Source organism: Ricinus communis, chromosome 6 (assembly GCF_019578655.1).
Source record: "Ricinus communis isolate WT05 ecotype wild-type chromosome 6, ASM1957865v1, whole genome shotgun sequence".
Taxonomy (NCBI): Eukaryota; Viridiplantae; Streptophyta; class Magnoliopsida; order Malpighiales; family Euphorbiaceae; genus Ricinus; species Ricinus communis.
In genome coordinates this window covers 1,151,397-1,213,661 of record NC_063261.1, presented here as the reverse complement: position 1 = coordinate 1,213,661, position 62,265 = coordinate 1,151,397, and the positions used below count along the sequence as shown (strand labels likewise).

Genomic DNA, 62,265 nt, shown 5'->3' with positions numbered 1-62,265 from the left:
CAAATGGCTTCCAAATATAAAGCAGGATATTCGTCAACTTCCTCTTCCGACGATCAGCCAAAATGCGCGATTATGATGGTAAAACTTCGCTCCTCATATATTTGCACGCTTGATCATGATGCTCTAGGGGCTCTTCCAATTTGAAAGCTAGAGTTTCAACAATTGGAAGGATCGTGATTAGGCAATTTCTTGAGTGTTGATGGTTTTCTTGAGTCCTTGGCTTGGTTCACTTGCTAGGGCTTCGAGTTCCTCCAAGACTTCTTCATTGGATAACTCGTGCTCATCTTCCATCATCGAAGGGACTTGTGGAAAATCTACCAACAATTCCTCTAACTGCAACTCAACATCATCAACTGTACATTCCAGTTGGTAGTCTTTCAGAGGGATTATGTTTGCCTCTTCCTTTTCTGGTTCCATCTCCATGTTTAAGAAATCGTCCTGCACAGAAGCATTATCGTCAAACATAGTAGATAAACCAGAAAAATTCTCACCTGAACGCAAAGTGATGGCGCTCAAATGCTCCTCGGATTCAGTAGCATTTAATGGAGTTCCCCATTGTTTTGCCGCTAGTAACTGAAAGATCAAGCCTACTTGATGCTCTATGTTCTTAATTGAGGCTTGTTGACCTTTAAGTACCCTCACTATTTGTTGGAATCTTTCCTCAATACTTGTTATAAACCTCATCATCAGCTCCTCTGACACTAACTCTTCATCTTGAGTTGAAGGTGCAAGATTAGGCAGCTGATGTAGTTGTTGAATTCCTAGTGGTTCTTGGCCATCTAAGCTCCATCCAAAGGGTGAATGAGTGCTCCACTCTTGATTGTAGGTGCTTCCATATGAGTCATTTAGCCAACTTCCCGTATAATTCACATTCCATGATTATAAGAACAATGAGCAACATCACTATACAATGGACAATCATTACACACATGTAAACCACAACAAAATTCACAAAAGACTTGAGATGAAAGGATAGGAGAAGAGAGTTGATCGGTAGCCCTGCAAAACGATTCCACTCGAGCATCTAAAGATGCTCGGGCATCCCAATTTTTAACACTCTCTTGGTTCTTGATCCCATTTTCTAATGTGTCATACAAAGAGTTTGAATTTAGCATTGAACCTCCTTATCATTCACTATCTGAATCATAAACTTAAACTAAATATGTACAAATAAAATAAAATAATTAAACAAATAAAAAATAAAAATCATAAAATAATAAGAAAGAAAAAAATGGCTAAATTAACAAATAGCAAATTTCACTCTAGTTTTCAAACAGTCCCCGGCAACGGCGCCAAAAACTTGATGGCTGCTAATCATGTTAGCTACAATCTAAGGCAGTGTACCTATCGATGCAGTCTAGCACTAATGGCGAGTATCAAGGTCGTATTCCTCGGGAAAGTGAAAGCCCAGAGTTACTCCTTTGTTCTTTGTTATATTAACCTAAAATGGATAATGAATAATTTCTAAACTAACTATTAACTACAAGCTAAGTTCCGAGGGAGATGCAGGAGTAATTGATAAATGAAATAATCAAGACAAGAAGACAAACCCAAAGGGAATCTAAACTAGTTGGCAACCGAACAAAAGATAAAGGATCGGTGAGTCTAATTATGCTACCCGTGGATGAATTCTTAATCGAATTCGGTTTCTCTCTCTCGATAACCGAATTCCTAAACCTAATAACCTAAAGTTGGAATCTCTTCCTAACGATTGATTTTTAAATTAGCATTAAGCTTTAATCCGCCTCTATTAAGCTTTGTTAATTCTTAATCCGGCTAGTTAATTATCCTTATCTCTAAGAGATTATTAACCAGTTCTTGTTATTCAAAATTCCAATTGCCAAACGGATTTCTCAATCTCATAAAGCAATCTAAACATCACAATTCACAACGTCTCATGAATAATGCATAATCTTATTAATACTGAAAACAAGAAGAATACAAAACCAACTCAAACAATCCAACAATATAATTTTAAGCCAACATAGTAAAGAAATCCCAATGGATTAAATCAGTGTAGCTAAACATGTTCATGTTTAAAACAATCTAGGAAATCAATTACAATGAAAGAATAATGAAAATAAAACATGTACACCCTTTTCTCTCGAATTGGATGAACAACTCCAAATCTGGATCTACACTTTGATTAATCTCCCAAACTGCCTCTTGAATTGCTTCCACTACGGTTTTACACTCGAAACCTTGTGATTCCAGGATTCTTACTCCCTGCAACTCTCTCTCGCACTCAATACTATGCAGAAACCGAACCAGCCGCCAAGGCTCTATGTCACTCTTTTTCCTCCTCTTTTCTAAGAAAAATTCATTTTTCTTATATATTTAACTCAGCACGGGCGTGTTCAAGGCCGTGCTGGTCAGCACGGCCGAAGTCCAGGCCGTGCGGAAACTGTGGATCTCACTAAGTCCGAGCCGTGCTGAAGGCCGTGGTGGCTATGGAAACCGTGCTCAAAGTGCAAATTTCAAGAATCAAAGCCATTGGTTGAGCACGGCCAGAGTCCAGGCCGTGCTCAATGTATGCATTACGGGCTCTTGTCCGATATTGATGAATTCTCATCCGTTTCCACACGTATTGATCTATAACTGCTTAAGCACCGATGATGGTCCTATAAATGTTCCCGAAATGCAAAAGAACACAAAACACGGGTGATCTAGGAATAAAAGCACAATAATTGCTAAGAACATATGCAATAATATGCAAGCAAATATGTGTAAAACTATGCTCATCAAATAACAAAAAACAAATAACAATCGATTGAGCTAGAAACCCTAAAAGTTATACAAATCCTAAAAACTGAAAGCATAGTGGAAAAAACATGACAAATTAATCATATAACCCTAATAAACTAATTTTATTTCAAAATCATATAGGAAAAGGAAATCTAATCATATAATCGTACACGTGTGATTAATCAAATTCAAAATCCTAATACTGGTGTGGGTGACGATTTCGGGCATGCACCAAGTGTCTTTAGCGACTACGGTACTCTAAGGCTTTTCAACCTAAATGGGAACATACTAACTAATCACTAAGACGCGAAGATGGGAGTCGCCACTCGGATAATCACTGGGACATTTTTACTAATGAGTGGCATTTTTCAGATTTCATTATGCTAAATCCAGATATAGATCTAAAAGCCAACTTTCTTATTTGTATATATTAGTCTTTAATTTTATTATTTAACAAATTATTCCCTATAAATGCAAGCAATTATACACATGCATGCTAAAACAACACACATAATTCACCTAAGTCTAGCCCATTTTTTTTCAACCCAGCGCATATTGTAGTTGTTGGCCTAATTCACTAGTTAATTATACATAAGGCCTACCTAGTCTAGCCCAATTACATGGTATGCTTTTGATTTCCAACCTTTAGACCTAATGGACTACTTATTATGAGGAGGGCCATTCATTATTATCCTAATTCTAATTAAGCCCAAGTCCTAACTAAAGCATGCCAAAGCCTGTTAAGTCTACTTAGATTTTAGGGTTTTAGACCCAGTTAATGTTGATTAACCTATTGGACTACAATATTCATGTTGGATCTAAGTCTTAACCTTAATCAATCATGCAATGCATATTTAATTAGTCATACAATAAGCAATAATAAACAAAATAAAGCTAGAAAGTAAAACCTAATTATTAGCCTATAACTACAATTGCAAAAAGGAAAAGACCTAAAAACTATACAAAAGTCAAAATAAATAGAAATCATCCAAAAAATAAAAAAATAGAGGCTAGGCTTGAACAATCGATTGGATCTAGTGTAAAGCCATTCGGCTCTACAATTTCAGGCTAGCTTTCGTCAATTCATCAACACATTTTTGCATCTCCAAACCCGTGTTTTACATGCATAAATAGTAAGATTAATTAGAATATGAAATAAAACGAAATAAAAACAACAAAAGTTCAATTGAACGATTAAAATCCTAAAACTAATAAAAACCCTAAAAATTAAAAGTGCAATAAACTAACAAATGGTAGATCAATCATGCATTCTATTAAACATATTTAATCACCTAATTATAATAAAAAAATCTAAATATTAATCCTATAACATGTTTCTAATTAAATCTAACACCCTAATTAGCAAAATATCAGATTTGAAAGCCTTAGAGTTCTTATTATTAGATTCGAAACCCAATAATCATGCATATTTTCAAAACTCTAATCTAATCATACTGATTTAAATCACAATCCTAATCATGTTTCTAAACACAAATAATCGAAAGAAAATAAAAAAAGGAATGAAGAAACTGATCTTATAATGATGATGAATGCATGATTGAAGGAACCCTCAAGTTATCATTATAGCTGGTAGATCTACGAGTCTCAGATAATGAGGATGCAGTTGAATCGAAGATTGTAGGAATCTAGTGCTGGATCTGATGTAGAGAAATCTTCTACCGATTTAGATATAGGTTTCTAAAAATGATTCTTTCTTTAGTAGCTTGTTTCCTAAAACTGTTCTTTTTTAGTGGTTTGAATCTTATATTGTCAAATAAGAACGACAGTCTTTTTCTTTTTTTTTCTCTCTAGTTCTTTTCTGTATATTTTCTTCCTTGGTGTTTTCTCAAGTATGGATATCACTTATTGCCAAAACTCAACTCTTAATCTTTTAACCTAAGCATTGACTACCTCTTTCTATTTATAGAGGTAGGATTTTAAGGAAAACCCTAAGGAAGGTGATAGATTTTGGGATTATATTGATAAATATAAGAGTTTATTTTTTTAAATCTAAATAATTATTGATAAAAATGATAATTGTCATTATGAAAATCTTCTAGAATCTGTATCTAGATGTAAAATCATAAAAAAAATGATGTGGGAGTGCAAAAAATCCCAATCGGCTCTTTGTAGAGGACATTTTGAAGAATTTCAATTAGGTCCCTAAACTTATGAGAATGGCCGTGTTGACCCCAAACTTTATTTTTCTTGACAATTGAGTTCAAATTAATTTTAAAAAGGTAGTTCCAGCTAGAATAATCTCAACCCCAACCTCGAATTCACCTGTCTTTCACCCGAGAAGGCAGTAACTTTTATCATATAGGGTTTTCCATTTCTCCCTCAAAATCTAGATTCGGAAACGGGGTGTTGACAGCTACCCTTGATTTATCAAAATTTATGAGCATTCAAATGCATCAAATAAATTGAGGCAAATCATAGACATCAACAATATAGCAAAAAAATATATGAGTTGTAGAAGCCACGCCCCGTAAGCTTAAACTTCAATCGCTGATTCGATGTGGGAACCACACCAACTTGGGTTAAGGACTTCGTCTGCTTAGTTTTGAGGACTTTGCCTACTTAGATTGAGGACTTTGCCTGCTTTCCAGGGAACTACGCCTACTGAATTAGATCTACGCCCGTCGAATTGGGAGCTACACCCATTAAATTGGTGATTGTAGAGATTTCCCTCTAGCTATTTTCCATTCTAAGAAACAATTTTCCATTTTGGGTCAATTTAATAATTTTTCATTTTTGGATATTTAGGTTGAAATTTCCCTCCTTAAGGCACAATTTGATTTGTCTTGATGCTTTCTAGAAGCTATACTGACATTTGGCCTATCCAAGGACTAAAACATAATTTTGCTGGGTCAAGAACCAAACTTGTAATTTTCTCAAAACTTCCCCCTCAGGGTGTCAATCGAGCTTATATACGTCTTCTACGAACTTGTATTAACTTTTTGGACTAAAACTTGATTTTGACGAGTTGAGGACCTAAATGACATTTTTACCCATTCCTCAGGACATAGAAGTAGGCTTATGTCCACATTTCTTTTATTCCATCCATTTTCCTCACTTTTCTCTCTAAAGCCTTCTTTATTGTTTCTTTGATTTCACACTCAATTCTTAACCGTTTTCTACAAAATCAGTCTTAAAATGGGAAGCTCATCTTGGGTTAGGCTTGTAAAGGGAGAGGAGTTTTCTCTTCTAGCAAAATTGAAAACCCATTGCGCTTTTCTAGCCATCGGAGAGGTAATTTCTTGGCTTAAACTTTATTTTCTACGACTTAGAAACCTGGTATATGCGTTATTTGCTCGAAATACATGAAATATTATGAAAAGTGAAGAAAAAGTTTGAAACCTTAGCTTGTAGAGCTGATCGACTGTATATACAGCCAATCGACATTATGGAGTGCCAATTGGCTATGTGTACAGCCGATTTGGCTTTACACAGTGCAAATTGGCCGTGCACAAGCCGGACGAGGGTTTTTCAGAGCTTTTTGCAAAAAAGAACATTAGATAAACATATACTTGCCTCTTCAAAGTCTTTTTTGTATGCATGTGATGTTTAAATACCTATTTTTTATATTTTAGGGCGATGTAGTGTCAATCCGGTTTGCTGGAAATTTCTATGGCTCGCGTGAGTGGTTTAATGAGCTTCCTAACTTAGTTCAGTCCAAAATTGGTGACACAGGCTTTCGTCAGTTTGTGGCCACACTCACATCAATCACCGAGAGGGTCGATCACACTTAAGTCTATGCTATGCTCGAGAGGTGGATGGACATTATTCACACCTTCCACACACCGGTTGGTGAGCTGACTCTCTCTCCTCTTTCTTTTTTTGATATTACTGGTATTGATGTGCGTAGAATACACACATCTAAATAGGGATCTTAAGGCATAATTTATATACATTTGGATGTGAATTGGTCCCAACACTCACCCTATGCGTTTGTTTGTGTGCTTTAGGTCCAAAAGAAGTCAAAGAGTGATAAAGGGAAGAATTGGAGCAGAATTGGACTTCAAAGTTGCCGAAACAAGTCGAGTTCACGCATCCCTAATCTGAACATGGCCGTATTGGTTTTAAAACTAGCCGTGTTCCTAACACGGGCACCAAAACGGACCGTGTTGGGTGCATTCAACATCAAAGAAAAAGAAGCGTTAAGGAGCACGACCACAGAGAGTAACACGGGCATTAGCACGGGGCCATGTTCCAAACACGCCAATCAACCCAGCCCGTGTTCCCAACACGGGCATCAACACGGCCATGTTCATGGCGGCATGATGAATTAATTAAAAGAAAGAGCAAGAGGAAAGAAAAAAGGGATAACGAGGAGAACATCCAAAACCCTAATTTTTCTCTCTCTAAGGGTTTTCTGAGCTGGAACTAAGGTAAAAGGAGACTTGGACCAAGGTTGCAATTGGATTCCCTTCAAAGATTGAAGATTTGGCGAGGTTCGTTGATTGGTTTCAATTCGAGCAAGAGGAACAAGAATCGATTCAATTTGAGCAAAAGGAATTAGGGTTGTTTACTCTCATCCAAGGGTGTAATCGGGTTTCTCTACCTTCACTCATTGTTATAATTCAATTCTTGTGGGTTTTGATAATGAACATGATTAGCTAAACCTGTTAACCCATTAGGGTTCTTTATCTAGGGATTTTTGTACTTAACTTTTGAATTGAATGTATTGATTTTCAATATTGGTTTGCAATAGAAGTGCTTATTGATTTGTTCTTCATATCTTGTTGAATGATTATTGGAATTTGAATGTTCTTGAGAAAGACGTTTAGGTTTGGATTGTCCTTTGCAACCTAGAATTGAATTCGCCTAGAGATAGGGTGTTCGTTCTACCGGATTGAGAATTAACAACTCTCAATAGTGTTAAATGGTACATAATGCTAATTTGGATAATTAGGGTTAGGAAGAGATTTCAACCTAATTAATCTAAGTTAAGATGTTAATTTCCTTGAGAAAGGCGTTAATTGCGTAGAGATTTTCTCATGGAAATTGAATTCAATCAATCAATTCCATCTTTAGTTTCCATTCCCTAGAGACAAGAATTCCTAAGGGGTTATTCCTCAACTTGAATTAATCCTTCCCTAGTAGCCGTAGTTAGATAACAATTAGAGTAGCTATTAGTTAATTTAGGAATTATTCATCATTCATTTTAGGCTAATATAATAGAGAACAAAGGAGTAACTCTAGGCTTTCACTTTCCCGAGGAATACGACCTTGATACTCGCCATTAGTGCTAGACTGCATCGATAGGTACACTGCCTTAGATTGTAGCTGCATAGATAGCAACCATCAGGTATCAACTTCTCTTGCACGCCTGTGCCCTTCAACGATGCAATCCACTATCATCGTTATGATATCAGGAGCATTTTATCATTGACTTACTAAGGTTATTAATAATGTTTAAGAACTCACGATGCATCGCCTACCAGTGCATCCCTCTCCGTTATCAAGGTTTCATTCCTCGGAATGCTCGAGAAGTTGACCAGATGCCCGAGCTTTCTTAGTGTACCTCTTTGGTACAACCTTGTTTAGTGACATAGGGAACTCATTGAACTTTCATTATCTAGCTCCTCTGTCGGACTTGGACTAGGTCTTTTCTTATGACTGAGGGTCTATAGTTCTCATATATCTATACCATCAGATGGACGTAACTGTTCGAGGTAGTAAGAGGATCTACAGTTTGTGGCACACGATCCATATAAGTTGTGATCTGACTTCTTTTTCTTAGTTCTTTTTTATATAGATATCACACATGCTGATTCTTTATTCTATAAGTTTGGGCCTTGGAGATCAGCCTTTTAGTGGACTCACTGCCCATATGCACTTCATAGGCTTTTCCTCGCTTGAGTGATTAGGGCTCGAGAAAGACTGTTACACTAGAGTGGTCTCAGGTTCTTGTGTACCTCATATGGATCAATAGTCTAATACGGGACATGGTAAATACAATTCATTAGTTATATAAATGCTTTATTTATATTGTTACTTACCTTTTTGGGTTTTGAGATTAAGAGCGATTGGTTGGGAGAGTGCAAAATGTTATCTGTGGCTAACCTTGAGCAAAGGAGGATCCTACTGGCTGGTCCTGCCTGTCGAGCTTGGTATTTAGGTGAAAGGATCTAGGACTAGGAGCGAGGTCCCAGCAAGCGTCGAGTCCCATTATTTCCTCCTCTTTCCATGTTCTAGACAATGGATCTTGCTAGGAAGGAGCTAGCGGAGTGTATGGTTGGGTTTGACAAGCTTCAAGACCTTACCATCAGATCCCGGTTGACAAACTACACCTCGTTCATCCTTCAGCTGTTATGGGATGTGCCTCTTGGCGATGATGTCATTGCTCATGTATTTTTCTTAGATTCACTCTGAGTTCTCTTTGTCGTGCACTGCTCTTTTAATCATTTATTTTTAGCTTGCCCGCCAGGCCCCTACTGCTCGTGAGCCGAACTGGGGGACAGTCTTCCTGACGCTCCAAGCCTTCCCATATCGCAGGCTCTTCTACTGGTGTGGCTTCCGAGGCACCTCTTACCGCCATGTCTGATACGGTTCCAAGGAATGTCTTGTTCCCTCTTGATCCGATGGTTTCATACTGGAGCCCACTCGGTGTGATGGAGCATCAGCTAGCCATGGATCAGTATTTTCCTCCAAAGTTCATTTCAAGCACTTGCACCTATGAAAGCTTATTCTTTTCTTCTATGTGTTTCATCTCTTGGTTTTCCTGAAAAGGTTAGTGACATATATACAAATATAGATTTAGAGGGATCAGTTTGAGCATGTATATCGATAGGTCAGCGTTGCTAATGTTCATAGTTTTACACATGGTTGCTTGCATATTATTGTGCATTTTCTTAGTATTTATTGTGCTTTTATTCCAAGATCACCCGTGTTTTGTGTCCTTTTGTATTCCAGGAGATTTTATAGGTCCATCATCAATGTTCGAGCAATTTTAGATCAATTTCGGGTGAAAGCGGATGTAATCAGAAGCGTTTGACCTTAGGTTGACTTTAGGAAGTCAACACAGCCCGTGCTTGAGCCCGTGTAGAGACTTCCAGGCCGTGTATCTTAAGCACTTTAAAGCAACATAGTTCTCGAGGGTAACACGCTCCAGAGCACGGCCCGTATTGGCTAACACGGGCCAGAACATGCCCTTGCTCGATTTAGTCATTTCATCATTTAAAGACCAACACGACCCGTGTTTAGGAGCATGGGTTGTGAACATGCCCGTGTTGGCGCGCAGTATAAAATTGAACGAGGCAAAAAGAGAAAAGGGTCTGCAATTTTTGAGTCGTGATCCTTCTCTATAATTTCTCTAAATGCGTTTCAGACATCCCGAGGCGACTTCTAAAAGACTGATTCCACCTTTTTTATCGTCAGATTCGTGAATCTTGGGATTCAATTGAAGATTGAAGAGGAGTTCTAGATCAATTCAAGGCATTTCGGAAATCATTTGCAATGTAGATCAAGGCTTTGAGTTGTTCATCCAATTCTAGGAAAAGAGTGTACATGTTTTGATTTCTTTATTCTTTCATTGTTATTAAATTTCTATTTGTTTTAGACATGAACATGTGTAGCTAAATTGATTGAGCCCATTGGGTTCCTTACTATGTTGGCTTTTGTACTGAAATGTTAAGATTATTAGAGTTTATTTTATTCTATTCTTTTTGCAATTAATAATCAAAATCAAGTTTTCTTTACATTTAGAATTTAGCTTTTAGTCATTAGTAAATTTAGAAACCTTCGTTATTATTGTTAAGCTAGATAACAAGGAACGAGTAGTAACTCTAGGATTTCACTTTCCTGAGGGATACAATATTTTTAATACTTGCGATTGTGCTAGGCTGAATCGATAGGTTCACTGCCTTAGTTGTAGTTGCATAAGCATCGCATCAAGTTTTTTGGCGCCGTTGCCGAGGATTTTATTTGAAAACTAGAGTGAAATTTGCTATTTGTTACTTTTGCATTTTTCTTTTCTATTTTTGTCATTGCTTTTTATTCATTTATTTATTTGTTTGGGTTGTTGCTGCCTTGTTCATTTTAGGCAGTTTATGACCAGGAGTTCTAATCCTGCACCAGTAGACCCTCTGCCTGAACTAGAGCGATCTCTCAGGTAGTTGAGGAAGCATTTAAATGTGGAGGAGGAGCAGATTGAGATTCCTATCCATATACTAGTAGACATGGGAGACGACAACAATAACATTGTTGAAGCAAATAGGATGATGCATGAGTTTGCTAGACCTTCCTTGGAGGGGACGCACAATAGTATATTGCAGCCACCTGTTGCAGCAAACAATTTTGAGATTAAGCCAAATGTCATTCAGATGATGTAGAAGAGTGTACAGTTTGGGGGCTTCCTAGTGAAGATCCTAATGCCCACATCGCAAACTTCTTAGATATTTATATACTTTCAAGATTAATGGAACTACCGATGATGCCATTCACCTTAGGCAGTTTCCATTTTCCTTGAGGGATAGAGCAAAAAGATGGCTACAGTCCCTACCAGCTAACACCATCACCACCTGGAATTCTTTGGCTAAGAAATTTCTTTATAAGTACTTTCCTCCTGCTAAGACTATAAAGATGCATAATGATATTTCCTCTTTTGTGCAGTTTGATGATGAGAGCATGTATGATGCATAAGAGAGGTATAAGGACTTACTGAGATGTTGCCCACATCACAGTTTGCCATTATAGTGGCTTCAGCTCAGCCACGAGGCGGATGGTGGATGCAGCTGTAGGTGGGGCCTTCAATAGTAAGACGCTACAGCAGGCCTATAACTTAATTGAGGAGATGGTCATGAACACAAATCAGTGGCAGTCTTCTTGGAGTAGGCCAGGACAGCAAGGAGTGGTGAACCAGGTAGATTCTACATCAGTCTTCGTAGCTCAGGTGGAGCTTTTGGCCAAGAATATCGACCAGCTCTAAATGCTTGTCCATGCAGCACATCTTGACTGCGAGTTTTGCGGTGGCCTGCACTACAGTGCAAACTATAATACGGGAGGTATGTTTGCTTTTCCTTCATCTTCTTCTACTGACCATGAACATGTTGATTATATAGGAAATGCGCCCAGACAACAGAACAACCCCTATAGCAACATATACAACCCAGGGTGGAGAAACCATCCTAACTTCGAGCGGCGAAATAACAATACCCAGGGTCCACCAGGATTTCAGAGGGTGCACCAGCAGTAGCCCTAATAGTAGACTGTTCTCCCTCAACTTTCTCATAACCAGGAGAAGAAGCCTAATTTAGAGGAGTTGATGATGAAGTTCGTGTCCACTTTAGAACAAAGCTCAGAGATGGACACAGCCTGAAATCGAGCACCTGATACACTTAGAGAATCAGATAGGCTAGATTTCTAAGATGCTGGCTGAGAGACAGCTAAGGATGCTCCCCAATACCATAGAGTCAAACCCAATGGAGCATGTCAAGGCTATCACCTTGAGATCAAGTAAGCAGTTATCTAGTTCTTTACCTATGGCTGATGATAATTGATGGTCGCTAAGTCAAGCAAGACTATGACCTAAGGCAGTGTACCTATCGGTGGAGTATAGCTAACGGCGAGTACCAAGCGTCTTATTCCCCAAAGAACGTGTGAACCTAAACCTACTCAATCTTTTCTATTATATAATCTAAAAAAATGGCATTGATGAATAATTCCTAAATTAACTAATAGCTACTCTAATTGTTGTCTAACTATGTCTACTAGGGAATGATTAATTCAAGTAAAGGAATAACCCCTTGAGAATTCTTGTCTCTAGGGAATGGAAACTAAGGGTAGAATTGATTGATTGAATTCAATTTCCATGGGGAAATCTCTACGCAATTAATGCCTTTCTTAAGGACACTAACATCTTAACTTAGATTAATTAGGTTGAAATCTCTTCCTAACTCTAATTATCCAAATTAGCATTATGTACTATTTAACATTATTGAGAGTTGTTAATTCTCAATCCGGTAGAACGAACACCCTATCTTTAGGCGAATTCAATTCTAGGTTGCAAAGGACAATCCAAACCTAAACGTCTTTCTCAAGATCTTTCAAATTTCAAAAATCATTCAACAAGATATGAAGAACAAATCAATAAATACTTCCATTGCAAACCAATATTGACAATCAATACATTCAATTCAAAATTTAAGTACAAAAATCCCTAGATAAAGAACCCCAATGGATTAACAAGTTTAGCTAATCATGTTCATCATTACAACCCACAAGAATTCAATTACAAAATGAGTAAAGGTAGAGAAACCCGAATACACCCTTGGATGAGAGTAAACAGCTCCAATTCCTCTTGCCCAATCTTGGATCGATTCTTATTCCTCTTACTCGGATTGAAACCAATCGACAATCCTCGCCAATCTTTGATCTTTGAAGAGAATCCAAGTGAAACCTTGGTCCAAGTCTCATTTTTCCTTAGTTCCAACTCAGAAAACCCTTAGAGAGAGAAAAAGATGAGTTTTTGGACGTTCTAACCGTAGCTTTTTTCGCCTTTCCCTCTTTTCTTGCTTTTAATTAATTCGTCCAGCTGCTGTGAACATGGCCGTGTTGATGCCCATGTCGGGAACACGGCCTGGTGCTGATGCCCGTGTTGGGGACACTGCCTGGTGTTGATGCCCGTGTTACTCTCTGTGGTCGTGCTCCTTAATGCATCTTTTTTCCTATTGTCAAATGCACCTAACATGCCCGTGTTCAGCTTCCTTATGCGCAAACTCGACTTATTTCGGCAACTTTGACGTCCAATTCTGCTCTAATTCTTCCCTTTATCACTCTTTGGCTTCGTTTGGACCTAATGCACACAAACAGACGCATAGGGTGAGTGTTGGGACCAATTCACATCCAAATGTACATAAAATCAACCTTAAAAACCCAATTTAGATGTGTGTATTTTACGCACATCAATGATGTTATTGTACAGGATGAGCCATCTAGGAAGGAGCCAGAGCCTGTGCGAACTAAGGACAAGAAGAAGAGTCTCGTGAGGGAATACCAGCCTCTAATTCCATATCCTGCGAGGTTGAAGCAGGAGAAGGTTGATCAGCAGTTTAGTAAGTTCTTGGATTTATTTAAGCAGTTGAGGATTAACCTACCTTTTGTTGAGGCTATATCGTAAATGCCTAGATATGCAAGGTTCTTGAAGGAGATTCTAAGCAACAAGAGGAAGTTGGAGGACTTGGGACTTGTGACATTAAATGAGGAGTGCTAAGCCATTCTTTAAAATAAGTTTCCAGTGAAGAGGCGTGATCCAGGGAGTTTCATTGTACCTTGTATTATTGGTGATTTGCCTATTAGTGATGCTTTAGCTGATTTAGGTGCTAGCATCATGCCTAGTAGTTTGTTTGAGAAATTAGGTTTGAGTGAGCCTAAACCTACTAGGATGAGCATACAGTTAGCAGATAGGACTGTGAAATATCCTAGGGGAATAGTTGAGAATGTACTTGTTAAGGTAGATAAGTTTATATTTTCTATTGACTTTGTTGTTATGGACATGGAGGGTGAGAGTAGCATGCCTTTAATTCTAGGTAGGCCTTTCCTTGCAGGATCTAGGGCTGTTATAGATGTGTGTGATGGGAAGTTACAAATTAGAGTAGGTGATGAGACTATTACCTTTGACCTTAGCACTTCTATAAGACATTCACTTGACCACGATGATACTGTGTATTCTGTTGATGTTTTGGATGATATTGTGGAGTCTCAATTGCAGGAGATATTACTTGATGATCCTTTGCAAGTAGCATTACAGGCTGATGAGGAGGAGTTGTCCAATGAGGATGTGTTGGAGCAACTTCCTTATTTGCTGGCTAGTGAGCTGAGCAGGTCTATTGACCATTTTGACAAGTCAAGGGTGCATAAATTGAGACCTTCACTTGAGGAGCCACCAGCTTTGGAATTGAAAAAGTTGCCTAAGCACTTGACCTATGCCTATCTGGATGAGGCGGAGAAGCTGTCGGTGATCATTGCAGCTGATTTGACTTATGAGGAGAGGGAGATGACTTTGGCTTCTCTCAGAAAGTATCTCGAGGCCTCTGTATACAAGATTGCAGACATTCCTGGAATCAACCGGAGCTATTGTTCGCATAAGATCCTGATGGAGGATAATTACAGGCCAGTGATACAGCCACAATGACGTTTGAACCCGAATATGAAGGAAGTAGTCAAGAAGGAAGTAATTAAACTTCTAGATGCATGTTTGATTTACCTTATTTCTGACAGCTCTTGGCTTAGTCCTGTACAGGTTGTGCCCAAGAAGGGAGGTATGGCAGTGGTCAAGAATGAGAAGGATGAGCTGATATCGACTAGGATGGTAACTAGTTTGCGAGTTTGCATTGATTACAAGAGGCTCAATAATACAACATGGAATTACCATTTTCCTCTTCCTTTTATTGACCAGATGTTAGAGCTCTTATTAGGGTATATGTTCTATTGCTTTCTTGACTATTTTTTAGGTTATTTTCATATTTCTATTGTACTTGAGGACCAAGAGAAAACTACTTTCACTTGCCCCTATGGTACGTTCGTATATAGGAGTATGCCATTCGGTTTGTGCAATGCACCTGCTACTTTCCAGAGGTGTATGATGGCGATCTTCCATGATATGATTGAAGAGTCTATGGAGGTGTTCATGGATGACTTCTCGGTATTTGGTAACTATTTCTCCCATTGTTTGCTTAACTTAGAGCGTATGCTTGCACGCTGTGTAGAAGCTAACCTTGTGCTGAATTAGGAAAAGTGTCATTTTATGGTGAGAGAGGGTATTGTGCTAGGGCATAAGATTTCACATGCAGGGATGGAGGTAGATAGAGCAAAGGTAGATACTATTACTAAGTTGCCACCTCCTATCTCGATTAAGGCTGTTAGGACTTTCCTTAGTCATACAGGTTTTTATATAAGGTTTATTAAGGACTTTTCTAAGATTGCTAGACCTTTGACCTAGTTGCTTGTAAAAGATGTTCCATTTGTATTTTCCGATGACTGATTATAGGCTTTTGAGTTACTTAAGGAGAAGTTAACTACAATCCCTATTCTGGTTTCGCCTAATTGGAGGTTGCCTTTTGAGCTAATGTGTGATGCTAGTGATTTTGTAGTTGGAGCTGTTTTAGGACAGAGGCTTGAGAAGAAGTTCCAACCAATCTATTATGCTAGATACACATTGACAGATGCCCAGGAGCACTATACCACTACTGAGAAGGAGTTGCTTGCTCTCGTATATGCTTTTGACAAGTTCCCTCATACTTGGTGCTATCTAAGACCGTGGTCTACACGAATCATTCGGCGTTGAGGTACTTGTTTGGAAAGCATGATGCTAAGCCGGGACTGACTCGTTGGATTTTGCTTTTACAGGAATTCGACATTGAGATCAAGGATAAGAAGGGTGCAGAGAACTTGGTCACAGATCACCTTTTAAGATTGGAGAACCCGAGCCTAGATGCACTTGATGAGAGGGCTATTGATGACAGTTCTCTAGATGAGTATTTGTGCTCTATTAAGGTATCTTTGGATATCCCTTAGTTTTTCGATTTTGCGAATTACTTGGTTGCAAAGGTCTTACCAAAGGGTATGACATTTTAGCAAAAGAAGAAATTCTTTGCTGATTTGAAGTACTACATTTGGGAAGACCCTTTTTTGCTTTGAGTTTGTGCAGACCAGGTGATTGGACAATGCGTGTATGGGGAGGAGATCCTTCAAATTTTGAGGCATTGCCATGAGGGACCGATGGGAGGTCATCAAGCAGTTAACCATACTGCTAGAAAGTTTCTTGATGCTGGATTCTATTAGCCGACCATCTTTCGGGATGCTAGAGCATTCGAGCAGGTTTGTGATGCATGCTAGAGGTCAGGTAACATCTCTAATTGTGATGAGATGCCCCGAATGACCATTCAAGCGGTTGAGATATTTGATGTTTGGGACATTGACTTCATGGGGTCATCTCCTTCTTCTTTTGGTAATAAATATATCCTTGTTGCTGTTGAGTATTTCTCTAAGTGGGCGGAAGCGCAGGCTTTCCCTACTGATGATGATAGAGTCGTTACTAAGTTCCTTAGCGATTGTTTGCTAGGTTTGGCACACCTAGGGCACTAATTAGTGATAGAGGGACTCATTTTTGTAATGCTCAACTGGAGAGAGTACTTAAGCGATATGGAGTGACCCATAGGTTTTCTACACCCTATCACTTGCAGACTAGTGGGTAAATAGAGGTTACCAATAGGGGTTTGAAATGTATCTTAGAGGAAACTGTGGGAGTAAGTAGGAAGGATTAGGCGAATAAGTTAGATGATGCACTTTGGGCATTTAGGATAGCTTATCGTACTTCTACAGGTTTTACACCTTGTAGGCTTGTGTATAGGAAAGCTTGCCATTTACCTGTTGAGTTAGAGCATAGAGCCCTTTGGGCCTTGAGAACTTGTAATTTTGATGTTGATTCTACAGGTAAACAGAGACAGTGGCAGCTCAATGAGTTAGATGAGTGGCACCAGCAAGCTTATGGCAACTCATTGATCTACAAGGAGCGAAACAAGAAGTGGCACAACAAGTAGGTGAGGGGCTCCAAGGAGTTTCAAGTTGGAGACCCAGTTTTGCTCTACAATTCACGTCTCCGTTTGTTCCCAAGGAAGCTCAGGAGTCATTGGTCAGGATTGTTCGTAATCCAGTAGGTGTTCCCATATGGCACGGTTGAGTTCCATCATCTTGAGAAGGGAAATTTCAAGGTGAATGGCCATCGCTTGAAGCATTAACATGGAGACTCGTTAGAGGTTCAGGAGTGGGTCAATATGGTTTTGTTCCAGCAAGAGTAACCTTTTGCATGAGTCCAGCTACACGACTCGGTCAAAAGAAGTGCTCTCGAGAGGCATTCCCGACCTTATCCTTTGAATTCCTGTATTTTTTTAGCATTTTACTCTTTATTTTCCTTTTGCAATTTCTACTTAGCTTGTTTTGCATTTCGGTTGGTTTTGAACTTAAATCTTTTCATTTTTATGTTGTTTTGGTTGAAAATTACTTGGTTGTGTAGATTATTAATTTATACAGGTGTTAGTGCACAAAATAGAGTGAAAGCACATTTCTAGGCATCAACACGGGCTGGCCGTTTTGGAGACACGAGCGGGTGTTCCTGGCCGTGTTACTCTCTGTGGCCATGCTCCCTAAAAGCTTCTTTTTCTTTCATGTTTGACGCATCCAACACGGCCAGTGTTGAATCCAACACGGCCGTGTTAACCTTTCGCATGGGCATACTTAGCTCATTTCGACAGCTTTGACGTCCAATTATGCTCCAATTCTTTCCTTTATCATCCTTTGACCTCTTTTGGACCTAATGCACACAAAGATACGTATAGGGTGAGTGTTGAGACCAATTCACATCCAAATGTCCATAAAATCAATCTTAAAAACCCCATTTAGATGTGTGTATTTTACGCACATCACTTGACATGGCCCGTGTTTGATTAACCAGGGCGTGTTGGTTATGAAAAATGGAGCTACACGGTTTCTGAGAGTAGCACGGTTTCCAACATGGCCCGTGTAACTAAACACGGCCCATGTTCGATTGACTAGGGCATGCTGGGTGTGAAAAATGGAGCTACACGGTTTCCAACACAGCCTGTGTCAAAACCGTGTTGATTAAAAGGCGTTCATGGACACGATCTAAATAGCGAGCACGGCTTGAACACGGCCCGTGTCTCGAACACGGTCCACAACATGGGCATGTTGGCAGAGAACGGCTATATATACGCAGAATCACAACACGAGCGTATTGAGATCGTTTGAAAGAAAATTGCTTCAACATTTCCAATTTTCGGGTATTCTCATACAATTATTTACTTTCATTTTCCTCACACTTCGCCATCAACCAAATAAGTTTTCTTCTTCATTTTCTAATTTCTCTTCATATTCAATTTTTAGTCTTTATTTTTCTGCTTGTTTATTTGAGATATTTTTTTTTGTTAATCCATTCTCGTTATCTTTTCTGTTAATTTTGCTGTTCTATTTTTCAGTTTTTTGTCACTGTTATTATTATTATAATTTTTGTAATTTAATTACATTTTAAATAGTTGCTTCATTTTAATTTAATTTTACTTTTCATTGTTTAGCTTAGTTATTAATTTTCATTTCTTTTAATTTTTCCGGTTCTTTTAGTCTGCCCTACATTGCTGAATTGTGGAATTTTGGTTACTGTTGCTCATTAGTTTATGCTGGAATGCCATTGGGCATTATTACTTTGCAAGAATTTGAGGTTTGAGGCATTTTCTAATGCCTCAAATTTTTTGTTTTGTTTTTCCATTTTCGGCTGTTATGCTACCGAAATTTTGGCTATTTTTGTGCTGCTTGAATTGTTTAGCTGCTATGTTGACCAATACCTTTTTAGGTACAATGTCATAGCGCACCAGACAACAGCCTCCACGATAGGCCCAATACAAGAGGCGTCGCCCAGATACATATGCCTCTTTTTCTCAGTAGCAGCAAGGTCCAACACTACCACTACCACCACCAGCACAGCCACAACAGCTAGCCAGACCTTAAAGACCCTTAGCACTACCACCAGCTCCCGCGCGACACCGACTGCTAACCTTTCAGTCAGCAAACCACGAGCAACGCTTCCAATCTCTTCGATGGAAGCAAGTAGGGATTGGATGGTGTATTGACTTCACCGCACTGGAGAGGGTCAGACTAGCTTAGGAGGTCAGAGAGCTCTTTGAGACCCTACCATATGCTCGCTTCTTCAACATTATTGAGCCTACCTATCGAGAGCTCACTATAGAGTTTTGCAGCAGTTTGTTTCTATAGCAGTAGATCACTAATTGGCATCAGCCAGATGCCATTTCTTTTAGGTTAGGGGGCAGACAGTCTTCAATGATAGTGCCTCAGTTTGGGATGCACTTGGGGTTGTGAACTCAACAAGAGATCACAGAAGAGGCTTACCAGGGATGCCTATGAACTCAATAAGAGATCATCTGGGAGGCTTACTAGGGATGCCTATATACTCATGCCATCCTTTATGAGAGGATGTGGGATGAGATTATGATCAGCTTAGAGCATTACTATCCGAGCTGGTCGAAGGCCTCCAGCATTCCAGATCGGCTCCAATATCTACATTCACTACTGGTATACTCCATTATAGGTAGAGAGGAGAGCTTTGGGTAGTGACACAGATTGATGTCTTCATCCTTTGGGCACTACAGTAGCGCAGGAAGCTAGATTTGAGCTATCTTCTGGCTAATCAGATAAGGACCTTTGTAAGGGAGTCCAAGAAGATACATCTTTGTTTTGGCCCTACATCATATGGTTAGCTAGGAGGTTGGATGTTTTGGATGGCTGTTTAGGTAAGCTGACCCAGATAGGGGATATGTTACTAGTGGGAGTCCGCCAGATGATTAACATGTGAATGGTAATAGCTGCTCAAGGGCCCCATGGCATACAGTACAGATTGGTTAGCCAGATCCTGTGGGAGGCTAGGGAGGCCAAAGCTAGAGCTCCACAGGACCCAGCTGTAAACATACTAGAGCTAAGACCAGGGAACGTACCTAACCCGGCGCGTGCTTTCGCCCCCTCTCCTGGTGCTTCATCTTCATACACTGCTAGCACTTCCAGTGCTCAAATAGGTGCTCTTGCAAATAGCTTATACAAGATTTCAGACCTTCAGCAACAACACTTTACTGAATTCAAGCAGTTTTGGGAGGGGACTAGAGCACAGTTCTAGGGTTTTAATGAGGTACTGCAGCAGCTTTTGAAGGGCCTCAAGAGACAGGTTACATAGGTTGATCAGATGGTAGCTCAGCTCCAGCGGATGGCTGATTCCGGCAGGGATGATGGAGTGCACCACAAGCTTATAGCAACTCATTCATCTATACGAACTGGACTAAGAAGTGGCACGACAAGCGGTTGAGGGGCTCCAAGAAATTTCAAGTTGGAGAACGAGTTTTGCTCTATAGTTCACGTCTTCGTTTGTTCCTAGGGAAGCAGTCATTGGTCAGGACCGTTAGTGATTCAACAGGTCTTCCCATATGGCACAGTCGAGTTGCATTATCCCGAGAAGGGAAATTTCAAGGTGAATGGCCATCGCTTGAAGCATTATCATTGAGACTAGTTTGAGGTTGAGGAGCGAGTCAATATGGTTTTGTTCCAACACGAGTGACCTTTTGTATGGGTCCAGCTACATGACTCGGTCAAAAGAAGCACTCTCAGGAAGCATTCCTGAGCTTATCCTTTGGATTTATGTATTTTTTAGCATTTTACATTTTGGTTGGTTTTGAACTTAATCTTTTTGTTTTTATGTTGTTTTTGGTTGAAAATTACTTGGTTGTGTAGATTATTGGTTTATACAGGTGTTAGTGCACAAAACGGAGCGAAAGCGCATTTCTCGGCATCAACACGGGTGAGGCACGGTTCCTAACACGACCCATGTTTGATTGCCAAAGGCATATTGAGTGTCAAAAATGGAGCTGCACAGTTTTTTAAAGTTGCACGATTTCCAACACAAACCGTGTTTGATTGCCCAGGGCGTGTTGGATGTGAAAAATAGAGCTACACGGTTCCCGAGAGTTGCACAGTTTCCAACACGACCCGTATTGGTAAACACAGCCATGTTAAAGCCGTGTTGATTATAAGGCCTAAATGAACATGCTCCGTACGCTGCTCGAACCGTGTCAGAACACGGCCCGTAACACGGCGTCTTGAAACGTATATCGCGAAATCACAACATGGGTATATCGAAATCGTTTTAAAGAAATTTTTTCCAATTTTTCCAATTTTTAGTTTTTATTTTTCTGCTTGTTTATTTGATATTTTAGTTAGTCCATTCTCATTATTATTATTTTTCTTGTTAACTGTTCTGTTCTATTTTTTCAGTTTTTGCTACTATTATTCTCATTACAATTTTCATAAATTAATGGCATTTTTAAGTAGTTGTTTAATTATTTTACTGTTTGTTGTTTAGCTTAGTTATTTAATTTTTAACTTTTATTTCTACCGCATATTTTCGTTGTTTCATTTGGTTTAAGTTTTAAATTAATTTCAGTTGTTTAATTTTGCAACTTAATCCAATTTTTTTTTAATCTGCCCTACATTGCTAAATTGTGGAATTTTGGTTACTGTTGCTTATTATTTCATGTTGGAATGCCATTGGGCATTGTTTCTTTGCAGGATTTTGAGATTTGAGGCATTTTTTTAATCGTGCTTTTGCCCCATCTCTAGGTGCTTCCTCTTCATACACTGCTAGTACTTCCAGTGCTCAGATAGGTGCTCTTGCAGATTACTTAGACAGGATTTCAAACCTTCAACAACAGCACTTTACTGAGTTCAGGTAGTTCCGGGAGGAGACCAGAGAACAGCTCTAGGTTTTTTAACGAAGTACTACAGCAACTTTTGGATGGCCTCTAGAGATAGGTTACATAGGCCGATCAAATGGCAGCTCAACTCTAGCGGATGGGCGATTCTAGCAGGAATGATAGAGTGCAGCGGCTCTTTGATGACCTGGGTGATATTGAACTGGACCTCAATGTTTGTTTTCTAGACACAACCTAGCCCCCACTAGTCTCAGCTACCACTTAGGACCCTCCATCGTCTACTAGCATAGCTCCTGCCGAGGATGCACTGATGCCTCAACCAACCTCAACTTTTACTCAGGAACCTCCACCGACCACTAGCATAGCTCCTGCCAAGGACCTACCAATTTTCACTCCACCAGCCTCGATGGATGATCAGGGCAATCTTCACTAGTTTTTCTTTCATTTTTCTTACTTTTATTTACTTTATTTTTCATACATATTATGTACTTGGATATTATTGCCTTATTGTTCATTGTCCTTGGAAAATAATAATGGTGTTTAATACATCAACTCTGCCGGGTTAAATCGGTGTTACTTAATTGTTTCTCGAGTTGTCGAATTTAACTTAAAGTGTTGATTATGTCATATGCATGTATTTCTTAAGTGATGACTCAGTTAATGATGTTGAGAACTAATTGCAATTAATGCCACAATTCAAATGTGAGCTTTTGAGCATTCATTATGCACATGCTCCTCATATTTTTTGTTTGAGTGTGCATTGTACTTGGCTTTACTTCTAGAACTTCCTTTATAATGCTTATTGAGGTTACATGAATTTATAAATACCATGAGATGATTAGGATAATTTAAGATTCACCACACTTGGCCAAAAGCCTACCCTTTGTGTTTCCATTAGTTAAGCATGTTTGAGCCTTTACCCTACTCTTAATTTTAACACTGTTTCATACTTTACATTTTAGCCTTTTCATTTGATCTTTCTTTTACCTTCATGCTAGAATTTTTGGTGATTTGCTTACTCTTATTTGAGATTAAAATGTCATTTGCGATGTTGGTAAATTACCTAAGTCCTTTTGATATTTTAAGATGCTCCCTTCAATCCAAATTGTATTTTTGCTCTTTACTTTAGTCAGTTGGATGCAGCAGTTCTTTTATAAGCTGCTAGTCCAGTTTTGTTTAAAATAATAATAATACCTTTATTTCTTTATCTCTTTATTGGATTTATACTATTTTCGAGCGTTATTCTACAAATTGAGGACTTAATGAATAATTTTTATATTTTTTGGCATTTAATCCTCTGAACATACATTTTTAGTTATTGCAAGAATTTCTAGCATTTTCACATTTCTTTCCTGAATTTCCATACCTTTAACTTAGCCCCATTATAACCCTTGTAAAGACCTTTTTGATTTTGGTATTCAGTTGTTCGCAGTAGCAGAGATAGCATTTATGAGCAAGCTTATGGTAAGCGGGTTTTGTGCATTTAATTTGAGGGATTTGTTTTTCACCTTGTACACACTTTGAGTGACTTGAATGATCCCTGTGAGGCATTAGTTTTTGATGTTGGTTATTGAGTTGTTGCTTAAGTTACTCATGCATTGATACTATCTCCATTCTCTGTTAATGATTTACAACTTAACTTACGATTGAGTTTCTTTTGAGATGTGTTGAATGCTATTTGTTGTGGCCTAGGGGCATGAACTTTGAGGACTTACTGACCGAATTTTTCTGAGTTGAGTTATTAATTGCTTGAGGACAAGCAAAAGCTTAAATGTGGAGTGATTTGATGTGCATAGTTTTACACATGTTTGCTTGCATATTATTGAGCATTTTTTAGCATTTATTGTGTTTTTATTCCAAGATCACCCGTGTTTTGTGTCCTTTTGTATTCTAGGAGATTTTATAGGTCCATTATCAGTGTTCAAGCAATTTCAGATCAATTTCGGGTGAAAGCGGACGTGATCAGAAGCGTTTGACCTTTGGTTGACTTTTGGAAAGTTAACATGGCCCGTGTTTGAGCCCGTGTAGAAATTTCCAGGCCGTGTAGCTTAAGCACTTTGAAGCAACACAGTTTCTGAGGAAAACATGCCCTAGAGCACGACCCGTGTTACCTAACATGGGCCAGAACATGCCTTTGCTACATTTAAGAGCACGACCCATGTTGGCTAACACGGGCATGAACACGCGCGTGTTGAAGCGCAATATAAAATTGAATGAGCGAGTAAAGAGAAGGGTTCTGTAATCTTGACTCTTCATCCTTCTCTGTAATTTCTCTAGACATGTTTCAGACATCTCGAGGTAGCTTCCAGGAGACTGATTCCGCCTTTTGACATCGGATTCGTGACTCTTGGGATTCAATTGAAGATTGAAGAAGAGTTTTGGAGCAATTCAAGAGGCATTCTAGAGATCATTTGCAGTGTAGATCAAGGCTTTGAGCTATTCATCCAATTCTAGGAAAAGGCTATATATGTTTTGATTTCTTCATTCTTTCATTGTAATTGAACTTTTATTTGTTTTAGACATGAACATGTGTAGCTAGATTGATTGAACCAAGTGAGGTTCCTTACTATGTTGGCTTTTGCATTGAATTGTTAAGATTGTTTGAGTTTCTGTCCTTATATTTTTTTTGTAAGTAATAATAAAAATCCAGTTTTCCTTACATTGAATGTGTTGATTACTGTTCATAGAATTCTTTTAGTAATTGAGAAATTCTAATTGAATTTGAAAATTTAATTGCAAGAACAAGTTAATTTTCACTTAGAGATAAGGTCAATTAATTTGCCGGATTAAGAATTAACAAAGCTTAATAGAGGCGGATTAAAGCTTAAGGCTAATTTAATAATCGATCGTTAGGAAGAGATTCCAACTTTAGGTTCTTAGGTTTAGGAATTCTGTTTTCTCAGTTCTCAACAATCTGTTATCCTTTGTTTGGTTGCCAACTAGTCTAGGTCCTCTTTGGGTTTACTTTCTTGTCTTGATTATTCCCCTTTCCATTCATTCTCGATTACATTTAGAATTTAGCTTTTAGTCATTAGTAAATTTAGAAACCTTCGTTATTATCGTTAGGCTAGATAACAAGGAACGAGTAGTAACTCTAGGATTTCACTTTCTTGAGGGATATGATATTTTTAATACTTGCCATTGTGCTAGGCTGCATCGATAGATTCACTGCCTTAGTTGTAGTTGCATAAGCATCGCATAAGCTATAAGTAGACAATTCTTCATCCTTGGTAAAGACTGGTGGGTAAGAACCAAAATAAATTATGAGATGCAAAATGTATGCATGTATGCAATGCACTAACTAATTCTCCTTTTGAGTTTTCAATAGAGGGACCACGAGGGACTGCAGGGGCAACTGGATGACTGGCAACATTAGCTTGATGCTCAGCAACGTCATATCGACATGCTGACCCTTTAGCTGTCGGTCTTGCAAACCTAAGGGATGCATACTGAATCAGATGACGAGATGGGTAGTTCGGGAGGGAACTCTTACTTCTAACTTTCCTTTGTATTTTTCTTCTGATTGCTTGTAAAACTTGACACCTTGTAGACCTTTTAATTTTTTAAGATATAAAATGTGGCTTTGGCTTTTGAATTGTCTCCATTTTCCCCATTTCTTTTATTTTTGCATTTGTATGAGTTTGTGTGCGCCGAAAATCAAGTAAGCACCTGAAAAACTACCAAAAATAGGCCAAAAAATCTCACCAAGAGGCCCTACAGCTAAACCTCTTTTGTTTTACTTTCTTTTACCCTAACTTTTGCCTAAGCTGCCCTCTCGAGTTTTCAACTTAGCAGACTTCTGTCTTAACTTTTGCCTAAGCAGCCCTTTCACGTTTTCAACTTAGCAGACCTTACTTTTGCCTAAGCCGCACTTTCGGGTTTTCAACTTAGCTTATTTATCTACGAGAGAAGCTTCATATATCAACTTCCCCTGACTTTGCCCGATTTAATAGGACTCGAGTACTAGCTGCTCTATCTAAGGATGAAAATGCAGATGCAAAGAGGATGAGGAGATAAAAGTTATGGTTCTTTTCATATCTCATTCACTTTGCTTAGAACTTTTTAGCTTTGTTTTTCTTTCAGTTAGTGTGTAATATGTTAAACAGACATACATATGTTTGATAATAAGTCTAAACAACTTTATTCATTTAGTAAAAGCCCGGATGGGTATATTTTAATTTCTCACGATATAGCTCCTGTCATCAACTAGTCTTTTCAGATTTTTTAGCTGATTATTTTCTCTCTTTTGCCTTGACTTTTGCCTGATCAGCCTTTTTAGGTTTTCGAATCAGCAGGCTATTTTTTCTATTGCTCTTTTTTCATACATGGCATATATTGATTCAGTTAGTGTGTAAAATGTTAAATAGACATATATATGTTTGATAATAATTCTAAACAACTTTATTCATTTAGTAAAAGCTAGATGGGTATATTTTGATTTCTGACGATATAACTCATGTCATCAACTAGTCTTTTAAGATTTTCTACCTAATTATTTTCTCTCTTTTGCCTTGACTTTTGTTTGATAAGCTTTTTTAGGTTTTTCGAATTAGCAGGCTATTTTTCTATTATTCTTTTTTTTCATATATGGTATATATTGAGACGATCTATGTTGATTGGCTCAATGAACTCGTTCCCTTCCAATGAGATCTTAGCAGCACCTTTAGATAGAATCTCCTTTACCAAGTATAGGCCTTCCTAGTTAGGGCCGAACTTTCCTCTTGGATCGAATGCAGTAGGTCTTGTATGGTTCAATACTAGATCACTAGCTCTTATCTTTCTTGGCTTTACTTTCTTATTGAATATACTGGCTATCCTTTTTTGATACAACTGCATGTGGTATAGGGCTTTCGTCCTTTTCTCATCAACCAATGCAAATTGTTGGTACTTTTGCTCAACCCACTAATACTCTAGTATTTCAGCCTCCAATATAACTCTCAAAGACTTTAACTGTAACTCAACTAGCAAAACCGCTTTAGTCCCGTAAACCATAGAGTATGGAATTTCCCCAATCGATGTTCGCTCAGTTGCCCGATATCTCTGAAGTGCAAAGGGTAATGAAATGACTAGTCCTTGTGATTCCACACCATCTTCATAAGTATTTTCTTCAGATTCTTGTTCTACTCCATTCGCTTGAGGTCTATGTGGAGAAGACTTGCGATGCTCAATCTTGTATTTCGCTAGCAGGCTCATTGTTTCACCGATGAACTGTACCCTGTTATCCATCACGACATGATTTAGGACCCGATATCTGCAGATCAAGTTCCTTTCCATAAATATGCCATATGCCCTGCCCCCACGGTGGTGAATGACTCAGCTTCGACCCATTTCGATAGTCAATTGCTATAATTATGAACCTGTGACCATTCGAATGAGGCTTTATTTCTCCGATGATGTCGATTCCCCAAGCTGCAAAAGGACAAAGAGACATTAAGTTGTGAAGCTCGATTGGAGGCCTATGACTCAAGTCACTGTATAGCTGGAATTCTCAGCATCTACTCACCAGCGCTATACAATCCTTCTCCATTATTGACCAGTAATAACCTTTTAGTGTGATTTTCCTAGTTAACACTATGCCGCTCATATGAGGCCCAAATAATCCTTTGTGTATTTCCTCCATCACTACTTGAGCTTCTGCTTTAGTCATATATTGGAGTTATACACTCGACACCATTCTCCTATATATGACTGCCACATGGCTGATGTAGTTCCTAGCTTGAATTTGGAGAGCGTACCTTTCCTTGGTTGTCGCTTCTTCTAGATATCCCTGTTTTCTGTGAATCTCTTCAAATCGTAGAACCATGGCTTCTCATCTAGTCTTATCTGAACTTGCATTATTTGATCCCCTCGATCACAAGGCGCACTTGATTTCATGATCACCAAAGGCTTCATTGATAGCTATGAGGGATTAACCCACATAGATGATAGGGTAGCTAGTGCATCTGCCATCTAATTCTCATCTTAAGGCAAGTGTACAAAGGAACACTTGGAGAAGTTCCACACTAAAGTTCTGAGATAGTTGACATATAGCTTCAACCTCTCTTCTTTTACTTCCTATTCCTCGAGGGCTTGTTGGATTACCAACAGAGGATTGTAGACCATCAAATGCTTAGCTCCTGCTACCATAGTTGTTTTTAATCCAAATAAACATGCTTCATACTCCACCATGTTATTGGTCGCTTTAAAGTTCAATCTCTTGGCCATTGGCAGTATCTCCCATTCTAGCATGATCAGAACTACTCCTAAGCCTGCCCCTCTCGCAGTTATGGCTCCATCAAAGTACATCTTCCACTCTTAGATCTCAATGACCCCCAGATTTTCATAAAAAAATTCCAGATCCCAAGGATCGTATCCTTCGATCATGTTCTGAGCTAGAAACTCAAATACAGGCCTACCCTTGACTACCTTATGATGTTCTCAATATTGAATTCTGTTAGGAGCACCAACCATCTAGCCAACTTTCCTGTAAGAGGTGAAGTTTCAAATAGATACTTTAGAGGGTTTATTTTTAAAATTGCGTGCACCTTATAAGACTGAAAGTAGTGCCTCAATTTCTTTGTAGCCCATATCATGGCTAGGCACATCTTTTCCATGAGGTTATACTTCGACTCATAAGATAACAACTTCTTACTGAGATAATAGACCACACGCTCCATATCATTAGGTCAACATTACGCTACCATTGCCCCCATAGCTTCCTCTTCTTAGGCCAAGTAAAGGATCAGCAGCTTACCATCCATCGGTGACATGAGTACTGGTGGCTTCATCAGATACCCCTTGATTCTGTCAAAGGCCTTCTGACAATGTTCATCCCACGTAATGGGCCGATGCTTCCTTAAAAGCTTAAAGATAGGATCAAAAACCATTATGCGCTTGGAAATCAACCAACTAACTTATTGCAAGCATCACAAGAAACCTCTGACCTCTTTCTCTGTCTTCGGTACCGGCATCTCTTAAATGGCTTTGACCTTATCCATATCGATCTCTATACCCTGTTGACTTACTATACTGATGTGCATAGTTTTACACATATTTGCTTACATATTATTGTGTATTTTCTTAGCAATTATTATGCTTTTATTTCAAGATCACTCGTGTTTTGTGTTCTTTTGCATTTCAAGAGAATTTATAGGACCATCATCACTGTTTGAGCAATTATAGATCAATACGTGCGAAAACGGACGGGAATTCATCAAAATTGGACAGGGGCTCACATGTCAAACATTGAGCACGGCCTAGGTCAAGGCCGTGCTGATCAGCAGGGCTTGGACTCTAGCCGTGACCAACCATTAGCCTTTGATCCTCAATTGTGGCATTTTGGGCACGATTTCCGAGGCTGTCACGGCCTCCAGCACGGCCCGTGGTGGCTCAGCACCGGTGTGGGCATGGTCAGGAAGAAAACCTAATTTGCGAGAGTCGAAGGTTCAGCACGGCCTGGACTTCAGCCATGCTGACCAACACGACCATGACCACGGCCGTGCCGGGACAATTATATAAGGAAAGCGATTTCTTGAGCTATGGGAAGCAAGGGGCAAGGGAGAGATTTGGCGGCTGGTTCGGTTCTTGTAGAGTACTGAGTTCGGGAGAGAGTCGTAGAGAGGGAAAATCCTAGAATCGTAAGGTTCTGAGTGCAAAATAGTAGTGGAGCAAATCGAGAGGCAATTGGGAAGACCAATCGTAGTGCTGATTTAGATTTGGAGTTGTTCATCTAATTCGAGAGAAAAGGGTGTATATGTTTCATTTTTGTTATTCTTTCATTATAACTGATTTCCTAGTTGTTTTAAACATGAATATGTTTAGCTAGATCGATTAAATCCATTGGGATTTCTTTACTATGTTGGCTTAGTATTAAATTGTTGGATTGTTGAGTTTAGTTTTGTATCCTTCTTGCTTTCAGTATTAATAAGATAATACATTATTCATGAGACGTTATGAATTGTGGTGTTTAGATTGCTTTGTGTGATTGAGAAGTTCATTTGGCAATTGGAATTTTGAATAGCAAGAACTGGTTAACAATCACTTAGAGATAAGGATAATTAACTAGCCAGATTAAGAATTAACAAAGCTTAATAAAGGCGGATTAAAGCTTAATGCTAATTTAAGAATCAATCGTTAGGAAGAGATTCCAACTTTAGGTTCTTGAGTTTAGGAATTCGATTATCTCGAGAGAGAAACCGAATTCAGCTAAGAATTCATCCACGGGTAGCATAATTGGACTTATCAATCTGTTATCTTTTGTTTGATTGCCAACTAGTTTAGATTCCCTTTGGGTTTGCTTTCTTGTCTTGGTTGTTTCATTTATCCATTCATTCCTCTATCTCACTTAAAACTCAGCTTGTAGTTATTATTAAATTTAGAAATTATTCATCATTCATTTTAGGCTAATATAACAGAGAACAAAGTAGTAACTCTAGGCTTTCACTTTCCCGAGGGATACGACCTTAATACTTGCCATTAGTGCTAGACTGCATCGATAGGTTCACTGCCTTAGATTGTAGCTGCATAAATAGCCTATCATATACTCCCTAACAGCTTCCTTGATGTAACTCTAAACACGCTCTTCTTCAGGTTAAGTCCTAGGTTATACCTTTCTACTCGTCCTAAAAACTTATTAAGAGCCTAAAAGTGTTCTTCTCTTATTTTAGACTTTATCATCATGTCATTAATATACACCTCCACCTCCTTATGTGTCATGTCGTGAAACAAGGTAGTGGCTACTCTTTGATAAGTTGCCCTCGTGTTCTTTAATGCAAAAGGCATAACCTTGTAGTAGTATGTCCCCCACTTGGTGATAAATAACGTCTTCAGCTTATCTACTACTGCTATCATGATTTGATTATATCGAGAGAACCGTTTGTAAAGGGGTACATCGCGTTTGAAGCAACACTGTCGACTATTATATCTATGTTGGGAAGAGGAAAGTCATCCTTTGGGCATGCCTTATTCAAGTCTTGGCAATCTACGGACATTTGTACCTTACTATCCTTCTTCTGGATTGGAACAATGTTTGCCAACCATTTAGGGTGGTCAACTACATCGAGGAAATTAGCTTTAATCTGCTTAGCGACCTCTTCTCGTACTTTCTCTGCCCATTCCGGCCTCAGCCTTCTCATCTTCTACCTGACTGGCTTGATATGCGAATGAGTCGGGATATGGTACTCTGATATTTTCTTGTCTAGACCTGGCATGTCATTGCAAGACCAAGAAAATACCGCTTTTCTATTGTTTTCTCAAATTCTCTCCTCTCTTTAGGAATTATATCGTGAGTTATCAGAATGTCCCGTGGATTTGCATCTATGCCTAAATTAAATGAATCAACTTGTATGAAAATGAAAATGCAAACTACCATTAGGAAAAACATCAGACAAGCAAGCAAAATCATTCATATCATTTATCTTAAAGAGAAAAGAAACATTGTCCTTATAAATGTCGGACATTGTTACATCATCACAAAATGCATTAATGATATTATTTTCAAGAAGCGCAGCTAGTTCCTCTTGGATTATCTTTTCTGGCTGAACGGAAGGCTCTTCTAGCTTTAGCTTGGCAGTGACCTTCACTCGGACTACTTGATACTCAGCTTGACCATCCTATCGACAATTAGGTTCTTAAGAATCTCAAACCCTAGTACCTTAATCCCGAGCTACACTAACAGGTTCGGGCTCCTTAGAGTAGGGCTGTCATCCTAGATGAACACATCTTTTAGAGTCTTACCCCTCGGTTTGCCCTCGTCTTCTTCTTTAGAGTATCCTAAATCTCGCCGAGTCTTTGGACCTTTAAAGTCTGGCAGCTCCGCAATACCCTACTTATTCTTTCCTAGCCCCATTCCAAGCATGAAGTTCATTCTTTTAAACATGTTGGCTACTTTAGGATCCATGTAGTCCTCGTAGAGAACAACCACTTGGAATCTAGTAGGGGCATCCACCTTTTTGACAACTTATTCGATTGCTGAGACAACCTTACCACCTTCGGCGTTGATGGTTACAATCTCACCTTCATTAGGGAATTTCACTTTCTTATGTACTATGGAAAGGATTCCCCCTAGAGTATGGAACCATGGCTTCCCAGTAATAGTGCAAAAGTATCAGGATGTCCAAGATGGTGAACTCTGCCTAGGATTCAATAGGACCCAAGTTCATTAGTGCTGAAAACGCCCCTTCTACACCTCTTTTAGTATTGTCATAGGCCCTTATGACCATGTTTGATGGTTTTAAGTCCTTTGCAGTCATCCCACTTTGAACCAATCTCTCAAAAATCTTAGGGAGAGGTTCTTTGAGGTTGGAGAACTTTCTCGATTGTTGCACAATATTCACATCAAGGTCCTGCTCCCTCTAGCCTAGTAGTTTGCCTTTTCGTCGGTTCTTACTATCTTTCTTTTGTCATTCTCTATCTCCTCGACCTACAGCCTATCATCATATAGATCCATGAAGGTCTTAGGGTTCATCATCTGCAACCTATCAACCTATCCTAGAAGGATGTTTTAGATCACCATACAAACTTGGTCCTTTCAGAGGGCTTCTTCTTCATCAGTCTTGCCTTATTCCTCCATTCGGTCAAGAAATTAGAGAAGGACTCGTTCGGCTTCTACTTAGTGGATTCGAGATCCTTGATTAACACTTCTAAATGAGTGTTGTAATCGTACTGCTTGATAAAAGAATTGCACAAATCGCGCCATTGAGCTTTAGCAGATTTTTCTAGGCCATGGTATCAGTTTATAATGGGTCCTTCAATTGACAGCATAAACAGCTTGACAATTTGAGTCTTGCTCAGCTGAGTAGTTCCCATGATGTTTACATACTACTTTAGATGAACCTTCGGGTCGCCAGTCCTGTTGAACTTGTTCATCTCGAGCATTTTGTACTTTGCAGGCAGCTTATCTTCCCTCGTCAAAACCAGTTCATTGAAATCATAGGTTGAATCCAAACCTTTGATTTCTGCATACGATTCATTTTGTCAAGCCAGACACTCAAACCACTAATAGCTTCATTGGTGGCAAGGGCAATTTCCCTCTTAGCTTGGTCTAGCATGAACTCATCAAATCCTCAAAAGTTCCAAGACACTCCCCTTCTAGCTGAGTCTTCAGCATTGGCATTAACATTGGCCTTGGCAATAGTGGCAACAATAGTCTCGGCGGCAACCACAGCCGGGTCAACAACAATAGGGGGGTAACCGGTGCAACAGGAGCAGCAAGTGGGGCTTGGCTTATAGCCATCCCAGCCAAAAATTGCTAGAGCTCTTCCTAAATCACACCCCTTAAGTCATCAATGACAACATTCTTAAGGATCTCGACATTTTGCTTATTAGCTCTTTTGTTGGCACTCTTTCCAACGTCCCACTATCTTGCCTCTTCTAACTCACAGAAGAGACTATGTGGCTAAACAAGAAAGGTTAGTAGGATGCATGCGATGCATGATGCACGTGCAATGCATAAGGACAAAGAAAAAAAAGGTTAGCAGATACAATACTATATAAGCCATCCTCCTAACCTTATTACTCCCACACGTGGTTCATGGTGAGTTCTTTCTTCCCTAGGATTTTGGGTTTAGGCTTTCTATTAACAAGGGATAGTATGCTCGATGCGCATGCCATAAGCTCTTAAAGCATATTAAAACAAATAAAGTGATGTTTCTTAATATAAACATAAAAACCTGTATATTTTGAGCATGCGGCCTAGTTCTACATTTCTTAGCTAAGGCCTTTCAATACTTGGGCTTAAGATACTTATAAGGTAAAAGCATCTCATATAGCAAGCAACAGGGTTCGTAGAGGAGATTACTACGGTCATTACTATGATGAGTCTTGGGTAAGGATAAAAGGCTCCCATAACTGAAAAGTGTTCTTCCTTGGCTTGTCTCCCCACTTAAGGGTCCATGCGATGAAGAAAATACACTCATTACTTGTGAGTGATGGTAGCTAGTGTCGTTGCAATTCTAAGATTCGAGTGGAACCAAAGAACTGCTAACCGACACCATCGAGGCTACAGGGACCAAAATGTATAGTGTGTAAAAGTGTAGTGATACAAGAATAATCTATTAAATAATAAAAATGAACAAACATACACTGGAATCAGCTTCTCTTATCCTTAGTGGAGTCACCACTATAGGCGGCAATATCGGGCGCGCACCCAAGTGTCTTTAATGACTACGGCACTGTAAGGTTTTTCAACTTAAATGGGAACATACTAACTAATAATTGAGACTAGCGCGGAGATGGAAGTCGCCACTCGGGTAATCACCGGGACACTTTTACTAATGAGTGGCATTTCTCAGATTCCATAAGGAAGTTTATGCCACAAATCTAAAGATGAAGCCAGAAGCCAACTTCCTTATTTTTGTATATTAGTCTTTAATTTTATTATTTAACAAATTATTCCCTATAAATATAAGCAATTTATACACAGGCACACCAAAACAACACACACAATTCACTTAAGTCTAGCATATTTTTATTCAACCAAGCCGTATTGGAGTTGTTAGCCTATTTCACTAGTTAATTGTGCGTAAGGCCCACCTAGTCTAGCCCAATTACATGTTATGCGTTTTGATTTCCAGCCTTTAAACCTAATGGACTACTTATTATAAGGAGGCCCATTCATTGTGATCCTAATTCTAAAGCATGCCAAAGCCCGCTAAGTCTACTTAGATTTTAGAGTTTTAGGCCTAGTTAATGTTGATTAACCTATTGGACACGGTATTCATGTTGAAGTCTATATGGTCCATTTTAATTAATCAATCATATATGGTCCATTTTAATTAATCAATCATATAACACATATTTAATTAGTTATACAACAAGTAATAATAAACAAAATAAAGGCAGAAAGTAAAATCTAATTATTACAAGCTCGTTTACAACTACAATTGCGAAAAGGAAAAGACCTAAAAACTATATAGAAGCCGAAATACATAAAATTAATCGTCCAAAACAAAAAACAGAGGCTGGGCTTGAGCAACCGATCGGCTCTATGTGTAGAGCCGATCGGCTTACTGTTAAGCCAATTGGCTCTATATTGAGCCGATCAGCTCAAGGGTTCCAAGCTAGCTTTATCGATTCGTTAATATATATTCATGCATCCCAAGAGCCGAATTTTACATGCACAGACAATAAGATTAAATAGAATATGAAACAAAATGAAATAAAAACTTTAAAATAAAAACTACAGAAGTTCAATTGAACGATTAACCTTAAAACTAATAAAAACCTTAAAAATTAAAATTGCAGTAAACTAATAAATGGTAGATGAATCATGCATTCATATTAAACATATTTAATCAGCTAATCATAATAAAAAAAGATCTAAGTATTACTTCTATAACATGTTTCTAATTAGATATAAAATCCCAATTCGCAAAATATCATATTTCAAAATCCTAAAGTTCTTACTATCATATTCGAACCCAATAATCTAGCATACATTAAAAAAAACCCTAATCTAATCATATTGCTTGTAAATCACAATCCTAATCATGTTTCTAAAAATAAATAATCAAAAGAAAATAGAAAAAGGAATGAAGAAACTGATTTTATAATGATGATGAATGCATGATTGAAGGAACCGTTAGGTTGTCACCGTAGTTGGTAGATCTGCAAGTCTCGAGTGATGGGGATGTAGTTGAATCAAAGACTGGGTAGGAATCTAGTGCTGGATCTGATGTAGAGAAATCTTATGTCGATTTAGAAATAGGTTTCCAAAAATGATTCTTTCTTCACTGGCTTGTTTCCGAAAACCATTCTTTCTTAGTGGTTTGAATCATCTTTTGTGAAACAAGAATGACAACCTTTTTCTTTCTTTCTTTCTCTCATTTTTTTTGTATGTATTTTCTTTCTTAATGTTTTTTCAAGTATCGATATCACTTACTGCCAAAAATCAGCTCTTAATTGTTAACCTTAACCTTTGACTACCTCTTTCTATTTATAAAGGTAGGATTTTAAGAAAAAACCTAAAGGAGGCGTTAGATTTTAGGATTATATCGATAAATATCAGAGTTTACTTTTTAAAATTTAAATAACTATTAATAAAAGTGATGATTATGGTTAAGAAAACCTTCTAGAATCTGTATCTCAACGTAAAATCGTCGAGAAAAATGATGTCGGGGTGTAAAAAAATTGATTAGCTCTATTAGAGCCGATTGGTTCTATGTAGAGGAAGTTTTAAAAAATTATAATTAGGTCCTTAAACTTGTTAAAACTGTTATTTTGACCCCCAAACTTTATTTTTCTTAACAATTGAGTCCAAATTAATTTTAAAAAGGTAATTTGATTAGCATAGTTTTACACATATTTGCTTGCATATTATTGCGTATGTTCTGAGCAATTATTGTGCTTTTATTCCCAGATCACCCGTGTTTTGTGTTCTTTTGCATTTCAGGAACATTTATAGGACCATCATCGGTGTTTAAGCAATTATAGATCAATACGTGCGAAAACGGACGAGAATTCATCAAGATCGAACAAGAGCCCACAATGCATACATTGAGCACGGCCTGGACTCTGGCCGTGCTCAACCATTGGCTTTGATTCTTGAAATTTGCTCTTTGGGCACAGTTTCCGTAGCCACCACACCAAAGACGGCCTGTGGTGGCCAACACGGGAGAAACACGGTCGTGGTGAAACCCTACTTGGTGAGATCCATTTCGAAGTTAAATATATAAGAAAAATGAATTTTTCTTAGAAAGGGGAGAGGGGGAAGAAGTGACATAAAGCCCACAGCTCGGTTCGGTTTTGCACGATTGAGTGCAGAGAGAGTTGCGGGGAGTAAGAATCCCGGAATCATAAGGTTCCGAGTGCAAAACCATAGTGGAAGCAATTCAAGAGGCATTTTGGGAGATTAATCAAAGTGTAGATCCAGATTTGAAGCTGTTCATCCAATTTGAGAGAAAAGGGTGTACATGTTTTATTTTCATTATTCTTTCATTGTAATTGATTTCCTAGATTGTTTTAAACATGAACATGTTTAGCTAGACTGATTTAATCCATTGGGATTTCTTTACTATGTTGGCTTGATATTATATTGTTGGATTGTTTGGGTTAATTTTGTATTCTTCTTGTTTTCAGTATTAATAAGATAATGAATTATTCATGAGACGTTGTGAATTGTGATGTTTAGATTGCTTTATGAGATTGAGAAATCCGTTTGGCAATTGGAATTTTGAATAACAAGAACTGGTTAATAATCGCTTAGAGATAAGGATAATTAACTAGCCGGATTAAGAATTAACAAAGCTTAATAGAGGCAGATTAAAGCTTAATGCTAATTTAAGAATCAATTGTTAGGAAGAGAATCCAACTTTAGGTTATTAGGTTTAGGAATTCGGTTATCTCGAGAGAGAAACCGAATTCGATTCGAAATCACGGGTAGCATAATTAGACTCACCGATCCTTTATCTTTTGTTCGGTTGCCAACTAGTTTAGATTCCCTTTGGGTTTGTCTTCTTATCTTGATTATTTCATTTATCAATTACTCCTGCATCTCCCTCAGAACTTAGCTTGTAGTTAATAGTTAGTTTAGAATTTATTCATTATCCATTTTAGGTTAATATAACAAAGAACAAAGGAGTAACTCTGGGCTTTCACTTTCCCGAGGAATACGACCTTGATACTCGCCATTAGTGCTAGACTGCATCGGTAGGTTCATTGCCTTAGGTGTAGGTTGCATAAAGAGCTCATCATAATTACAATTGAATTAACCTCAACCCCAGCCTCAGATTCGCTTGTCCTTCACCTTTTGAAACTCGAGAAGGCCATAACTTTCAACATAGGGTCTTTTATTTTTCCCTCGATATTTAGATCCAGAAAAGAGGTGCTGACAGCTGACATACTAACAGATCCAAAGCTCTAATGTTCTTACTATTAAACTCTAAAACCTAATGAAATAATAACATGCAAATTCATAGGAGACCCTAACCTAATCACATTAATCATAAAATAAGACAAAAAAGTAACCCTAATCATGTTTCTAAGAAAAAGCATAAAGAAGAAGAAAACCAGTTTAGAATGATGATGATGATGGATGCATATTGGGGAATCCTTAGGTTACCACCGTAGTTGATAGTTCTACGAGTCTTAGGAGATGAAGAAGCGGGTGAGTTGAAGATTGGTTGGGAATCCAGTACGGGATGTGGTACTGGGAAAGCTTATGTCAACTTCAAAAAAAGTTTCTAAATCTTAGTTCTTTCTTAGTGGCCCTCTTTCTTAGTGACCAAAACCCCTCTGCTTAGTAATGAATGTAAGTTTTTCTTCTTTTTCAAATTGATATTAACTTATATTATTTTTCTCTCTTGTTGTTCTTCTTTTTTCTTCCCCTAATCCTAGGCATCTCTTTCTATGTATAGAGGTAGGGTTTCTAAGGAAATCCTAGAGGAGCAGATAATCTTTAATTTTTTTCGAAAAGGATCGAGGAATATCTAATATTAATTCATTTAAATTTTAATAAATATCATTAAAAAATCATAATTATTGTCAAATACCTTCTAGAATCTATATCTGGATATAAAAGTGTTAAAAAAATAATGTCGAAGCGATAAAATCCTAATTGGCACTATGCAGAGCCCGTTGGCTCTACACAGAGCTGATTCGCTTTATGATGAGCTGACCGGCTCTGCACAAAGCCATTCGCTCTACACATGAAGAGTTTTAAAAAGTTTAGGATTTAAGTCCCTAAACTTGCAAAATCCATCATTTTGACTTTCAAACTTTATTCTTCTTGACAATTAACTCCAAATTGATTTTAAAAAGGTAATGTTGGTTGGATTAACCTCAACCCTAACCTCAGATTTACTTGTTCTTCGTCTCTTTCGATACTAAAAAAGGTAGTAACTTTAATCATATAGGATTTTCCGTAATTCCCTCGATATCTAGATTTGAAAAATGGATGCTGACAGTAAGCTGCTATCGCTAATGACATAACCAATTAAGTGTCATATCTCGCTTTACTAATGACTTCCATCCATCGGTAAATTGTAGAGAAAACGCTCTATCGCTAAATAGCCGTCGGTAAGCCGTTGCTAAACATTATTATATTTATTTTTAAAATAATAAATGGTCATCACTGTGGGTGGCGGTTTTCAACATTGTCTTTAGCAACTAAGGCACTACAAGGCTTTTCAACCTAATCGAAAATACGCTAACTAATAACTGAAACTAGCGCAAAGATGGGAGTCGCCAACCTGGAAATTTATTGAGACACTTTTACTATTGAGTGACGTTTCTCAGATTCTATAAGGAAGCTTACGCCATAGACCTAAAGATGGATCCAAAAGTCAACTTCCTTATTTGTGTATCTTAGTCTTTAATTTTATTATCTAACAAATTATCACCTATAAACATGGTAGTTCATATACAAGCATACCATACAGTACATATAGTTCACTTAAGTCTACCCCATTTTATTAAAGCCTAAGCCATGTTAAGGTTTTTTAATTTTACTAATTAATTATGTACAAAGCCTTCCCAATCTAGCCTAATTATAAGTTACATTTCACCAAGCCTTTAATCCTATATGGACTACTTATTATGAAAAGACTCGATTGTGTGACCTAAATCTAATGCATCCCAATTGACTTAACTAAAACATGGTGAAGCCTACTAAGTCTACATTGGTTTTAGAATCTAAGCCCAATTACTAGTGATTCGCCTAATGGACTATAATTGTCATGCTGGGTCCAATTTTAACCTAAAGTCCATGTGCACCATTTTAATTAAGTAGTCAAGTTACAGTTATTTAACATAAAATAAATAAAGAAATAAAATGGAGAAAGTAAATCTAGTTATTACAACCCGGCCTACAACTAAAAAAGAAATAAAAGGCCTAAAACTAAGTACATTATATGAATAAATCAAGAAATACATCCAAAATTCATAAAAATCCAAAACTTAGGGTTGAGGTGAGCTAAGCCGATCGGCTCAAGGCATAGAGCCAATCGGCACAACATAGAGCTGAATAAGCTCTATAACTTTTCTAGTATGGTTTCTACAGTTACTTGGCTATTCTCACGTCCCAAAGCCAACTTTAGATGCACAAAAGGTAAAAAGATTAATTAGAACACGAAAAAAACAAGACAAAAGACATAAATAACATTGGATTAAACTATAAAACCTAAAAGTTTGAACATATAGTAGACAAATATGGCAGATTTCATATTTTAATTATATAACCCTAGAAAATTAATCTAATGAGAAAACTATGAAGAAAATACAAATCCAACATGTAATCCTAATCGTTTAACTTATTAGATTCAAAATCCAAAGGCAAAAATGTTATCAAATTCAAAATCCCATGTGTTCTTACTATCAGATTCAAAATCCAATAAAATCAACAACATATTAATCCATAACAAATCCTAATCTAATCCATCAAACATAGGAAACAAGAAACAAAAGAAACCCTAATCATGTTTCTAGGAGAGAACATAAAAGAAAAGAAAAACTAGTTTATTAGGAGAATGATGTTGATGATGGATGTAAGGGAACCCTCAGGTTGTCATCGTAGTTGGTCGTTCTATGAGTCTCAAGAGATGATGATGTAGTTGAATTAAAGACAAGTTAGGAATCTAGTGCTGTTTGAGATGTGGAAAGGCTTTTGTCGTTCATAAAAAGTTTCCAAATTTATGGTTCTTTCTTAGTGACCTTGCTTTCTAGTTATTAACAAAACCTTCTACATAAATGACGTAGGTTAACAATAGCAGTAATCACTAATCGATGTTGCTAGTCCCCTTACCCTAGGTCATCACTTTCTATTTATAGAGGTAGGTTTTAGGAAATCCTAGAGGAGCAGATAAGCTACAATCTTCCTTAAAACTCTTTTTAAAGAATCGATTTTCTTTTATCAAATAATTATTTTCCAATATCCAATAAATAAAATAAATCTTTAAAATTAAAATAAATATCATTAAAATCTATCAATTATTGTTAAATACCTTCTGAAAAATCATTTTGAACCTAAAAGTATCGAAAAACGACATTGAACCAAGAAAAAACACGAATCAGCACTGTGTAGAGCCAATCAACTCTACACAGAGCTGATCGGCTCTGTGTAAAGCGGATTAGCTCTAAAAAGGGAAAAGTTTGTAATTTAGTCCCAAACTTGCAAAATTTATCATTTTGACCCTCAAACTTCATCTTTCTTGATAATTAACTCTGTATTGATTCCAAAAAAGGTGATTTTAGTTAGATTAATCTCAATCCTAACCTCGAATTTTCCCGTTCTTTGTCTCTTGATACCTGAGAAAGTAGTAATTTTAATCATAGGGTTAACCGTAATTCCCTCGATATCTAGATCCGGAAAATGGGTGTTGATGGTTACCCCCGATTAGTCGAATTTTATAAGCATGCAATGCGTTTAAATAAATTGAGACAAAATAAAAAATGCCAATGATATCGTAAAAGGATATCTCTATGTGTTGTGGAAGCTTTGTTTCATAAGCTTAAACTTTGATTATTGATTTAGTATAGGGATTATGCCCGCTTGAATTTTTTAGGACTTTGCTTGCTTTTTGGAGAACCATGTCTAGTGATTTTGGAACCACATCAGTTGATATGTGGACCACCCCTGCTACTTTAATATTTGCAGAGACTTTCCTCTAGCTGTTTTGTATTTTAAGAAATAATTCATCACTCGGGTCAATTTGCTAATTTTTCAACTTATGGATACTTTTGGTTAGAATTTCCCATCTTGAGGTGTAATCTAATTCGTTTGATGTCTTTTGGAAGCCATACTAGTACTTGGCCCACTCATGGATTAAAATGTAATTTTAATAGGTCAGCGATCAACTTTATAATTTTTCAAGGAATTTTTACCTTAGGATGCCAACTGGCTTTCCATGTGTCTTCTAGGGACTAGTATAAATTCTTAGCCCATTTAAGGACTAAAATGTAACTTCAAGTAATCAAGGACTTAAATGAAATTGTCGCCCTTTTTTGGACATATATACATTCTTCCACCCATTTCATTCTCCTCTTTGTTTTCTCTCAAATCCTTTTTGCTCTTTCTTTGATTTCTCAATCAATTATCAATCGAATTCTATAAAATCAGTTTTGAAATGGTGCGTTATTCGTCAAGATTTGTTGGACGCACCCCAATCGCACCAAATTGGGAGTTTTCACCATTTCTCGCCCAAACAACTTATGGCTTATGAAGGGAGAGAAAATCCCCCTTTTGGCGAAATCGGACACTCATCGGGCATTTTTGACCATCATAGAGGTATTTTTCTATCTTTAAACTTTGTTTCTTGTCACTTATATACTGGATACACACATTATTTGCTCAAAATTCATAAAAATTTATGAAAATGTGTTCTTAGCCTGTAAAGCTGATCGACTTTGTGTAGAGCCAATTTGGTTGTACGAACAGCTGATCAGCTCTGTGCAGTGCCGATTCGCCTCTACATAGTTCGAATCGATCATGCATTGGCCGAATCAGGGTTTTCAGGGTATTTTTGCATAAAATATCAACAGATAAACATATACTTACCTATCTAGAGTTTTTTCATGCATTAATTGTGTTTAATACCTGTCTGGCTGGCTTTTTAGGGTGACGTTGTATAAGTTCGGTTTACTAGAAAGTTTTAAAGAGCTTGTGAGTGGTTTGATGAGCTTCCTAACTCTGTCTAGGCTAGGATTAGCGATACTGGCTTCTGTAGGTTTGTGGCTACACCTCCATCAGTCACCAAAAGGACGAATACTATCCACACCTTCCACACTCCAATTCGTGAGCTCACTCTTTCTCCTCTTTGATTTGCTGCCATCACGAACATTGATTTTACTAGCACGCCCATGCCCTTGGATGATGCGATCCACGATCAACATTCTAATATCTGAGAGCACTTCATTACTAATTTACTTGGGTTCTTGCCTGTGTGCAAGAACACCGTTGCATCACTTATCAGAGCATACCACTTCGCTATTAGGGCTTTGTGCCTCAAAATGCTCGGGAGGTGGATTAGATGGCTCGATCCTTTCTAGTGTACCTCTTTGGTATGACTTAGTTCAATGACTTAGGGAATTCACTATTTGGTCATGCTGCGGGATTTGGAAAAGGTCTCTTCCTATAACTAGGGATCTACGGCTCTCACGTAGTAAAAGGAATGTGGCTACTAGCATGCGATCCATGTAAGTCATGCTCTGACTTCACTTTTTTTATTTCTTTTATTGGTATTACGAATACTGATTCTTGTTTTGTAGATTTGGGCCTCAGAGATCAGCCTTCTAGTGGGCTTACAACCCATTTGTACCTCGCGGGCTTTCCTTTGCTTTAATCACTCAAGCTCGAGCAGGAGCATCCCATTTTGAGTGGCCCTACATTCACGTGCACCGCATGTGGATCAACACCCTGACCTAGGACAAGCTAAACAAAATTTATTAGTCATACTTATGATTCTTATATATATTTACTTACCTTTCCAATTTATAAATTCATAGTGATTGGCTAGGAGAGCGTCGTCACTAGGACCCCTACATGCTTTCTGCAGCTGATCTTGAAAAGAGGACGATTCTGCTGGCCGGACCTGCCTCTCGGGCTTGGTATTTAGGAGAGAGGATCTACAGGTTGGAGTGAGGGCCCTTGCTAGGGAGGAACTAGCCGAGTGTTTAGCGGGGTACGACAAGCCTGAGAATCTCACAATCCAATCTCAGCGGATGGATTACACTTCTTTCATTCCTCAATTACTAGGAACAGTGCCACTCAACGATGATATCATGGCTCAGGTACCTATTGTGGATTACTTGGAATTCTTCATCATTCTTTTATATCCCGCTTGTCTGGCCATTTGTTTTGCAGTTCATCCACTGTGGCTCCACTACTAGCGAGCCGACTGAAGGGCGATATGCCTCACATTCCAGGCCTTCCCACATCACAGCATCCTCTACTAGTGCTGCATCCGAGGCACCTCTTACAACCATGTTTGATGTGGTTCTAGGGAGCCTTACATTCCTTCTAGATCTGAGGGTCTTATACTAGGGCCCCGATATTGTGATGGAACACCGTCTTGCCATGGAGTATTGCCTCCCTTTAGAATTCACTCCCATCACTTGCACACATGTAAGTGACATTCTCTTTTACATTTTCACGTCTCCTTTCCTAAAAGTTAGTGATATATTATACAAATAATTGTATAGGTTCAGAGAGACTAGTTCGAGTACGTCCATCGATTGGTTGGTGCTACGATAAGGCAGTTCTTTGTCCTTGGCGAGGACTACCGAGCAAGAAAATGATTGATGCAATGTAAAATGTATGCATGTATGAAATACACTAACTAATTTTCTTTCGGGTTTTCATTATAGGGATTATGAGGGCTTGCAAGGGCAAATGGATGATCGATACTGTCAGATTGATGCTCAGCAACATCGGATTGACACTCCGACGTTTCATCTTTCGACCTTACGGACCCAAGGGGTGGACACTAACTCAAATGATGGGATGGCGATTCGGGATAGAACACGGCTTTCGATTTTTGCCTTTGTACTTTTTTACTCTTTCGTCTTTTTGTAGAACTCTTGATTTTTTGAGTATATAAAATACTTTGTTTTGGCCTTCAAATCATTATCATTTTTCTTTATTTTCCCTTATTATTGCATTTATATGAGCTTCTATAATAAAAAAATCGGAAGAGCACCTAAAAACCAAAAAAATGGCCAAAATTCGCATCAGGAGGCCATATAGCCAATCAATTGTGTGCTCAGCCAATTCAACTCTATGCACAGTCGATCGGCTATGCACTCTATCGATTGAACGGGTTGTCGAAGCCATTCAAAATAAATTACTGATTTTCCTAAACTAACTTGTAGAAATAGTGAAACCAAGTCCAATCCCAAGGGAACCAATGTGAATAGCTTCTCAAGTTAAATAATAAAAATTGGGGGGGGGGGGGGGGGTTTGAATGTTTCAACCAAAATTATAAATAAACAAGAAAATAATAGAAGTTGAATATTAAAGTAAATAAAAATCAATCTTACCAAACTTCCAATTCAAGAGTGCAAATTTCATCCAATTGTAATTCTGATCATAGGCTTAAATATCAATTTTTCTATTCAAGTACTTAGTCTACTTATTCGAAAAAGTCGCGACAAGTGTAAATTCTCCGAATATAATTGACTCAAACCCAGCATCCAAATCAAAACTTACCATTAGTCAACTGGGCACGATAGTGTTCCATATCAACTCAATGATAGCATTAAAAATAATAAGAATGGCTAAACCAACATTAATTAATCGAGATAGCTGCAATTGAATTAATCATGTTTCTTTATTTCCCTAGAGCCTATCATGCAAGCTATGTAATTCGAAAAGGCCATAATGACACACACATGAGCCAGCTCCATGCTACTTGTGTCAATCGTTCATGACAATTACGGATCACAAATTCAAAGTTTAGCAATAGAAAAATCAATATTAAATTGAGTCGTCAGTTCAATCAATATCAAAGAATAATAAATAATAAGAACAAAAAATAAAGAATACTTGAATTAAAGAAGAATTCTATTAAGCATATAGCCTCACAAAATCACAATTGGAATTTATTCACTCTTGAATTAGAAACTAAAAACTTAGCCACACATGGTGGAGTAAAAATTCACAAGAAAAGAATTGTGGGGAATAGAAGAAACATAATAATAATCTCAAAGTACCCAGCCGTCTTTTACTTTATAGAATTAGCCTCCTCATATAGGAAGTCAAACCTAAACTCTAATAAGATAATCCTTATCCAAAAAGAAATAAACTTTCTATATGATCTTAATCCTATAATGAAGGATAAGATAAAGGGTAATCTAAAGAAATTAAAATCCTAAATAATATGGGAGTCAGTTTTCCTTATCCAACATCTCCAAAATAAAGAAAATAACATAAAAGTGGATCCATCACGAATTTAACTTGAAAATTTGAAATTCTCTTCTACAGATTCCAGCAGCTCACAAATTGTAAGGCGTGTCACGCCTTATTGAAAATGACCTTCTATATAAATTTTCGCTCTTACTCTAAAAGACTTGGTTTCTTACAAGTGATGCTTTAAAATATGTCTTTAGGCTGAATTCCACTCAATCCTTGATATGTCACCACCTAGATCAGAATAAATACAATTTCCACAATTAAGCATATTATCCAATCAAAATGTAAGGGAATTAAACACAATAAGTATAACTATTTATGATCTATCAAATTCCTCCACACCTAATCCATGCTTGTCCTCAAGCATACCTCATTTCAACATACCAATTCTCTCCCTACTTCCTTTTCATCTCTTTTAATATCCACAAATATCAAATAAGTTAAACATACATCAATGAGTTGAATTGTAATAACAATCGAGAGAGTAGCACTCATAGGCTAAATTTTGTAAAAAGAACAAGTATCTCAATAATTCATCAAAATCAAGGCAACAAAACTTAACACCCTAACATGGTTTCACTCAATACTCTCAAAGTGTTTAGGGTGCATTTACTCTCAGAATCAGAATAAAAACATAGCATGTTATTACCATAAGCTTGCTAATGAATTGAGTCTCCACCACTACACATGAATTAGATGCAAAAATCAAAGGGATTTCATAACGGTTGTAATGGGGCTTAGGAAAAGGTATGATAAAAGGAAAAATTAAAGTGTTTCACAATCAAGACAAAACATTAGTCACTTGCATGATAACTATGCCACATAACCATAAAACACACTATAAAAAACTTTAAAATTTATCCCCACATTTTATATTAGCACTAAGAACATGTAATAATTCAATTCAACATACTTGATGAATACTTCTCAAATTATTCTCTTTTATAAAAAGAATAAATATCAACTATTTTCTTTTTTTTTTCCAACATTTTCTTCCCTTTTTTTTGAATTTCTTTCCATCACTATTTCTTTTCTTCTTTTTTTTTTGGCATTTTTCTGTTTCATTTTATACCATGCAACACTTTCCCTCTTGTCTTAACAATGGTAGAAAAATAAGGGTAACAAACGAAAGGTGTTGGGCTAAACAATATGCGTTAAAAATAAAAAAAGAGAAAAAATAAAAAATAGGCTCAAAGTGGCTAACTAAAAGGAAAATCAACAAGGTAGGTCTTTTAAGAGTCTAAGAATTAGTTAATCCTGATTGCCCTTATCATATTAAAGAATCAATCCAAAAATATGGTCTCAACATGCATTCACAATTAAGTTCTAGAATAAACACACTAAGTTTGATAACACTCAACAAAAATAATTAGAACAAAATATAATGAACTACTCTTAGGCTCAAAAGCTCACTTGAATGTTCAAATTTGTATAAAGTCTTGTGCATTTTTCAATCAATAAACTAATGAGATACCAACAAATAATTCTAAAGAAACACTAATCATTCTTATCCCTTTCATGCATTAAAACTCAAACCAAAAATGTATCTCTAACTTACATGGTATTCTAGGTTATCAAAACAAAACTCAAGGTTGCAAAAGAAAAATTAGCACATATGAATTAAAGCATACCTAATTCTAAGCATTAAAAATATTTTCGAAAAGAAAAGAAAATCATGTAATTATCATTATCCTCCTCCACAGTTAAACTATACATTATTCTCAATGTATTAAAAAGAAAATGGCTCACAAAAGATATGAAAAGAAATATGAAATTCCCCTGATTTGCGAGCAACTCGGACTGAGTAGTCTATGGTGATGGTGGGCAAGGAGGTAGAACCCCCCAATAAAAAGAGGAAGTCTTGGTGATGGCTGCAAAGAAAATAAAGTAGAGAAGTCAAAACAAATCAGAAGTGGGTTTGAGATAAGACGTGGTCATGGCTTATAAAAAATGAGCTTCTGGAAAATAAAGTAAAAAGGTTAAAAAAAATCAAAAGGTGGTTTGAGATAAGATGTGGTCACGACTTATAAAAAATGATCTTTTGGAAAATAAAGTAAAGAAGTCAAAACAAATCAGAAGGTGGTTTGAAATAAGACATGGTCACGGCTTATAAGAAACGATCTTCTGGAAAATAAAGTAAAGAAGTCAAAACAAATCAGAAGGTGGTTTGAGATAAGACATGGTCACGGCTTATAAAAAACGATCTTCTGGAAAATAAAGTAAAGAAGTCAAAACAAATCAGAAGGTGGTTTGACACAAGATGTGATCACGACTTATAAAAAATGATCTTCTGGAAAAGATTTGGTTGATGCATCTTGGAGAGCTATAAAAAGGCATGGTCACGCCTTATTGAAATTAGTCTCCTGCAAAAAAAATTGAACTTCTTCATTAAAGAAAACCAAAAAACTAAAAACTAAAAACTAAAAATAAAATAAATAAGTGAAAGAAAATAAAAAGTATAAATAAAAATAAAGAAAGCATTTGGGTTGCCTCCCAATAGCGCAATTGTTTAACATCGTTATGCATGACGAAATGATGAAACATTTGAGTCATCCAAATAAGTGGGGTGATCCAAAGGAAAACTAATGAGACATGGAGCAATTTCACCCTCATGGAAGATTTTCAATCTATGACCATTCACTTTGAAAATTTTATCCGAATTCAAGCTTTTAATTTCCACTGCACCATAGGGAAACACATTAGTAACAACAAATGGACCGATCCATCGAAAACGAAACTTACCAGGAATAAGCTTCAAGCAAAAATTATATAATAATACTTTTTGACCAATCTCATAATTAATTCCTTCTAAATCAGATTGTGCATCTAATTCTTGCTCATCACTAACACTTTCTTTTGCAAATACTTCCTGCACAATTGGATCAATCACATCAATATGGAAAAGAGAACGTACATCATTAGAATATTTCATTGCATCGAAAATATTAAATTTAACAATCTCTCCATCAAACTCTATGGAGAGAGTACCCTCATCTACATTAATCTTTGTCTTAGGTGTTTTCATGAATGGTCTTCCTAACAAAATCGAAGATGATTTTGATGAGGAATTACCATCCATTTCCAAAATGTAAAAGTTGATAGGAAATATGAGCTCATTAACCTGCACCAAAACATCTTCAATAACTCCAAGGGGATGAATATAAGAATGATCAGCTAATTGAATCACTACACCAGTCTTTTGCAAGTTATTTAGTTTCAACTCTTCATAAATTGAAAATGGTATGACATTAATGGAAGCTCCTAAATCTAACATGGCACGCTCAATTTTTGTATTACCAATAACATAAGGTAATGAAAACATACTTAGATTCTTGCATTTTTCTAGCATATTCTTTTGCAAGATAGCCAATACATTCTTACTTACCACCACTTTCTCCTTTTCCTTCATCCTTCTTTTGTTTATGCACAATTCCTTCAAGGACTTTGCATATTTAGGAATTTTCTTGATAGCATCCAATAATGGGATATTTATCTCCACCTTCCTAAATATATCCAAGATCTTCTTTTCTTGCTCATTTTCTTTTGGCTTAGCTCATCTGCTAGAAAAAGGAGGTAATGGAGTGTGAGATGAAAGAGATAGAGGAGGATCGAATTTTACCCCAAGTGATGCTTTAGAGGAAGCTTCTTCTTCCTTTTCCTTGCTCGGTTCACTTTCTTTAAGTGGAATCGACCCTGAAGGAATCTCCTTTCCACATTTAGAAAAGTTGCACTAACATTCTCCTTTAGATTTATCTCTAGTTGTGAAGGTAGTTTTCTAGAGTAATTTGATTGCCTAAATTCTGAATGCTTAACCTTGTTTGCTGTTAAAATTGAAGAGCATTGTTAGCAAGATTTTGAACAATATCTTCCAAAGACATACCTAAATTTGAAGCTTGAGGTTTTTATAGAACTTAAGGTGGTCTAATGAAATTCTGGGAAGGATACTTTTGTTGTCCTCCTTGGTTTCCATAGCTCAAATTCGAGTGATCTCTCCATCCAAGATTATATTAATTGGAAAAGGGATCATACATCCTTTGAGGTTGACCAGTAAACTTGCCTAAAGCATTAGCCTCTTGCATCGAGTCTTGTTGCAATATTGGGCACATATCAGTTGGATGTCCTTGAACTGAGCTATTCCACAAACTTTTGCCATCTGCAATTGCCTTACAGCCATTTGATGAACCAAAGCAGTTAAATTAGAAATTTTATTTTCAAGATTTTTAGTTCTTACCTCATTAACTCGCCTTGTAGCTCCATCAGCTCTTGTACCAAATTTCTGAGAATTTTCAACCATGTTTGAAATCAATTGCTTGGCTTCTTCGGGTGTCTTATCTATTGAAGCTCCACCACTTGATACATCAATCATACTCCTATCCATTGGCAATAATCCTTCATAGAAGTATTAGATTAAGAGTTGCTGAGAAATTTGGTGATAGGGACAACTAGCACACAGTTGCGTGAACCTCTCCTAATACTCATACAATGTTTCTCCAATGAACTGTGTTATGCCATAAATTTCTTTTCTAATGTTGGCGGTTCTTGTTGCAGGGAAAAACTTATCTAAGAACAATCTTTTCATCTCATTTCATGTTGTTATTGAACCGGAGGGTAGATTATAGAGCCAATCTTTTGTTTTATCCTTCAAAGAAAAGGGAAAAGCTCTAAGATTTATTTGCTCTTCGATCACACCATGTGGCTTCATTCCGGAGCATACAATATGGAATTCTTTCAAGTGTTTATGAGGATCTTCACCTGCACATCCATGAAAAGAAAGGAGTAAGTAAATTAACCCAGATTTTAGTTCAAAATCAACTACAATATTAGGAAATGTAATGCATAAAGGTTGTTTATTCAAATCCGGCGCGGCTAGCTCTTTGAGAGTTCTGTTCGCCATATTTTCTGCACTTTCTTGAAAAATAGATGTGTCACCAATAGCCAAATCTATCTCCAATTCCTCTATAAGATGACTTTTTCTTTGCCTAGTCTCCTTTCTTAATCGACGCGCTGTCTTCTCAATTTTAGGATTATACTGCAAATCAATAGCTTGAGAACAATGAGTCATAAACAAATAAATTAAATAATGAGAAACTAAAATAGGCTCCCCGGCAACAGTGCCAAATTTTGAACGGGTTGTCGAAGCCATTCAAAATAAATTACTGATTTTTCTAAACTAACTTGTAGAAATAATGAAACCAGGTCCAATCCCAAGGGAACCAATGTGAATAGCTTCTCAAGTTAAATAATAAAAATGGGGGGGGGGGGGTTTGAATGTTTCAACCAAAATTATAAATAAATAAGAAAATAATAAAAGTTGAATATTAAAGTAAATAAAAATCAATCTTACCAAACTTCCAATTCAAGAGTGCAAATTCCATCCAATTGTAATTCTGATCATAGGCTTAAATATCAATTTTTCTATTCAAGTAGTTAGTCTACTTATTCAGAAGAGTCGCAACAAGTGTAAATTCTCGGAATATAATTGACTCAAACCCATCATCCACTATGGCCCCACTACTAGCGAGACGACTGAAAGGCGATATGCCTCACATTCCAGGCCTTCCCACATCACAGCATCCTCTACTGGTGCTGCGTTCGAGGCACCTCTTACAACCATGTCTGATGTGGTTCTAGGGAGCCTCACATTCCTTCTAGATCTAAGGGTCTTATACTGGGGCCCGATATTATGATGGAACACCGTCTTGCCATGGAGTATTGCCTCCCTTTAGAATTCACTCCCATCACTTGCACACATGTAAGTGACATTCTCTTTTACATTTTCACGTCCCCTTTCTTGAAAGTTAGTGATATATTATGCATATAATCGTATAGGTTCAGAGAGACCAGTTTGAGTACGTCCATCGATTGGTCGGTGCTGCGATAAGGCAGTTCTTTGTCCTTGGCAAGGACTGCCGAGCAAGAAAATGATTGATGCAATGTAAAATGTATGCATGTATGAAATGCACTAACTAATTTTCTTTCGGGTTTCCATTATAAGAATCATGAGGGCTTGTGAGGGCAAATGGACGATCGATAGTGTCAAATTGATGCTCAGCAACGTCGGATTGACACTCCGACGCTTCATCTTTCAATCTTGCGGACCCAAGAGGTGGACACTGACTCAAACGATGGGATGGCGATTCGGGAGAGAACACAGCTTGCGATTTTTGCCTTTGTACTTTTTTACTCTTTCGTCTTTTTGTAGAACACTTGATTTTTTTAGTATATAAAATGCTTTCTTTTGGCCTTCAAATCATTTTCATTTTTCTTTATTTTCCCTTATTATTGCATTTCTATGAGATTCTATAATAAAAAAAATCGAAAGAGCACCCAAAAACCAAAAAAAATGGCCAAAATTCGCATCAAGAGGCCATATAGCCAATCGGCTGTGTGCTCAACCAATTCAGCTCTACACACAGCCGATCGGCTATGCACTCTACCGATTGAACGGGTTGTCGAAGCCCTTCAAAATAAATTACTAATTTTCCTAAACTAACTTATAGAAATAGTGAAACCAAGTCGAATCCCAAGGGAACCAATGTGAATAGCTTCTCAAAGATAAATAATAAAAATGGGGGGTTTTGAATGTTTGAACCAAAATTATAAATAAACAAAAAAATAATAAAAGCTGAATATTAAAGGAAGTAAAAATCAATCTTACCAAACTTCCAATTCAAGAGTGCAAATTCCATCCAATTTTAATTCTGATCATAGCCTTAAATATCAAATTTTTTATTCAAGTACTTAGTCTACTTATTCGGAAAAGCCGCAATAAGTGTAAATTCTCCTAATATAATTGACTTAAACCCAGCATCCAAATCAAAACTTACCATTAGTCAACTGGGCACGATAGCGTTCCACATCAACTCAATGATAGCATTAAGAATAATGAGAATGACTAAACCAACAGTAATTGATCGAGATAGCTGCAATTGAATTAATCTTGTTCCTTTATTTTCCTAGAGCCTATCATGCAAGCTATGTAATTTGAAAAGGCTGCAATCACACACACATGAGCTAGCTCTTTGCTACTTGTGTTAATCGTTCATGACAATTACGGATCACAAACTCAAAGTTTAGCAATAGAAAAATCAATATCAAATTGAGTCGTCAGTTTAATCAATATCAAAAATTCATAAATAATAAAAATAAGAAATAAAGAATACTTGAATTAAAGAAGAATTCTGTTAAGCACAAAACCTCACAAAATCAAATTGGATTTTATTCACTCTTGAATCAGAAACTAAAAACTTAGCCACACATGGTGGAGTAAAAATTCACAAGAAAAGAATTGTAGGGAATAGAAGAAAAATAATAATAATCTCAAAGTACCCAGCCGTCCTTTACTTTGTAGAACTAGCCTCCTTTTGTAGGAAGTCAAACCTAAACACTAATAAGATAATCCTTATCCAAAAAGAAATAAACTTCCTATATGATCTCAATCCTATAATGAAGGATAAGATAGAGGGTAATCTAAAGAAATTAAAATTCTAAATAATATGGGAGTCAGTTTTCCTTATCCAGCACTTCCAAAATAAAGAAAATAACATAAAAGTGGGTCCACCACGAATTTAACTTGAAAATTCGAAATTCCTTTCTACAAATTCCAACAGCTCACAGATTGTAAGGCCTGGTCACACCTTATTGAAAATGACCTTTTGCATAAATTTTTGTTATTCCTCCAAAAGACTTGGTTTTTGACAAGTGATGCTTTAAAACATGTCTTTAGGCTGAATTCCACTCAATCCTTGATATTTTACCACTTAGATCAGAATAAACACAATTTTCACAATTAAGCACATTATCCAATCAAAATATAATGGAATTAAACACAATAAGTATGACTATTTATGATTTATAACCGATTGGCTCTACCATTGTAGAGTCTAAATTAGACATCAATTTGAGGCCTATATATACTCATGCGCCTCCTCACTTTCTCATATGTGATTTTTACTTTAAAAAGCCAAAAATATGTCTCAAAAAGGGGCCAACAGCCTGCAAACTCTCCTCAAAGCCCTAACAAGTGATGATTGGATCCAAATTGAAAAATTTCATCTTTCATCCTTTAAAGCCATGCAACATATCAAGCTTGATTATAGGTTTCTCCATTCTACCGTCAACTTTTAGTACCCAGGGCACTATGCCCTTAAATTCAATGGACAAGAGTTGTGCCCCATAATTGAAGGATTCCCTACCATTCTTGGACGCCCTTTGGGTTCTACTCATCTGTTGCCTTACCAAAACTCGATGAACCTTTTCCTAGCAAAATGGTGGAGTTATACGACATGCCCCCTAGCTAAGGTACTTTCCCATTCTATCGGTGAGTACATTAACCTTACTTCTCTGATCTCTTACTATGAGAAAAAGGAAGAGGGCACACCTACTTGGATTCAAATGTTGGACTTTTGCCTTTATGCCTAATTTCTGCTAATTTCTCCCCAAGAGGGGGGGGGGAGATATCAGAATTGCTGGAATTATTGACTAGGTGGAGCATGGAGCATATAAATTCCAGTCATCTTAGGTGAAACCATCATTGGATTAGACGTGTATAGAACCCATCAATAGTTTGGTGGTAGCCTCATTCTCTTACAGGTATGCAGCCAAATCTCTTTTCTTTTGCTATTTTTTTTGCCTTAGTTTTTTTCTAAGCCGCTATTTTGGATTTTCAACTTAGCAGGCTTTTGTCTTAACTTTTGCCTAAGCCCGCCCTTTTGATTTCAACTAAGCAGGCCTTATTTTTGGTATTTTTCTTAAGCTACCCTTTCGGGTTTTCAACTTAGTTTATTTTCCTCCTTTTTTTATTTTCTATATTTTCTGTTTTTCTATCTCTTTCATACTCATCAAAGATAAAAACCCTAATCATGTTTCAAAGAAATAGTAATATAAAAGCAAATAAACATATAAAAAGAATAAAAAATTAGTTTTTATGATTGATGCAGATGTATGGTAGTAGAAATCCTTAGGTTGTCACTGTCTATATTAGATCTGCATGTCTCGGGCCATGAGGAAGCAATTGAATCCAAAATTGGATAGGAGTCCAGAGCTAGATTTGACTTCGAAAAATCTTCCATCGTTTAAAAAAAGTTTCCACAAGTCCTCTTTCTTTAGTGGCCAATTTCCTAAAATCCTTATTTCTTTAGTGGCTTAAGTCCTTGAATTATAATTATGATTGACAATACAATCTCTTTTGTTTTCTTTTAATTTTCTCTCTTTTCTTTCTTTCTTAATGTTTCTTTGCTCTTATTTTTATTCTTGATCAAATCTTAATTCTTGCCTCCTCCCTGAAACCCTAAACCTCTCTTACTATTTATAAAGGTAGGGCTTTAGAGGAAACCCTAGAGAAAGAGATAATTCTAGGAATATATCGATAAACATTCTATTTATTTATTTAAAATTAAAGTAATTATTTATAAAACAATGGTTATCACTAAGGAAACTTTCTAGAAACTGTATTTGGATGTAAAATCTTCTAAAAAAATGACATCAGGGAGTCAAGAATCAATTGGATTTATCCTAAAGCCGATTAGCACTATATAGAAGCGATTGGCTCTAAAGAAGAAGTTCCAATTTTTGCAATTTAGTCCCTGATTTTGTAACAATTTCTATTTTAACCCTCAAACTTAATTTCTTTCTGACAATTAAGTCCAAATTGATTTCAAAAAACTGATTCCAATTGGATTAACCTCGACCTCAGCCTCATATTCGACTATCCTTCGCCTTTCGAGACCCGAGAATGCAGTAAAACTTATCATAGGGTTTTCCATTTTTTCCTCAATATCTGTATCCAGAAAAGGGGTGTTGACAATAGGAAACATACTTCTTTCTAGATCTCATTTGTTTTACTAAGGACTATTAGCTTTGTTTTTTCTTTCAGTCAGGGTGTTGAATGGTAAATAGAAATATATATATGTTTGATAACAATTCTAAATAATTTATTCATTTAATAAAAGCCCATATGGGTACATTTTGATTCCTCAAGATATAACTTCTGTCATCAGCTACTCTTTTCAGATTTTCTAGCTGATTATTTTCCTTTTTTTTGCCTGACCAGCCTTTCTAGGTTTTCCAATTAGCACGCTATTTTTCTATTACTTTATAAATAGTGTTTCTTGAGACGATCTAAGTTGATTGGTCTAGTGAACTCATTCCCCTCTAGGTTTGAGATTTTAATAACGCCTTTAGGCAGGATCTTCTTTACCAAGTACGGGCCTTCACAATTAGGCCTGAACTTCCCTCTCGGGTTGAATGCAGTATGTCTTGTGTGCTTCAATACTAGATCACCAACTCTGACCTTTCTTGGCTTCACCTTCTTATTGAATGCCACAACTATCCTCTTTTGATACAACTACATATGGTATAGGCCTTTTATCCTTTTCTCATTGACCAGAGCTAACTGCTGGTATCTCTGCTCGACCCATTGATAATTTGATATTTCAGCCTCTAATACAACTCTCAAAGACTTCAATTCTAACTCTATCGGCAAAACTACTTCAGTCCCATAAACCATAGAGTGTAGTTTTTGCCCAGTCGATATTCACTCGGCTGTTCGATATCCCCAAAGCACAAAGGTTAATCAAAATGACCAACCCTTGTAATTCCACACCCTCTTCGAAAGTATTTTCTTTAGGTTCTTGTTGGCTACTTCTACTGCTTCATTCACCTGAGGTCTATACGGAGAAGATTTGTAATGCTTGATCTTGTATTCTACTAATAGGTTTGTTGTCTTAGACATGAACTACATCCATTATCCGTCACGACATGATACGGGACCCCATATCTATAGATCAGGTTCCTTTCTATAAATCTGGCCATCTGCCTTGCCCCCATAATTGTGAATGACTCAGCTTCAACCCACTTAAAGAAGTAGTCAATCGCTACGACTATAATCCTGTGACCATTTGAGGGAGGTTTTATTTCTCCAATGATATCAATCCCCTAAGCTGCAAAAGGCCAAGGAGAGGTTAAATTATGCAACTCGGTTGGAGGTATATGGCTCAAGTCACTATACAACTGGCATTCATGGCACTTCCTCACTAATGCTATGCAATCCTCTTTCACTGTTAACCAATAATATCCTTGACGTATGATCTTCCTAGTTAATACTATGTTGTTCATATAAGGCCCACATAGTCCTTTGTACATTTCTTCCATCACTACTTGAGCTTCTATTCTAGTCACACATTGGAGCTATACACCCGACACCATCCTTTTATTTAGAACTCCCTCATGGCTGATGTAATTTCTAGCTTGAATCTGTAGCCCGTATCTTTCCCTAGCAATTGCTTCCACCGGATATTCCCTGTTTTCTAAAACCTCTTCAGATCGTAGAATTATGGCTCTTCCAGTTCCATCTGAACTTGCATTACTTGATCCCCTTAATAACAAGGCGCACTCGATTTCACAATCACTAAAGGTTTCATCGAAAGCTGCAAGGGGTTGACCCACATAGACGCTATAGTAGCCAATGCATCCGCCATTTGATCCTCATCTCGAGGCAAGTGTATAAAGGAACACTTGGAGAAATTACATATTAAAGTCTTGAGATAGTTGACATACAGCTTTAACCTCTCCTCTTTTACTTCTCATTCCTCAATGGCTTGTTGGATTACCAGTATGGAGTCCCCGTAAACCATCAATTTCTTAGCTCCCGCTGCCATAGCCTCTTCTAATCTAAATAAACATGCTTCATACTCTACCAAATTATTGCGCACTCTAAAGTCCAATCTCTTGGCCATTAGCAACATTTCTCCTTCTGGTGTGATCAGAACTACTCCTAACCCTACACCTCTTAAGTTTATAACTCCATCGAAGTACATCTTCCATTCTTGAATCTAAATTGCCTCTAGGTTTTCATCAAGGAACTCTAGATCTCAAGGGTCATCTCCTTCGATAGCATTCTAAGCTAAAAATTATGCTATAACCCTACCTTTAACTAACTTCTTGCCAACATACTCAATATCAAATTTTGTCAGGAGTACTAACTATCTAGTTAGCTTTCCCATAAAAGATGGAGCTTTGAACAAATATTTCAGTGGGTTTATTTTTGAGAATGCCTGCGCCCTATAAAATTGGAAATAATGCCTCAAATTTCTTATAGCCCATATCATGGGTAGACCCATATTTTCTGCAAGGTTATACTTCGACTCATAAGACAACAACTTCTTACTAAGATAATAGACCGCATGCTCCACGTCATTGGATCTGCATTGTACTACCATTGCCCCTATGGCTTCCTCTTCCATGGCTAAGAATAGAATCAGCAGCTTGTCATCCTTTGGCAGCTTTAGTACCAACGGCTTTATCAGATACTCTTTGATTTTATCGAAGGCCTTCTAACAATGTTCATCCCACACAACGGGTTGATATTTCCTCAAAAGCTTGAGGATAGGATCACAAACCATTGTAAGCTTGGAAATGAATCTACTGATGTATTACAAGCGCCCTAGAAAACCTTTGACTTCTTTCTCCGTCTCAGCTGACATCTTGAATAGCCTGGCCTTTGTCCGGATCGATCTATATGCCTCGCTGACTCACTATGTGCCTTAATAGCTTCCTTGATGTAACTCCAAATACACTTTTCTTCGAATTGAGTCTCAAGTTATACCTTTCAACTTGTACTTAAAACTTATCAAGAGCTTGTAAGTGCCCTTCCCTCATTTTGGACTTTATCATCATGTCATCTACATACACCTCCACCTCCTTGTGCATCATGTCATGAGACAAGGTAGTGGCTACTCTCTGATAGGTTGCTCCTGCATTCCTTAGTCCAAAAAGGCATAACCTTGTAGTAGTATATTCCCATTCAGTGATAAACAATGTCTTCAGTTTGTCCACTACTACCATCATGATCTGATTGTACACGAAGAACCCATTCATAAAGGAGTAAATCATATTTAAAGCAGTGCTATCGACTATTACATCTATGTGTGGAAGGGAAAAGTCATCCTTAGAGCATGCCTTATTCAAGTCCCGATAACCCATGCTCATCCAGACCTTACCATCCTTCTTCAGGACTGGCACAATGTTTGCCAACCATTCAGGGTAGTCAACCACATTAAGGAAATTGGCCTTAACCTGCTTAGCAACCTCTTCTCGTATTTTCTCTACTCATTATGGCCTTAATCTTCTCATATTTTATTTGACCGGTTTGATGTGCGGATGAGTCAGAATATGGTGCTCTACTATATTCCTGTCTAAAACTAGCATGACGTCATATGACAAAGCAAACACCATTTTTCTTTTTTCTATTATTTTTTGAAGTCTCTTCTCTCCTCAAGAGTTATATCGTGAGCCATCAAAATATTTTATGGATTTGCATATGTGCCTAAATTAAATGAATCAATTTGTATGGAATTGGTGTCAAACATGCGCATGTCATGATTATCAAAATACACAATACCATCAAGAAAAACATCGCCATAAGTAAGCAAAATCGTCCATATCATTAATCTTAGAAATGAAAGAAACATCATCCTCATAAATGTCGATTGTTATTACATCATCATAAAAGACATGAATAATTTTATCTTCTATAAGAGCAACTAGCTCTTCTTGACTCATTTTCTCCGGTAAAGCGGTGAACTCTTCCAGATTCAGCTCCTCTATCTTGGTGGTGACCTTCTCTCGAACTTCCTTGATACTCAGCTCGACCATCCTGTCGATGATCAGGTTCTTGAAGATCTTGAACCCTAATACCTTAGTCCTAGCTATAGTGACAGTTTCAGGCTCCACAGAGTAGGGCTTGTACTCCTAGAAAAATACATTTTTTAGAGACTTATCCTTTGGTATGCCCTTGTCTTCCTCTTTGGAATAACCCAATCCATGCCAAGTCTTTTGACCTTTGAAGTTCAAAAGCTCTGTGATACCTTGCTGATTCTTTTCCAGCCCTATTCCAGGCATGAAATTCGTCTTCTTGAACATGCTGGCTACTTTAAGATCCATGTACTCCTCATAGAGAACATCAACTTAAAATCCAGTAGGGGAATTCAGCTCCTTGATAGCTTCTTGGATAGTCGAGACAACCTTACCACCTTCAGTGTTAATAGTGACGACCTCGCCTTCATGAGGGAACTTTACCTTTTGATGTACGGTGGATGGAATTCTTCCTAAGGCATAGAACCATGGCCTTCCCAATAAAATTGCAAAAGTTTCTAGAATTTCCAGGACAGTGAATTTCACCTAGGATTCGATAGGACCTATCTTTACCAATGCTGAAAACATTCCTTCCACATCTTTTCTCATTTTATCATAGGCCCTTATAACCATATATAATGGTTTTAGGTCTTTATTAGTTAGCCCTAGCTTAAGGAGTATGTGACACGTTGATGGCTGACCCATTATCCATCATACATGGAGTTCTCTTCCATTTGACCTCTACTGCTATGTAGAGAGCCTTATTATGGTCTCTACCTTCAAGTGGCAGGTCTTTATCCAAGGAAGTGGTCATCCCGGTGGTCTTATCAATTACTATTTAATCATTTCCTCGAAGGTAGCTGCTATGCTAATGCTTATACCAGACAAGGCTTGGATCAGAGCCTTTCTATGATTCGATGAGTGTATCAAAAGCTCCTATATGTTGTCTATCTTCTTCTCTTTCTTCCACTACTTTAATAATCCAATATCCCTATCTTCAGGTGCTTACTTATCTTTCTTCAATTCTTGTATCCTGTCTTCCTTACCCTTACCCGTTGGCTCAGTTTTCTTATTAGAGTCGTAATCTGTATAGAAGTCCTTGGCCTCAATGTCTTGGACCTCACATTCATCCTTAAAGCTATACCAAATCTCTATAGTAATGAACAACTTCTTTTCCCCTTCTCTCCAAACCTATAGAAGACAAAGCTCACAAGTTGCTTGATTATTGTCTGACTCCCAACCACTTGGCACAACATCCTTATTTTGAATGTTAGTCGAAGGAGGCCTCAAATATCAGACCTTGAAGTTAAATTTTCCTGAAGGCTGCCCGAGCAGATATTCACACTCATACTAAGGAAGTTGCTCAACTTGCCATTTCCCACAATCAATCAAGTCTTGAATCTCATGCTTGAGACAGTTATACTGGTCCGTCACATGCCTGAAAGCCAGGTGATACTCACAATACTAGCCATTGTGAGGCTTAGGATTGTCCTTTAGTAGTTGGGACTTTAATTCTCACAGTCTAAATGTCGGATTATCCATTTTAAATGTCGGAACACCACATATAGTGGCACTCCTATCTCGGTGAAGGTTATGTCTTTGAAAAAGTACATGACCTCCTCTTTATTAAAGTCAGGGTTGATCATGGACACTTGGTTTGCGGGTGGTGTGCTATTGTGGTTAGGTAAGGGATTTCTTCTAGTATTGGGTTGCTCAGGATCGGTCAGTTTTTTCTCATCGATAAGATCTTGAATTTCATGCTTCAGTTGGATACAGTTGTCAGTGTAGTGGCCAGGTGCTCGATGGAATTTGTAGTAGGTGTTGCGTTTATAACCGGGTGTGTTAGGGTTAGGTGAGTTCTTGAGGATAGTAGGTTGGAGGTGCCATTTTGAACTAACCTCTCGAAGATCTTAGAGAGAGGTTGCTTGAAGTTGGAGAACTTCCTCAGTTGTTTTACAACATTCACACCCAAGGTCCTACTCCCTCTAGCTTGGTAATTCACCCTTCTACCGGTTCTCACAGTCTTTCTTTTATCATTTTCGATCTCTTCAACCTATAGCCCATCATTGTACAAATCTAGAAAGGTCTTCGGGTTCATCATTTGCAACCTTTTAACCAATCCTAGAAGAACATTTATGATGCTGGCTAAACACAACTAACAATCCACAAGCAAGTGTACCTATCAAATGTAATATAACTATTCAATGTCGTATCCCACGAGAATTGAGAAACTACTACTACTACGCTATTCCTATTATCTAACCAATCAAATGATAGTGAAGATTATTAACTAAAAAATTATTAAGAATGCAATTGAAAACTAAATTTTGACAAAGAGGATGAAAGTTGAAAAAGACAATGAGATGAATTAACCCAATTGGGGATCATTTTAGCTAGTCGGCTTGCAAATAATAAATTATGAATTGATTGATTGAGAATTGCGATTTATGAATAATTTCTTAAATGAATTGGCCTCTCTCTCTAGTTAACCAATTCCTAACCCTAAAGATCGAAAGTTGGAATCTCTTCCTAACAATTGATTTTTGAATCGCATTAATCTCTAAATTACCGCTAATAAGAATGTCTAGTTCTTATTCCAGTAGATTATTACACTTATTTGTAAGATACAAACCACCTAATCACACAAGCAGTTGTCCAAACTCAATTGAATTTCTCAATTGCAAAGGAGTTTTCAAATTGATTCAAAAATGAAGAAGAAACAATAGATTTTATTATACTTGAATGAAAACTACAATCTTAAATCAACAATCCAATCACTTAAGCCCA

General features: G+C 37.4%; 1 protein-coding gene and 1 non-coding gene across 2 annotated transcripts; one reads left to right on the top strand and one right to left on the bottom strand.

Moving 5' to 3' along the window:
• Window positions 1-10,928: 10,928 nt before the first annotated feature.
• Window positions 10,929-16,530, top strand: LOC125370425. Its single transcript, XM_048375806.1, has 11 exons — window positions 10,929-11,077; window positions 11,446-11,611; window positions 13,673-13,802; window positions 13,986-14,514; window positions 14,572-14,859; window positions 14,968-15,058; window positions 15,323-15,391; window positions 15,479-15,562; window positions 15,737-15,958; window positions 16,096-16,242; window positions 16,402-16,530. The coding sequence occupies exons 1-11, from the start codon at window positions 10,929-10,931 to the stop codon at window positions 16,528-16,530; spliced, it is 2,004 nt and encodes a 667-aa protein (XP_048231763.1).
• LOC112534468 lies at window positions 11,332-11,435 on the bottom strand. The gene has a single exon (XR_003078754.1). It is a non-coding gene; the product is annotated as a small nucleolar RNA R71 (small nucleolar RNA).
• Window positions 16,531-62,265: the final 45,735 nt, after the last annotated feature.

What these genes read in the sequence shown, in the direction of transcription:
- LOC125370425 (XM_048375806.1), top strand. Translation starts at nt 10,929, where the DNA reads ATGGGAGACGACAACAATAACATTGTTGAAGCAAATAGGATGATGCAT. An exon ending in GAAGGTTGATCAGCAGTTTA is followed by an intron (nt 13,803 to 13,985) that starts GTAAGTTCTTGG and finishes ATAAGTTTCCAG; the next exon opens with TGAAGAGGCGTGATCCAGGG. An exon ending in CTGATGGAGGATAATTACAG is followed by an intron (nt 14,860 to 14,967) that starts GCCAGTGATACA and finishes TATTTCTGACAG; the next exon opens with CTCTTGGCTTAGTCCTGTAC.